At 47.4% G+C, this 71393-nt stretch overlaps 1 protein-coding gene across 4 annotated transcripts; it reads left to right on the top strand.

The window, feature by feature from the left end:
* Positions 1-5045: 5045 nt before the first annotated feature.
* BLK (BLK proto-oncogene, Src family tyrosine kinase) lies at positions 5046-56909 on the top strand. Of its 4 annotated transcripts, none has more exons than XM_005886684.2 (13): positions 5046-5191; positions 38456-38564; positions 40892-40946; positions 42369-42462; positions 43302-43400; positions 44392-44495; positions 48577-48723; positions 49188-49340; positions 50623-50802; positions 51903-51979; positions 54381-54531; positions 55486-55617; positions 56301-56909. In XM_005886684.2, the coding sequence occupies exons 2-13, from the start codon at positions 38457-38459 to the stop codon at positions 56504-56506; spliced, it is 1506 nt and encodes a 501-aa protein (XP_005886746.1). In that variant the 5' UTR covers positions 5046-5191; position 38456; the 3' UTR covers positions 56507-56909. The 4 variants fall into 4 exon arrangements, with proteins under 4 accessions (XP_005886746.1, XP_070232121.1, XP_070232119.1 ...); XM_070376020.1 differs by lacking the exon at positions 5046-5191 and adding an exon at positions 18683-18786; XM_070376018.1 differs by lacking the exon at positions 5046-5191 and adding an exon at positions 33655-33769.
* The last annotated feature ends 14484 nt before the right edge of the window (positions 56910-71393 follow it).

The following is a 71393-nucleotide window of genomic DNA, read 5'->3' on the forward strand; positions in this document are numbered from 1 at the left end:
CTTTTTTATTTTTTAAGTTCACTAATTCTTACTGTTTTCCGGGTAGATAAAAGTGAAGGAATTTGCCTTTATCCAATTTACATGAGGCCATTGGAGAAGGCAAGGGCACCCCACTCCAGTTCTCTTGCCTGGAAAATCCCATGGATGGAGAAGCCTGGTGGGCTGCAGTCCATGGGGTCACTAAGAGTGGACACGACTGAGCGACTTCACTTTCACTTTCACTTTTCACTTTCATGCATTGGAGAAGGAAATGGCAACCCACTCCAGTGTTCTTGCCTGGAGAATGCCAGGGATGGGGGAGCCTGGTGGGTTGCCGTCTCTGGGGTCGCACAGAGTCAGACATGACTGAAGCAACTTAGCATGCTCTCATGGCCTAATCACCTCACAAATGCTCTACTTCATGATTAGGTTGGGCACACTGAGTCCAACATATGAATTTGGGGGCACACAAACATTCAGACCATAGCATTGACCCTTTAAGCTAATATCATTCACTAACACTGAATAATTGTCAATTATTTTTTTTTCTTCAAATAGTTTTTCTGTGTCTTTTCTTCTTTCTTCTATTTTTGGGGTTCCTATTACATTTATATTTGAACATTATACTTCATTTGGCAGTTCTCTAAGTCTCGTTCATTTTTCTTAACTCTTTCTGCTTCTCTCTCTTTTTTTTATTCAATAACTTCTATTGCTCTATCTTCAAATTCACATCTTTTTCCTGTCATCTCAAATCTGCTGTTGAGCCTATCTAGTTAATTTTCAACTTCAATCTTTGTAGTTTTCAACTCCAGAAATTCCACTTGATTCTTGTTTATAATTTCCATTTTTCTGTTGAGAGTCTCTTATTGTTGACATATTCTCCACAGAAATTCCTTTAATTCTTAAACATATATTCTTTTCATTTCTTGAACATAACTAAAAACGCTGTTCTGAAATCTCTGTCTGCTAAATCCAACATTTGGGTCCATGTGGCATCAGAATATTGACTTTTTTCTGGTCACAGTTTCTTGTTTTTTGTGTGTGCCTGGTAATTTCTAGTTGAAAACTGGACATTGCTGTGAATTCTATTTTATTCCTGAATTTTGTTTTATTTTTCTGAAAGTTGTTTCCTGTTTTCTTAACTTTTCTGCACCTGAATTGCAAAGTTGGTCTCCTGCATGGTGTGCAGCCATTGATATCACTGTGCAGGGTTTACTTTTAGTATTTTACTTTGTTTTTCAGTCTGGCTCCCTAAGGGTGTTCCCTGTTTGTGCGCTATTTAGTGGTCAGGTCATTATTTGGATAGAAGTCCTGCTCAGAAACCTTGAACATGTGAGCCTTCTATCTTCTGCTGTCTAAGTTGTGTGTGGTTGAAGGAAGAAATTCAAATCTGCAGAGTGTCCTTCAGTCCCCCTTGATTTTCACTTTTCTCTGGACTCTCTCTGGTCCCCCTGACTTGTGCATATTTTAGGAGTTGGTCAGGGACATGTGGGGAGTTATTATCTCAGCCCTTTTGGAGCTCTCTTACTTCCAGATTTTCCCCATTGCATTTCTGGGTGATCTTTAGGCCACTCTGAACAGAAGTTGTGCTCTCAAGCCCAGTAAAGCTGCAGTTTTTCCACTTTGATCTGAACTGTTCTGTGGCCTTTAACCCATAAATAGCAGATTTTCACCTCCTCACTCCAGATCACATCTGTCACCTTCACCTGGCTGCTGGTTTTCACTAACAGGCCTCAAACAAGTTCATCATTCGCACGAGTAAAACTGGTTCTCGGGACTTCCCTGGTGGTCCGTGGCTAAGATTACACACTCCCAATGCAGGGGGCCTGGCTTCGATCCCTGGTCAGGGAAATAGATCCCACCTGCCACAGCTGAAGATCCTGCATGCCACAGGGAAGCTCACAGATCCCTCGAGCAGCAACTAAGACCTGGCGCAGCCAATAAGTAAAATTATATTTAAAAAATAAGTCGTAGTTAAAAAAAAAAAAAAAAGCTGTGTTTCTCATCAGCCAGGCTGAGGTGTGTGGATGAGACACAGAAAGTCCAAACAAGAAGACCACAGGCTCACAGCCATTCTGATGCAGGAGCAGTTTTCCAAGATTAAACACTTCTCAATCTGTCTGCCTTTGGTCAGGCTCCAGTGCCTTTGAATGGTGAATTTTGACCACTTTATCTGGCTTTATAGTTGTTTTCTTCAGAGGGAATTTGCCCCACTTCTCACACCACCATTCCTAAGTGAATCTTGGACTCGATTATTTTAATGTTTCTTCCCTCCAACTATTCTATTGTCCACAGCTTTTGATTTTTTTTTTCCAGAAATGTTCTGATGTCAGAAGGCTGTTGCAGACACATGGAAGGATAGCTCCATATTTTGCATATGTCACCTCAAATGTGCAAAAATAAATGGGGCAGCCAGTGAGGCTGAACACTGAGCTGACGGGGGAGGGTCAGAGCAGAGTCTCATCTCAGCGCAGCCCTGGGAGCCCTCTCTGAGGTTCTCCAACAAAAGCTTCTGTTAAGGACACCCCTCGCCTCACTTCATATGTCTTGCTGCTTCCCATCTTCTCTCCCAGCTCCTCCCCTCCTCCCCCTGCCTTTCTTATGGATGCTATGACTCTGTCAGGGTGAAAATGGCTGAAAGTAACTTTCACTTCTGCTTAGACAACTGAAACCCAAGAGTAAGGTCATTTCCTCCTTCTTTTCTGGGTGGCTGCTGGAATCCATTTTTGGGTTTTTTCCGATCCCTGTCTGTTGGGGGTGGACAGAAAGGTGAAGCTTTTTTCCCCGAAATCATACAAAAGCCAGCTTCTCTAAACTCCTTTCCCTGCAAACCTCACACATCCCCTCTCACTCTAACCTTGAATAGATAAGTCATTGGAAGAAATGGATTTTCTCTTTAGAAAGATAGACTCCCTATTTCCCACTGTATGTAAAAAAGTATGTAAAAAATTCTTCACAACTCACTTATTTAAGCCCCATGGATTAAAAAAAATTAGACATAATTCAGGTGGTATCACTGGACCCTTGGTAAGTAAAAAGCTCAATGCTGGCTCTGCCTCTGAGAGTTTGCAGGATCCTTAGGCACAAACCGTGTTCAAAGCCGTCTCCTTGGTAATGTCCTTCAGTAGTCCCCGATGGAGTTGTTGTTTCTGCCTCTGTTCTAATACTGTGCCTTGTTGAGGCACCAATGGCTGCACTTACCACACCCAGTCATGGTTGTCTATCTACCAGACCCCTCCCAGACACCTTAGACTGGCTCCCACAGAGGACAGGCATGCTTATTTATATCTGCATCCCCAGCCTCTTGTGTGTTCTTAAAGCAAACAATCAGAAAAGTTTGTTGTGTTAGCTGAATTGAAATAACAGGACTGAATAATCTCTCCTCAATTCAATAACTTTTCTGTATTTAAGATTTTATTTTTTTGACTTCCAAGTTTTATTTATTTTTAATTGGAGGATAATTGCTTTACAGTGTCGTGTTGGTCTCTGCTGTACAACGACGTGAATCAGCCGTAAGTACACATATATATGTCCCCTTCCTCTTGAGCCTCCCTCCCACCGCCTTAATCTCTCTCTCCTCTAGGTTGTCTCAGAGCACCAGGCTGAGCACCTGTGTAGTTACTATATATCAAACCATTAACTTTTAAATCACAAGTTTAAGTAGTTTGGGAGTCTTCAAACTAGAGAGCAAATGCTTAGGTCCAACTCTCAGGTGTCAGGAAGTGACTATAAAAATAACACCTACGATTCACTGAGCACAGCCAATTCTGGGCATGGTTCTGGGCCCTTTGCTGTCAAGGATGGAAGAAGACAAAGCAGTTTTTCTAAAAGATCAGATTTGGCACTTGGATTAGACATATTCACATCAGCTACCAGTTATTTGGAGTTCTCATGTGCTAAATACTGTAATAGAGGCTTTTTATACATTAATCCGTCTTTTCTCACAAAAAAATCTTTTGGGGAAAATAAAATAGATTGTTTCCAAGGAGTCTTAGAACCTAAGATCTCTATGTTGCTGCTACGGTTGCCATGAACATCTGTCAAAAAAATCTTTCCTGCCAGAGACTCACAGCGAATTACTCTCTTAATCCTAAAATCCAAGGGAAGGGACTCCATGAAGAAGCTGAGATTCTGAACTGTAGTCCCAGGGCAGGAGTAGAAGCCAATGTGTCTAAATTCTCTCCTTGCCCCCCGATATTGAGGTTCCCAGACATAAGGGCAGGAGAGGAGACCACCCACTGGCTCCCTTTGGTCCACAGATCAGAAAGTAGGAGGCCAGTGGCTCCCTATGTCCGGCTGAACCAATACGTCTCCAGAGGGCATCTCAGCAAACTTCTTGGTCCCATTGGCCCCTCAGCTGGTGTGGTAAAGGACGGCACCTCGCCACTCTAGATGTTACGGTCCTTCCCCATCAACTCCATCAGTCTCTGTTCCTCTGAGTTTTCACAGAGGAGTGACATAGTACAATTGAAAAGGCTCTGAGATCAGAATCAAGGACTGGCTAGAGTCAAGGGAATTTCCTTACTAGAGACAAGGGGATGAGCCAAATTTTTGCCGTCACTCCATTCTGTCACTTGCGCTCTTCGTATCCCATGAGCTGGGTATCATCAGGACTATTTGGAAGACAAGACAAAACCAGCACGGCTGGGAGATGGCCACCTCGCTCACACAGAGGGCACAAGGCAGCCGAACCCAAGCTCCTTCTTGCCCTGCAGACAACCCTGCAAAGCAGTGTGAAATACCTTGCAGGGTTAACTTGGAGGTTTACTAACTGTACCTACCAGGCTCGCTGCAGGAAAAACACCTCCTTGTTGTTAAACCAAAGCCCCTTGGGAAAACTTTCTGACGGCAGAGGGGCACAGTGACAAACGTGGCCCAGCTCCAGAGAAAGGACCAGCTGCTCGTGGTCCTTGCTCATAGGCTTTTCCTGGGCACAGTGAGCCCACGAAAGCTTTCCAAGGGCCGGTGGGAGGGGCGGGGCTCGGTGGAGGCAGCTGTGACCACAGACGGGGGTGGGGGGATAGCCTGCCACCTCGGCGGGTTCTTGCCATCGCCGGCAGGAAGCCACGAGCTACTGAAGTGACTGAGACGCCTGGGATGGGCTCCTGCTTCAGGATTGTTTCCGAGTCGCTGGTTGAAGCTAGGAGGCCGCTGCCCGATAAGGCGCGGCGATTTGAAGAGCTATGGTGAGCAGCCGCTGAATACTGCCAAGGTAAGACTCATCTTCCGCCTTCCTGACCATCGCATTTCCTCGTACAGCACAGACAGTGCTTAGGGGCCCGTGGAGACCCTGGGAGAGTGGGCAGGAACATTGTTATGGGTGTTACAGGGGAGAGGGAGGACTTTCTTAGGGTCTGAGCCCCAGTTGTGGATAGATTGCCCCGTTGTTTGTTCATTTCTATTTTAGGCGTTTTTTTTTTTTTATCTTATTTTTAATTGGAGGATTATTACTTGGCAATATTGTGATGGTTTCTGCCATACTTCAATATGGAATGGTCACCCAAGAGAGTTTTTTTGATTGATAAAACTTCAGTCCATCCAGGATAGAGTCTGCTGCTCAGCCTTTCAAAGCTGGAAAAGGTGGTGAATGTGCCATGGAAGAGAGACAGAAGGAGGCTGTGGGTGGGGTGAGGGTATGGATGGGCACTCGGGGCTGTGTGCTCCAGGCAAGAGCCTCCCTGTAAAGGAGGGTAAAGATACCATGGTGCCAAGCTGATGCAGGGCAGCAGTGACGTGTGGAGGGTCTGACTCAAGGTCAATGATTGCTTGTTGCTTTCACTTCATTTTGGTCTTCTTTTTACAATCAGGTTTTCCATTTTCCAGACATTTGGAGGTAGGGTGATGGAATAGGCTTGTTGCTGTTTGGTTGCTAAGTCATATCCGACTCTTTGCGACCCCATGGACTGTAGCCCGCCAGGCTCCTCTGTCCATGGGATTCTCCAGGCAAGAACACTGGAGTGGGTTGCCACGCCCTCTTTCAGGGGATCTTCCCAACCCAAGGACTGAACCTGTGTCTCCTGCATTGGCAGGTGGATTCTTTACCACTGAGTCACTAGGGAAGCCCCAGGATAGGTTTAAAGATGGCCTGTTTGGCTAAGAGAGCTCTTTGGCCAACTGTGAAAAGGAAAGAATAGTTGATATCTTGAGAGAATTTAAAAAATACTAGGATTTTGACAACTTTTCCAGTCATTTCCTAACTGGCCAAGGTGTTCACTCACCCTCAATTGCCACATGACCAAGGAACTAAAAAACTGTTATTATGGTGCTTCTGTCATTATAGAGAAGAATTCCACATGATCTATGTCTACACTCTTCCCTCCTGGAAGGGAGTTAGAAACCCCTCCGCTTAAGTGAGGACTGGACTTACTAGAGAGTATGGAGAAGGAAAACCGGTAACCCTGCAGTGGAGAATCCTGGCCCCAAGGTCAAGGTTAACATCTCCAGGGATAAGTCACCTTGTATTCATTGTCTAACTTTGGCTGCAAGGAGAAAAGTACTTCACCTCCAAGCTATTCCTTCCTCAAACCCCTAACCTTAGTCTAGTTATGAGAAAACATCAGACAAACCCAAATTGAAGGGCTACAGACTACTTGACCTTCAAGATTCTCAAGGTCATGACAAACAAGTAAAGAGAGGGAAATTGTCACTTCAGAGGAGAGTAAGGAGCAATGACAGCTAAATCCAGAATTCACATATGGGTTGGTTTGGAGCCTGGAACAACAACAACCTCAAAGTCATTAGTGAAGAATAGGTGAACTCTAAATAAAGTCTGGAGCTTAACAGCTATCACTGATGTGCCTCTCTTGGTTCTGGCAAGTGTACCATAGTTAGGAAAGACACCAACACTCAGGGAAGCTGGGTGCAGGATGCAGGGCAAGTCTCTATCCTATCTTTGTAATTTTTCTGTAAACCTAAAATTATTCCAAAATAAAAAATAAAAATCTATGCTCATCCTGCCTTGGAGCAGAAATAGTCAACATCTGAACATGCTTGGGACAACTGGTGTTCATGGCCTGGGGGGCCTACCCTCTCTTTGAACATTCTGGAACCCAGAAAGCCTCTTGCATTTTCTATCAGCCTCTCTCCCAACTCCCCACCTGCTTCTCAGAAAGAGCCGTATTTCCCTGTCTTCGTGGTCTTCCTCATCATTCATTTATTTTTTCATTCAACACACATTTCTGAGCCTTCACTCTGTGTCAGGGGGATTTAGGCCTAAGGACTGCACTTCTGTCTCCCAGCGGAGCTCACTGTGCTGGTTCAGGCTCCTGGGCCTCCAGCTCATGCCCAGCTACCCACACCTGACCCATCCCCAGTGGGGAAGCAGGAGGCCGAGCGTGGAGGCCAATAAGGGCCCAGACCTGGTATGGAATACCCGGATGGACTCTGCCATCCTGGGCTCACCCTTCCCCGCAGAATCTGTGGCCAGCCAGGCAGCACTGAACTGTGCTGCAAACACTCTTCCACGAGCAGAGCATCTACTGAGGAATACAGAGTCAAACTGGAACTCTAAGAGCCAGCTCCTGCTTGAGTGATGCCTGGGGGGCCTGGTCCCTGCACAGACCCTAGAATCTGCAGCATCCAGATGAGATCACCAGGGGCAGCAGCCTTGCTTTAAGGATCAAGTGTTTAGAGAGGTACCAGGGAGACAGAGAAACCCAACCCACCCCCCTCAACACACATACACGTTCACATACATACACACACATACACGTGCGTGCACTTGTGCTTCACAGGCCCGGCAGAGCAGGTGTGCCCTTGTTCAAAGGCGATGTCTCAACCAGATTAGAGAAAGCTTCGGAAGCAGACATGAAAGAGGAAAGAATTATGAAGCTGTGGGGAGATAGCATTTACATGAAAATCACAACGCTGAGATGAAGATCTGAGCTGAAGAGCGGTGATTACCGCTGGGCCTGCAGTCGCTTTCCTGTCACATCTCCTGCTCCACCACTGCTTCTGGAACACACCAGGCCCCTCCTGCTGGTCGCTCTGTGGTGCACCTCTCTTTCTCATCCAGGCAAGTCCCTCTTGTCTTGGCTCTCAGGATGAGCGCCCATGTCTTCTCTCTTGTCGTGTCAGCCGTGCCATGCCAAGTCGCTTCAGTCGTGTCCAACTCTTTGCAACCCCATGGACTGTAGCCCACCAGGCTCCTCTCTCCATGGGATTCTCCAGGCAAGAATACTGGAGCGGGTTGCCATGCCCTCCTCCAGGGGATCTTCACGACCCAGGGATGGAAACTGTGTCTCTTCTATCTCCGGCATTGGCAGGCGGGCTCTTTACCACCAGCACCACCCAGGAAGCCTGCTGCTGCTGCTAAGTCGCTTCAGTCGTGTCCGACTCTGTGCGACCCCATAGACGGCAGCCCACCAGGCTCCCCTGTCCCTGGGATTCTCCAGGCAAGAACACTGGAGTGGGTTGCCATTTCCTTCTCCAATGCATGAAAGTGAAAAGTGAAAGTGAAGTCGCTCAGTCGTGTCCAACTCCTAGCGACCCCATGGACTGCAGCCCACCAGGCTCCTCCGTCCATGGGATTTTCCAGGCAAGAGTACTGGAGTGGGGTGCCATTAGCCTACCAGTGCCCAGATCCACCCCTGAGTCCCCAAGGCATCTAGCACATGCCTGGGGCACTTTGTTGGCAGGTCTGCTGCCCCTCTGGATCTGGGCTCCCTCCAAACACTATCCAAAACAGGAGAGGGTTTTAGAAAGAGCTTGAAGCATGATGAGGGTGTTAAATAAGAATTGTTAACATAGATCAGTTCTTTATTTTTTCACCAAGAGGGCCAACTTACGGTGAGATATCTGGCTGTGTTTATTATAGTTAGACAAATGACCTATGTTTCAACTGTCCATTTTTACAGTTATTCTACCTTGTATTGCTACAGAAATTCTATAAAATTATTTCACGGTAAGATTCTTTTTAGTCCTACCATTTCTAAAGTAAATGAGACTTTTAAAAAACAAATTCTTTTTATTTTTTAATATTGCACTTGAAGATAGGATCAAAAGTAATAAACCATTTTATGATTTTATTTGGGTGGCTTTATGGGAAAGGCTGAAGTTTCCATTTCCTAATGGGAAGGAGCCATTTCCGTTTTGTGGTGTCTGTCCCTTTGTCTGTCTGGCGGACTCCCTCACACAGTCAGGGCTGTCGGGGACGTGTCAGGTTAAGAAGACTGAGAACAGGGGTGTACTGGCAAATGTTTAACCTCCAGCTTTCCGGGAAACACACACACACATAAGTTAATCATCAATTTTACTGGTATAAATGATAAGTAACACTCATTTACAAATATTAATATATGTAATACCCATTCTTATAAATTCCACATAGCCAACTGATTCTCCACAGAATGATCTTGTGAACTTTTGCCAAACTCTTGGACCCAAAGTCAAGCAATTGATGCACATGAACTTCACTGATATTTTCATTTATTCTAGGAAGTAAGATCAGAGTGAAACCACATGTGTGATCTGCACTTGATAGTCTGTGGGCTGACCCACTTCTTTACTAAATTGAATAACAGTATTTTATTACTTGAAAATTTTCTCCATGTTGAGGGGTGCTATCCACAGCTGCAAATGTTTTAAAGCAAAATCAACACTATTAATGTTTTTCCATCACTGTCTTAAGTCAGGGAAATCAACAAAAATGCATCAACCACACATGTGTTCAGTTCAGTTCAGTCGTTTAGTCATGTCTGACTCTTTGCGACCCCATGGACTGCAGCACGCCAGGCTTCCCTGTCCTTCACCAACTCCAGGAGCTTGCTCAAACTCACATCCATCGAGTCAGTGATGCCATCTAACCATGTTATCCTTTGTCATCCCCTTCTCTTCCCTCCTTCAATCTTTCCCAGCATCAGGGTCTTTTCCAATGAGTTAGTTCTTTGCATCGAGTGGCCAAAGTATTGGAGTTTCAGCTTCAGCATCAGTCCTTTCAATGAATATTCAGGAATGATTTCCTTTAGGATGGACTGGTTGGATCTCCTTGCAGTCCAAGGGACTCTCAAGAGGCTTCTCCAACACCACAGTTCAAAAGCATCAATTCTTTGGCGCTCAACTTTCTTTATAGTCCAACTCTCGCATCCATATATGACTACTGGAAAAACCATAGCTTTGACTAGATGGACCTTTGTTGGCAAAGTAATGTCTCTGTTTTTAAATATGTAGCCCTTGCCTATTCCTGTGGTATAAACACTCCTACCATAGCGATTTCAAGCTGCCAAAACATCTGGACTGAACATGCAGCTAGGAAACCAGAAAGGGGCAGGTAGCACATGGTTATATTGTTTCCACCCAACAGATACAACTGAGATAAACAACTTCAGGGTCAGAGATAGCAGTAAAATATCCAGGAAGTTTCCACATATATGTGTTAACATATGGTTTTTGTTTTTCTCTTTCTGACTTACTTCATTCTGTATGACAGACTCTAGGTTCATCCACATCTCTACAAATGGCCTGATTTTGTTCCTTTTTATGGCTGAGTAATATTCCACTGTGTATTTGTATCATAACTTCTTTATCCTATTGGCAGGGCAGGAAGAGATGCAGATGTAGAGAATGGATGTGTGGACATGGGGTCGTGGTGGTGGTGGGATGAGCTGGGACACTGAGATGTACCTGTACATATCATATACATATACACACCCCTCTCTCTGGGGGTCAGCAGAGCCTCGGTGAAGGAGCTACTGCACGAGTGCAGGCCTGTGTGTGCTGAGCACTTTGGGAAGGAAACGCCAGGTGTGCAGGATGGTGGCTCTTGCTGTTCGTGACACCCCAGCTACAGGGCTGGGGAGATAAAAGGGAGGTGGTTAGGAGCTTGCCCGAGGGACGTGAGCCAAGTCTGAGGTCAGAGCTGTGCTGCCGTGTTGCTCTTACTCAGGAGCCTCCGTGCTCAGGACTGGTGTGCTGGCTGACCGTGACCTCAAGAAGGTCAAGTCCCGACTGATGAAGCTGCTGCCTCCTCACCCCTGGCAGGTTGCCCTGCAAGAAGCTCTTTGGAAATTTTCCCTTGGTGGCTGCTTTGAGAGTAGCTAACCTCCCATGACCCAGGGGAGGGGTCTGTCACCTGAATGGGTCCTTTACTTCTGACTCTGTTTGTGGGTGGTGGGGGAGAATCTAAACACCAGAAGCTCACGTGGATTTAGATATGAAATTCCTCGTGTTCTTTGCGGGAACCAGTGTCCCCCTCAGCCCAGACTCAGATGCCAGGGATCCAATCTGTGCATGGTCTACCAGGAGTGAGGAGGTGCTCTCTCTCTGCTCTTTCAGCCACAAGCATAAGGTTTTGTGCTCAGTGGGGGCCTGTGGGGCTCTGACTGAGTCGTCTGGGGGTCTATCTTCTTCACCGGCTCACTTAGAAAGCCTTCTAAGCAGGGAAACTTAGAAGCAGGAGATCAGCCACAACCCTTTGGGAGAACAGGTTGATTTTGTACAGATATATCATGTATCTCCTTTCTTTCTAACTATAACAATCATAAAATACCAAAAAAAAAAAAAAAACCTTTTGGAAACAGATATGAGCCATCAGTAACTCCACCTCTGATTTCTACCCAAGACTTGCATGCCTTTGTTTGTTGTATGCAGCTTTTTATTACTGGAATCATAAAGGACAGAGACCTTTGGAGTCCATGTTTTTTCCTTGCTTTCTTTTTTTCATCTTAACATAAGCATCTTCCCCATGGCAACATGTCTTCACAATGATCATTTTTTCTATTTTTATTTAAATATTTAAAAAATTATTTTTACAATATTGTGTTGGTTTCTGCCATACAACAATGCAAATCAGCCATAATTCTACATATATTCTCTCCTTCCCTAGCCTCCTTCCCATCCCCTTATCCCATCCTTCCAGGTCATCACAGAGTGCCAGACTGGGCTCCCTGTACTACGCAGCAACTTCCCACCAGCTATCTATCTTACATACATATATACAATGGAGTATTACTCAGCCATAAAAAAGAAGGAATCTGAATCAGTTCTAGTGAGGTAGATGAACCTAGAGCCTGTTGTACAGAGTGAAGTAACTCAGGAAGAGAAAAACATATTTGTATATTATATTGTGTAGTATATTAACACATAGATATGGAATCTAGAAAAATGGTATTGATGGACCTATTTGCAAGGAAGGAATGGCCACAAAGATGTAGAGAATGGGCTTGTGGACACAGTGGGGGATGGAGAGAGTGGGACGAATGGAGAAAGTATTATCACAATGATCATTTTTGAAGCTGCATAATACTTCCTAATCTTAACTATATTTCAAACTGGACATTTAGTTCCCCCCCTTTTTTTTAACATGATAGAGGGTTATGATTGGGAACAAAATAACATGTAAATTGTAAAGTCCTTCTGAACTACATTGTACAGCCAAAGAATATTCTTCCCATTGTCCAAGGAACAACAATTATATAGAGAAACGAAAGACTTATTTGGGGGTGGAGTGGGGTGGTCTTGGATTTGCACTGAAGTCATGGTGATCGTGGCTTGAGTTCTTGTCTTCTCATCTAGCTCCCTCATTTTCAACAGCTATATTCGTTGGCCAGGGTTACTGATGTGGTCTTTGGCAAGAGAACAGACTTTCCTCTCTGTGAGATGAAATGACTCAGAAGGAAAGAAAACCCAAGGATTTGGCCTCATTTGTCCCACAGTCTAAACCAAGATTCCTAATCAGAGGTCCATGAATTGTTGTGCGGGTTTTCGGGGAGAGGAGTCCTGAAACTGAACACAAAATTGGATGTGTCTGCATGTAAGTGTACTTGGGAGTGACGGAAGTGTCTGTAGTTCACCAGGTTCTCAAAGGAGATTGGGGTCCCTGAAAATATTTTTAAAAACAACTGATCTTTCTTTCTCTCTTCTTCCCTCCCATTCCCTTTGGCAAGTTTGGTGTTGAAATGAAAGAATTCTAAAGATCTGTGCCTACATACAGAAGTCCAGATGTGAAATGGGGACCATATTATTCCCATCTGAGGAGCCTTTGGACTAGAACCCAAGTGTATCTCACTGCCTGATCTGTGTGTGCATACCCATTACGTGAGGCTTTCCAGATGGCACCAGTGGTAAAGAATCCGCCTGTCAAAGCAGGAGACATAAGAGACGCAGTTTCGATCCCTGGATCAGGAAGATCCCCTGGAGGAGGGAATGAATGGCTATCCACTCCAGTATTCTTGCCTGGAGAATCCCATGGACCAAGGAACTTGGCAGGCTATGGTCCGTAGGGTTGCAAAGAGTTGGACACAACTGAAGCAACTCAGTACACACACACGCACACACACCCATTATGCTAAAGTGCCCTATGGTTAAGAGAGTTGCTTCTCTTTTTACTTCTTTAACCAAAGCTAAATGCTAATGTGTTCAAGGTTCTGCCATGATTATGGCTATCTCTGGTTCTTCACTAAACTTCACTAAATGTTTTGATTTTTTTTTTTTAAGCCTTGCATTTCTCTCCAAGGAGTCAGACTGACACAGAAATATTTGTGGTGGTTAATTGTTCTTTCCTCCTACAAGCATTAACCATAGGAGATGAGCTGTGTTTATCAAACGGAAATGTTATCACTCAAGGCTTAAAGAGCCAAGGAAACTCTGAAGTCCAAGAGATTGAACCCAACAGTCCAACCCAGTGGGTGGGAGACTTGAGCTCATGATTTACTAAATACAAATGGACCTTTTCTCTTCAGATGTTTTTAGTAACAACAACCTACTTGGCACCTGTTGGTGACTTTGGCTTCCTAAATGTGTTTGATTTCCTTTCTGTCTTAGTAATCCTGTCCTGAATCTCCTTAAACTCAAGTGTTCATGCTGCTGCTGCTGCTGCTAAGTCACTTCAGTCGTGTCTGACTCTGAGCGACCCCATAGATGGCCTCCCACCAGGCTCCCCCATCCCTGGGATTCTCCAGACAAGAACACTGGAGTGGGTTGTCATTTCCTTCTCCAATGCATGAAACTGAAAAGTGAAAGTGAAGCCGCTCAGTCGTGTCTGATTCTTAGTGACCTCATGAACTATAGCCCACCAGGCTCCTCTGTCCATGGGATTTTCCAGGCAAGAGTACTGGACTGGGGTGCCACTGCCTTCTCCACAAGCGTTCATACCTGCAGGCAAAAAGATGGGGCAAAATTTAATCTCAAGTCTCCTTATTTCCTCTGAGAATTTCTGCTAAGTTAACCACTTATTATTATTACTGAAAACTGGCAGCCTTGAAAGAGCAAAGACTTCCTGAAATTTGGGAAATAATCATGCAATAGAAAAGAGTAAATTATAATTTCATCTTGGGCATCTTATATGTAATACAACATTAAACGGTAGATCAGTGTGCCTTATTGGCCTTCTAGTTTTGCCTGTGATCGATAATCAGTACATGCAATAACCCTGGCTTTTGATATAAATGGCATCTTTTTACCATTGCCCTAGAAAATTAGACTGTTTACTGTTTATGACAGGGGAGTATTAGGGAGAAGTGGGTGAGAAGGCATTTTATTATATTTGTGTTTTCTCTTCAATGCAGAAGACCCAGGTTCAGTCCCTGGGTCAGGAAGATCCCCTGGAGAAGGGAATGGCTACCCACTCCAGTATTCTTGCCTGGAGAATCTCGTGGACAGAGGAGCCTGGTGGGCTGCAGGCCAAGCAACTAACACTTTATAATAATATATTATTGTGCCATGGTTTAACAGTAATAACTCACATTTATTGAGTCCTTACTATGTGTTGAGGCACTCTTATAAGTGCGTTATATATTTCATCTTATTTAACACAAAATCATTCAGTAACTTGCTTTCATAAGAGCATTTTTGGCTTTTTTTGCCTTTGCCTCAATTTCTAGATGAGTCTAAATTACTCACTTTCAAGGTTTTCTGGGCAAAAAAGCATGACTGCCTATCCAAAAACAGGAATTAATTATTCAAGAAAGGCTGAAGCAAAGTCCTCACAAAATTTGCTGTACCCTTGATAGAATATTTTCATACTCTATCACAATCTGCTAAAACATTCGTCTCTACTGCCAGCTCTGGACTGAACCCAGGCAGAGAGTGCCTGGGTCCTGAGGCGCGTCCACACGTTGGGCCCCAAGGAGGCTGGTGCTGACACTGGCGTGCTTGGCTCCAGAACTGAGACCCCCAAACCTTAAAGGAAGTGTCAGCAGTTTGGGAGATGGGGATGGCAAAGTCAGAGGAACGAGGCTGAGGGCACAGAGGGGAGGACAGCTGATCTGTGGGCCATGATAAAGGCAGAGAGGGAGTTGAGAGGGGAAGAGAAAGCAGTCTCAAAGAGATATTTGCATACTGTACAAATATCACAGTGGCATTATTCGCAATAGCCTCATGGTTGAGTGGATAAATACATTGTTGCATGTATATGCCATGGAATATTATTCAGCCTTAAAAAAAAAAAAAGGAAATTCAAACACATGGCACGACATGGATGAACCGTGAGGGCATTACGCTAAATGAAATGTCAGTCCCAGAAGGACAAGTACAGTATGGTGTCACTTCTATGAGGTCCCCAGAGTAGTCAATTTTTAGAGACTGAAAGTAGAAAAGTGGTTATCAGGGACTGGCAGAGGGAGAAATGGGGAGTTTTTCTTTAATGGAGATGAAGTTTCAATTTTGCAAGATGAAGAAGTTCTGGAGATTGGGTGCCCAGCAATGTGAATATTTGTTCCATTACCTAACTGTACAGTTAAAAATTAAGATAGTAAATTTTGTGTCATGTGTATTTACCTAATTAAAAAAATCTTTTTTTGAGAAATAGAATAGGATAGAAAATACCCAAACGCATTGCTTGAGTGAGGACAAATAACATTGCATGAGCCTTTGTTTCAAGGCGTGGGGGCTGTGTGTGCACATGTGCACCTTGGCGTGTTCCATCTTGCAGGTGTACACCGTGTTCTTACTGAGGGTCAATCTAACCAAGAAAAAACCTTCTGATAAACACCACAGTGGACGACCTCAGACCACACAGCCCAGTAAGGCTTCTCATAACCTGTGTGGTTGAGCCATCCCTCCCCCGGGGCACAGCAGAAGGGTGGTTTCTGCTCTATGGTTCTCACCTCCCAAGGCATCTTTTCCACTCAGAAAATGCTCGTTAATTGACAAGCAGATCCCCTAGGAGGTCTTGCATTGATACTTCTCCATCTTCTCCCATTTCCCCAAGAACTAAACTCAGAAAACTGCGTGGATGTGGGAGAGAAAGGAAATGACTGTGTGCTCAGTTGCTCGGTCGTGTCCTGCTCTTTGCGACCCCATGGACTGTAGCCTGCCAGGCTCCTCTGTACATGGGATTTCCCAAGCAAGAACACTGCAGTGGGTTGCCATTTCCTTCTCCAGAGGATCTTCTCGATCTAGGGATCAAACCTGTCTCCTGAGACTCCTGCATTGGCAGGCAAATTCTTTGCCACTGAGCCACCTAGGAAGCCCTGAGAAAGGAAATGACAAATACTAAATTTATTCCAAAACTGCCAAGGGAGGGAGGAATGGAAGGGGAGAAGAAAAAAAGGAAGGAAGGTCGATGGCTGTGGTTTTGATTTCTGAGACTTGCAGAGTTTAGATAAACCCTCTGTAACCTCAGGAAGCTCAGAGGCTCACCGGAAGCATTACTAGGGCTTGGACAGGGGTCTGGGAATCAGTCTAATTCCAGGGAAGTGGCAGGAAGAAACATTCCATCCTTCTGGGCCTTCAGGAGAGACATGGGGTCTCTGGGGGGAGAAGGAACAATAAGCTGCCCCACAGGTTCACCCAGAGGGAGACATTCATTCTCTAGGATAGTTTTGGAGGGGAGCCTGTGGAAAGGGGAAGAGTAGAGTGTGTGTTTAATATAGTGGCTGCCATTAGCACCTGGCTTGTAGCATCTATAAAGCGCTGCTCACATGAGCGGCTGTGAGATCCGCACGGCAGCTCCTAGAGGAGGAGAGGGGCATTCAGCTACCAAGAGGCAGAGCCGTGACTGAAATGCGTCCCTCGTGATTTAAAATCCCTCCTCTTCTGCTGCCTCGGGAAAGGTGGTGCTGTAGTCCTGGGCCAGGACGGGAAGCGAACAAGGCGATGGACCAAAAGGAGGAGGAGGTTTGGATCCTGGCATATCATGCAATAACCCTGAAGCCTCGAGGGCTGGGGCAGGGATGGAATTTCACGATGCGATCAACTGCCTCTGTCGATGGTACAATGGATGCCACGTGAGAAGAGGAGCTGTCTGTTCGCTCACTCAGACGTAACTATGAGCTTTTCCTGAGGCACGAGTCACATCAGTGGACAAAACAAAGGCCTCTTCTCGTGCAGGACGACAGACACCAAACAAATTTGGAAATATATGTCATGCCAGGTGGTAATCGGGGGAGAAGTGGCATGCATGGCCTGACCTGCATCTTCCAGCATCAGGCTGGTGGGAGGGCCGGAAGAGAAACAGAAGAACAGCTGGGAGGCCACTGCAAGGTCTTGGCTTTGACTGGAATAGCAACAGTGGCCCAGTTCTGGCTGCATGCTGAGCCCGCAGAATTTGGTGATGGTTTGTGGGAAGTAGGAGAAAGAGCGGGAGAAACTCCAAGATGGAGGCACTGTTTAGTGAGATGGGAAATCTTTGAGGCCTAGGGGGTTTGGGGAAAAAAAACAAGGGGGTCCTTTTGGCCATTTCAAGTCTGAGCTGTTTACTAGAAATCCAAGTGGCAGTATGATTGGTGATATAGTCCACTGCTTCTCTGAGCTCTACCAACCCCTCCTCTGGCTCTGTTCCCCCCTGAGCATCACGGACCTCCTAGCCTCCAAGCACACTGGAACCTTTCAGATGCTGCCAGGCTTCCCAGAGCCTCCTGCTGTTGCAGCATAGGCCTGGCTTCTCTGTGCCCCACCTACTTGCTGAGTCAGATTTGATAGGGAGCTTTTCCTGGGCATGAGCAGCACCTTGTGGGGCAGGAGGCAGCTGCCCAGCTCTTGAAGACTGCGCTCCATTGGTGCTGAGCCCACCGTGGTGAGACCTTGCCTACTGCTGGTGCAGCCCCAGCTCTGTGGTCAGAGTTTTTGGCCCCATTACATGATTGGGTGCTATTTCCCAAGGTCCCACAATTGGATCCTGAGTCCAGGGCCCTCCCCCTCAGCTAAGAGTGACTTCTGGGAAGCCAAAGAGGTACCTTTCTCCTGTAGCAGCTTCTAGAGCAGCCCAGCGCTGAGCCCATGGTTCAGGAGGGTAACCTCCAAGAGGAGGAAGCTGAGCTCCCTTAGATGCTGATGACAGTGATGCATGCTGGCTGCTCAAAACTCACTCAACAGGGAGGAAGCTGAGGTAGGCAGCAGATGGGGGAAGACACAGTGTCCACAGCCAGCTGATGGTTGAATCCCAGTTCCTCCAGTTGCCCAGGAGCTGGCAGCACCGCCCCACCCCACACTGAGCAGCCTTCTGGCTTCACATGGGCACTAGAATCGCTTTATGCTAGACAAGGCACAGACGATCCTTCAGATCCAGGCTCCAGCCAAGGCTGTAGAGAGCAGGTACTCCTGGCAGAACTTGGCTTCAGACATCAAACAGCCACTTTCGTGTGTGTTTACTTAGGACATTCAATTTTTGAAGACTAATCTGTGGAATCCCTGCTGGGAACTGGGTTCCAATTCTGAGGACAGACATCCCCAGGTGGGGGAGGGTGAGAGGTTCTGATCCGTAGGAGGAGCATGGGGCAGCTCTTTCCCCTCCACGCACAGCCCCTCCCACAGCTAAAGCTCATCGTCACCTTGTTTGGCATCTCCCCATCCCCCTTCACATCCCCCTTCTCTGATCTCTCGTCCACCACCTTTCACAGAGGCCCTCTGCAGCTGCCGTGATCTTTCGATCAGGTAAGTGGGTCCACTTGAAGCCATCTAGAGGTTCATGTGGCTTCTTGAAAGGAAGCCCGGCTCCCTCACATGCCCTCCTCTCTGCCCTCACCTACTCCATCCTCCCCACTGACTCTGCTCCAGGCTGAGCCCCTCCAGGGCTCGCAATCCTCAGCCCCGCAACCCAGGATCTTCCATCCTGCCGTCCCCCTGCCCTTTCAACCTCAGGCAGCTGCCTCTGGTCACTCAGACCTGGGAGGGCTTTCCTCCACTGAATAACCTCATGTCTCTTTCAAATCCATCACACGGGCTCTGCTCTCTGCACAAACTCACCTTTCTCAGAAGTGATTAGCCATTTTCTCTGCTTGTATGCTGTCTGGGCTGTCTTTGGCTCACCTCTCTGCCAGCCAGCATGCAAGCTCCGGAGCGCATCCCTGGTCTCTGCTCCCCACAGCATGCCCAGGACCTGTGCTCACGGGCCTCTGTCAGGGAGAACAGGCTCTTCACAGGAAAGGAGGGAGGCAGGAGCACGTCAGGGGGCCACACTGCCCGAGGTGGGCCTGCTCCCACACAGCTGCTGGCAAACCCGGTAGTCACAGGAAAGCAGTTTGACAGTTTGGATCAGGAGTCTTGAAATAGTTCCTTGGTGTTGAAGCAGAGTAATTTTCCTTCTGAAGGCCTGAACAGAAGGAGGAAATCTGAAAAATAGGCAGTCCAAATACTATAGATTATAGTATCACGATGACATTCATTTTTTAACTGGAAGTTTATACCTCTTAGAAATGCATTTTTTTTTTTTTTTTTTTTCTGGTTAGGACATATCTTTCTTTTATTTACACAACACTGAGGGAAAAAAACAACACTGAGAGTTAGACCATGACAAGTTGCTTTCATGATGGTGTTGATCAGTACATTACTCTGTTACCAGAACTTCTCTTGCCTTTTAAATTTCTCTTATCCGGTCTAAGGAATTTGGCAGTTGTCTTCGTGTGCATTGCTTCAAATGTGATAGCAAATCCTTTTACACATATCTTGGTTACAGACCATAGCAAAGTTTCATCGATTTGTAAATAGTTTCCACAGTAGGAAAAAAAAATCAATAATAACCGAAAATAAATGAGTTCTTTTTTTTTTAAATAAAACTGCAATTTTTCTAAATGGTCAAAGGATATGAATGGGCCATCCACAGAGGGGAAAACCCACATAAATCAATAAACATCTTAAAAGTAATCAATAAAAAACAAATAACAAAAAGATTCCATTTATTACCCATTGGATTAGTAAAAAGCAATGTCTCGTGACACCGGTTTTGGCAAGCATGTGGAGAAATGAGAATTCTTGAGTATTGCTGGGAGGAGGACAATTTGGTACCTTGGAGACAGTTTTGGGACTCCACAGCCAAACTGAAGGATCTCACGCTATAGCCCTGTGGGTCCTCACAGTACCCTGGAGTCACGCTGTTCAGAGATAGTCTCACACGTGTGCAGGGGGACATGGGCTCCTCACCATGGAGTTTGTCATCATGAAAAAGAGGAGACAACTCAATTGTTCCTTAGCAAAAAATGATTAAAGGGGCAAATAAGATGTGGTTTATTCACTTAATGGAATACGATTTTTTAAAAATAGAAGAATTAGGGATCTGTATAGCAAAATAAATAAACCTCAAGAATAAGTTTGGGTAAAAAAAAACAAGTTTCAAAAACGTTACTTGCATTATGAGGCCATAAGTCACTTCAGTCGTGTTCGACTCTGTGTGACCCCATAGACGGCAGCCCACCAGGCTCCCCCATCCCTGGGATTCTCCAGGCAAGAACACTGGAGTGGGCTGCCATTTCCTTCTCCAATGCATGAAAGTGAAAAGTGAAAGTGAAGTCGCTCAGTCGTGTCCGACTCTTAGTGACCCCATGGACTGCAGCCTAACAGGCTCCTCCGTCCATGGGATTTTCCAAGCAAGAGTACTGGAGTGGGGTGCCATTGCCTTCTCCGTTGGCAAAGCATACAAAAGTATATATTGCTTGTGGCTGTTTATTTGTATGTCATAAATGTACAAAATCATATGTGGTAATAACACCCAGTTACTTCAATATAATGATGACTTTGGAGACAAAGAAAGGAGAAAATTATGATCAAGCTTTAGTAATATTGGTGACGTAAAAAGAGAGAGAGGAAGAAAAAGAGAACTGAAGTAAATGTGGCAAAATATTAATACGTGTTTGATGTTAGTGCTGTTACATTTGTTTCTGAGTTTTTTATGTATATAAAATATTGTGAAAAAGCTAATAGTGAAAATTAATAAATACATACATAGGTGTATATATCTATAATCTTAGGTTGGGGAAGATATTTCTAAGAGGGAACACCAAAAGCAAAGATTGGTGAGAAAGATTAGTAAACTGACAAGATAAAGATGATAATCTTTTGTGCACAGTAAATACTTTAAACAAAATTTAAAAGAAAATGAGAAAAGTATTTAGAATATATTTGACAAATTAATGTATAAATTAAATGTATCTATGATATAAAGAGTTCCTGTATGTAATTAGGAAAAATGATAAACACCTCAATGTAAAAATAAGCAGAGACTGTGGACAACCAATTCATCACATGAGAAACACAAGTGGTTGATAAATACATGATAAATATTCACAGAAAAGTAAATTAAAGCCATGTTGCTTTTCACTTATTGGATTGGCAAAGGTTTGCAACTTGATAAAAGCTCTTGACAAAGATAAAGGGAAATGAGCTTTCTTCATTGCTGTAAAAATATAAATTAAAACCATCTTTGCAGAAATTAGTATCAGAGTTCAAGATCCTTAAAAATATGCATCTTCTTTGACTTCATAATTCCTCTTATAGAAATATAGCTTTAAAAATATTGGACAAACAACTAAAGATTTATCCTATAAGGATGTTTACTACAGGTTTATTTATAGCAATCAAAGGTTGAAAATAACTTATTTGAGCAATAGTGATTAAATAAATTAATGTTGTCTGTAGATGGCATGCAATTAATAATATTGGTTCCCAAATTACCCTTATGTATATGTAGTTTACACTGTACTGTTTGCTGAAATAACCACGTTATTATACTGCATAAACAGGCTGGTTCCATCTTCTTAAGGGGATATGCAAATATGAAAGCTCTGCAAATTCATCACCAAAGTGTTCATAGTGTTTTTTTCATATGTGGTGAGATTTTGAGTCTTTCTAATTTTTTCCTTTATATAGATCTTAATTTTCTGATTTTCAATATATGTATATTACTTACTTAGTCCAGGGAGTTGCAAAGAGTCAGACACGACTGAGTGACTGAACGACAGCAACGAAACAAAAAAATTAGATTGAAAAGTAAAAGATAACTTTTTAAATAAATTAACTTAGTATAAAAAGAATAATAACGTTTCCTAAAGAAAGTACAGGGAAATCCATATATCCAGCTGTCTGAAAATGCCTAAAGGACAATTTGGCAATTATGTATCAGAAGACTTAAACATATTATGCTGTTGAGGCCAGCAATCCCACTTCTAGGATTTTTAACCTCAACAAAGATTAACGGGGGACTTGAACAAGGGTAGGGTATATGAGCAAAGGACATGTTTGCAGAATTATTTCTGATACTAAAAAAATGGAAGCAGTTTGGGCATGGAAGCAGAAGAATGGGTAAATTAAGTATGGTACCACCTTCCAATAAGAGGCCCCACAGCCCTGCATGTGATGCAACATGCAAAGGGGGTAAATGACAGGAAAAGGTAGCCGTGATACAGTCTTAGAAACAGGTCACAGAACCGGATGTCGATCATGATCCCAGTTCTGCGTTTTTTAAAAAAATGCCCATGGAAAATGGCATACCAGAATGTTAACTAACAGTGAAGTAAAGTAGCTCAGTCGTGTCCGACTCTTTGTGACCCCATGGACTGTAGCCTACCAGGCTCCTCCCTCCATGGGATTCTCCAGGCAAAAATAGTGGAGTGGATTGCCATTTCCTTCTCCAGGGGATCTTCCCGACCCAGGGATCGAACCGGGTCTCCCGTATTGCGGGTAGATGCTTTAACCTCTGAGCCACCAGGGAAGCCCTAACTAACAGTGATTATCTCTAAATAATGGTGCTGTCAGTAAATCTTATCTTCCTCTCTACTTTGTGAATTTCCTATAACTGCAAGCAGATTACGTGCGGAAAGAGGAAAGTATATTAATGTGATTCATCAGAGGAAGCCAGGTCCTCCAAGCATGGCCTGAACCCACAAAGGATAGAATTCCGTCACCGCTTTCATCCTTTAGAATGTTGCTCAGGGGCACGTGTCCCATATATTTTTTTAGGGTAATTGCCAATTCATTTTTTTTTTACTTCACCTTTAAAAAACAATATTTAATGGTATTGGGAGAAGGAAATGGCAACCCACTCCAGTATTCTTGCCTGGAGAATCCCGTGGACAGAGGAGCCTGGCGGGCTACAGTCCATGGGGTCACAAGAGTCGGACTCGACTTAAGGGGCTAAACCACCACCACCACCACCACTATTTAATGGTATTATGTATTTAAGCGTATTGTTCTATGTTTAACACAAACCGCACCGAAGGGTGTGAAGTAAAAATGTAAAGTCTTTTTTGGTCGTTAATTTCACTCTCCAGAAACAGCCCTGTTGGCAGTTTTATTTATACCAAAGGGCTTTCAAACATTTTTTCATTTGCAAATATATTTATATACTCCCCTTTTTTTTTCTTTTCTATGATTATTTATACAAAGTACTCTTCAATAAACTCTTTCACCTAACAATAATGTATTCCAGGCATTTTTGGTCAGTTAGATCTTTTATTCTTTTCCCAATTTATTTGTCTACCCATTCATTTGCCAAGTTAGATTTTATCACTACATAAGTTATCCATAAACATTATTTCTTAAAATGTGGAAAGCTCCAAAGGGTCTAAACTGAAAAATAGAAATTTGTCCCACCTTTCCCTCTCTCACCCCACAAATAAAGGATGCTAGCAGTTTTTGTTTTTAAATCTCCTTTTCATCACCTTTGTAACTTTAAAGAATACCAATACTTTGATTTTAAATATATCTCTGGGGCAATTATATCAATTCCCACTATGAAAGATGCAGAAGCCCTTCCTTACCTGCCTCCCACCTGTACCCTCTCTTCTTTATTGAAATTTTCATTTGTGGTTGGTTCAATCTGTAAATACAATAACTGTGAATATGAAGGGCAGACAAGGAGGTATTTTGGCAAATGTGGAGACTCCTGGAATCAAATCCCCGTGCATATGAGGGGGCTGTGTATGGAATCAGACAGTATACATTCTTTGTGTTTTGTTTCCTTCTCTTAGCATGGTGCTCTGGAAGTTCACCATGTATAGCTGCTGCTGCTGCTAAGTAGCTTCAGTCGTGTCTGACTCTGTGCGACCCCATAGACGGCAGCCCACCAGGCCTCCCCCGTCCCTGGGATTCTCCAGGCAAGAACACTGGGGTGGGTTGCCATTTCCTTCTCCAATGCATGAAAGTGAAAAGTGAAAGTGAAGTCGCTCAGTTGTGTCCGACCCTCAGCGACCCCATGGACTGCAGCCCACCAGGCTCCTCCGTCCATGGGATTCTCCAGGCAAGACTACTGGAGTTAGTATAGCTAGAGTGATCAATTACAACTGCATTTTTGAAATCCATTTATCAGTTAATGGACCTTTGCGTTGTTTCCAGTGGGAGCTAATGAGTAAAGCTGCTAGGAGTGTATGCCCACGAGTCTTTGTGTTAGATGTGTCCACTGCTGTTTGATCAATAACTAGAAATGAAATCTCCGGATCATAGAATAGAAGCTCCCAAACTGGTGTCCCAGGCTTCTGTTCCATTTCGCTTTGCTGTCGGCATTCAATGCTGTGTGAGAGCTGCAGTTTCCCCGGAGCCCGCCCAACATTTGCTTTGGCTGGTCTTTTAGCAGTAGCCATTCTGGCGGGTATGTAGAGGTATCTCTTGGTGATTTTAATCACCATTTTCTCTAACGATTGATAATGTTGATCGCCTTTTCATGTGCTTCTTTGCCAATCATATAATATCTCCTTTGTTCAACTATTTAAGTTAAATTTTTGTCTTCTTTTACTGAGTTGAAAAAGTTATTTATATATTCTCACATCAGATACATGTTTTTCAGATATTTTCCCCAGTCTGTGGTTTACCTCTTCATTTCCTTAATGGTGTCTTTTAAAGTGCAGACATTCTTAATTTTGAAAAACTCTAATATATCAAATTTTCCTTTCATAGTTCATGCTTTTATGGTCTAAAAGATTTTTTGCCTGTCAAAGTCAGAAAGATTTTCTCCTACGATGTTTTGCTAAAAATATAATGTATCCTTTTTAGCAGTTTTTAGGATTTTTTCATTATCGCAAGTTTTCAGCAATTTGATCCTGATGTAACTTGATGTGGTTTTCTTCATCTATGAGGTTGAGTGACTTTCTCAAATCTTTGAGTTTATAGTTTTCATCAAATTTGGAATTTCCATCTTTCATTTCTTCCAATTTTTTTTCTTTTCTATCCCTCTTCTGATAATCCAATGACATGTTTTTTGACCACATAATACTGTCTCACAGGTCACTGTGCTTGTTCTTTTTCCACTTTTATTTCTTTTTTTATTTAAAGTGCTTCACTTTAGTTTCTTTTTCTGTTGCTGTGTCTACAATTTCCAAGGTCCTCATCTTGTTCTAAAATCCTATCATGATCTACTTTTACTTGTTTATCACTTATTACTTAATTTTCTAATCCGTTTCATGCTTTTCACAGATGTCATCTCAGTGTCTTATTTTCATTACTTCACATACTTTGGAACAGAGTAGAATCAGCTAACTTTCAAATCTATAGGACTGATTTTTAAATATCAGTCTGTGACTCACTATATAGTCTTGATCACGTCTTTGGACATCGGTGAGCCTCAGTTTCTTCATCTATAAAAGGGGAAGGAGTGTGTCTGCTGTCAGTACTAGAGGCACTACTTGGAAAGCCCTGGCAGTGTGACGGGCTTTGAGCAGGAAGGAGCACAGGCACTCTGCGTTGGTATTCACTCTCCCGTTTGATGGGCAAATCCTACGACAGAGAGTTTTTATAAGTTAATTTTAGATCTCCGTGCCTGTCAATCCGTGTCTGTCGACTATTACAGATAATTACAATAACTGTAACATTATTACAGTTAACCCCAAAAATGTCAGGGACCTAAGACCTTTTTTTTTTCTTTCTTTTTTGCTGTCTTTACCTTTCCCAAATTCCTGTTTGCAAGCATAAAATAAAGCCAACTTTTTCAGTCCAAATGTCCCCACCACCCCCTGAAACCTGTGGAGGTGCTTCTCTGCGCAAGTCTCCTTTCTGTTTACCAATTCCACTTCTGAGTTGTGCTTAATAAATATCGGAGAGGAGGCTCTCGAGGACCAATGATGGATAATGAGAAAGAAATTCAGGCTGTGAACAGATGTGCATTTGGGAGCACAGCTGTGAGCCTCAGCGTGAGAGAACACGGCTTCACGTCAGAGAGGAGACTCAAATGCCTGTTCAGTTTCTTCTGCTTCTTCCCCTCTGTCTTCAGCCTGCAGAGGATGAAGGTGAGGATTCTGCTCACAGGGTTGTTCTGAGGCTCCTGAGATACACATGTGAAAATGCTTTGCCAATTGGCAAATATTAGAGTCACGCTGGCTGTTCTTGTAGAAAGGGAAGTTATCTCCCCCATGTCCAAAAACTATATAGAAATATATTAATATGGAAGGAATATGTGTATGGAGGACAAAAAATGTTTCCTTTCAAGATAAGAGGATCAGTGGTAGGAAAACTATAAGCATTATTTATGAGAGACTCTTTTTTGATTTTATTTATTTTTTAGAGCTTTTGTGTTGGGGTGTAGTTGATTAACAATGTCATAGTTTCTGGTGAGCAGTGAAGGGACTCAACCATACATATACATGTATCCATTCTCCCTAAACTCCTCTCTCATCCACACTGTCACACAACACTGAGCAGAGCTCCCTGCACTAAACAGTAGGTTCTTGTAGGTTATCCATTTTAAATACAGCAGTGTGTATATGTCCATCCCAAACTCCCTAATTGTCCCTTCCCCCTCATCCTTTCCTCCAGAAAACATGTGTTCATCCTCTAAGTCTGTGAGTCTCTTTCTGTTTTGTATGTCAAGTTATGAGGGACTCAAATGAAGGTCTGCCTGCAATCTGGGAGACCCAGGTTCGATCCCTGGGTCGGGAAGATCCCCTGGAGAAGGAAATGGCAACCCACTCCACTATTCTTGCCTGGAAAATCCCATGGACAGAGGAGCCTGGCAGGCTGCAGTCCATGGGGTCACAAAGAGTTGGACACGACTGAGCGACTTCACTATGAAGGTCTGCAAGACTATCTTTTAATCCCTTTGCAAGTAATACTCTGGAAGTGCAGCCAAATAAAAGAAAGTCTTCGTGAAGTGGGGTAGGTGAACTTGTCTGCATCAGCATGGTCAGGGAGCTAATTAAAAATGCAGACAGTTGGCCCCAGGCTGGACCTCCATGTCAGAACTGCTGGGGCTGGAACTCAGGAATCTGCAAACTCCCAGCTGTGATAATGCAAGTTAAGCAACGACTATGCTAAGAAATCATAGCTGACTCCATTAGGAAGTAGTGAATTCATGATTTAATTTTGTAATAAAAACAATGCAAAAAAAGAAACAAAGTAGATTAAAGTCCACAGTCCCATCAGTACCAAATATACCAGTAGCTGTTTGCATTTCGACATATGGGCAGCATGTTTTACTTACCACTACTGTGGTTTTTTAAATAAACATGTATATGGTGTCTCCAAATAAAAGAATTTTGTTCACAAGCTAGTAATTATCACAAGAATTTAAATACTATCCTGGTGCCATTTTTACACATAATTTGCCTAACAAATTTCAAGCTTCGCTATGTCAGCAGAATCAAATGTAGGTGACACAGTAAGCACGCATCTGTATTTTAACACATTTTCACAGAAATGCTGTCTTCCTTCCTGAAGTTTTGCTCAGCACCCTCAAACGTTTCACCACCTGAAAACAGTTTCCATCAAATTTATCATTGTGGGGAGTGAATTTCCACTGTGGGAACGTTTTCAGTTTGCAAAATCGAAACAGCCACATGTGTGTCTACTCATCTCCAAGCCTAAGTTGGCAGCCACTTTGGCCCAGGGCACACACAAGTCCAAGTTCACTGCCAGCTCGCCCAGCAGCCCCGAGGTACCCAGGCAGGAGTTCCAGCTCTGACAGTGGGTCCTGTGAAAGCACTGGGCAGATATCCCACTAGTATTGAAAATACTGCACAAGGCATTCACTGTGGTTTCCTGACTGATCCCATCACGTGCTCTACAATCTAGCCAATGGAAAAACTCTGTTTTCTGAACAAGGGTTTTGTCTCCATGTCTTTGGGAAGACACTGTTTCTCTATATGCGGATACTACTTAATCCTGGTGGAATTATGCATGGCATTTTTTTTCGGATGTTCTCTCATTCTCATCCTTTACTCTCTCAACTCCCAACTAACAAGTGTGAAAGGAATGCTGGAATTAAAGCATCCGTATTCAGTGACCTCTCATGGAACCATTAGCTGAAAATGTTGATAAGGAGCTTTTCAATGAAAGGATCAGGCTGGCATCACCTGAACCCAGATCTATCTTAGCATCTCTGAGGTGGTGCAGCTGGGTATTTGAGCCTCCTGACAGATGAGCCTCCACGTGACGTGAAGCACATATCACTCCTATTAGGCATCCCTATCAGAAGAAGATGAACCTGGATGTAGTGAATCCTGCAGGGTTAGTTCTATGTATGAGAAACACCAGCAACCTCAGACATGTGGCTGATACCACTCTAATGGCAAAAGACGAAGAGGAATGAAAAAGCCTCTTGATGAGTAAAGGAGGAGAGTGAAAGAGCTGGCTTAAAATTAAATGTTAAAAAAATTAAGATCATGGCATCCAGCCCCATTAACTCATGGCAAATAGAGGGGGAGAAGGTGAAAGTAGTGACCGATTTTCTCTTCGTGGGCTCTAAAATCACTGTGGATGGGGACTGCAGCCATGAAGTCAGAAGACGTTTGTTTCTTGACAGGAAAGGTATGACAAGCCTAGACCGTGTGTTGAAAAGCAGAGACATTACTCTGCCAGCAAAGGTCCATATGGTCAAGGCTATGGTCTTCCCAGGGGTCATGTACAGTAGTGAGAGCTGGACCATAAAGAAGGCGGAGAGCTAAAGAATTGATGCTTTTGAACTGTGGTGCTGGAGGAGACAGGAGAGTCCCTTGGACAGCCGGGAGATTAAACCAGTCAATCTTAAGGGGAGTCAACCCCGCATACTCATTGGAAGGACTGATGCTGAAGCCAAAAGGCCAGTAGTTTGGTCTTCTGATGCGAACAGCTGACTCATTGCTGTGAACGATTGAGGGCTGAAGGAGAAGAGGATGAGATGGCTGGATGGCGTCATCGACAATGGACATGAACTTGGGCGAACTTTGGGAGATGATGAGAGACAGGGAGGCCTGGTGTGCCACAGTCCGTGGGGTCGCAAAGAGTCGGACACGACTGGGTGACTGAACAGCAAGAACAATGAGACACAGGGGAACCCATTATGAGCCATCATGAGGAAGCAAACTCCAGAAAGCGGAACATTCCACAGGGCCACCAATCTGGATCTGACAAATCAACGGCATGAAACAAACCCAAGCAGGGGCTAGGGGGCGAGGGTGGGAGGTCACTCCAGTAAAGGTGGCCCAAGGGACTCAACCATCCCATACAATGTGTGAAGCTTGTCTGAATCCTGAATAGGACAAACCAACATCAGGAAGCCCTTTTTGAGACAACTGGGGGAAACTGATTATGGATTGGATGTTAGATAAAACCACAGAGTTACTGCTCCTTTTGTTATGTGTGATAATGGCATTGTGATTATGTGAGAAAAATGTCTCTATGTTTTAGAGATGCGTACAGAGTATGGAGGTGACACAGCATGTTTCAAGCCATGAGTTTCGTTTCACTTTAAAGTTTAAATCCTTTATAAAATGATTTGTCTTAAAACACTTAAAGTATTTCCATCAAGAAAATAATTTCTAAGCCTTCCCTGGCTGTCCCATGGTTAATGCTCCATGCTTCCAGGGCAAGGGGTGTGGTTGATTCTTGGTTGGGAAAACTAAGATCCCACATGCTGGGCAGTGTGGCCAAAAAAGGAAAAAATAAAATAAGTAATAATAATAGTATCTAAAGATAAGTGGTGAATCTGGGAGATGTGTATAGAGGTGTTCATTATACTTATGCTTTATATTTTGAATTTTTTCGTTCAAAACAGTTTCGATCTAAAAAATTATATCTGAACCATCCTTTAAGGATTACTTAGTGTTTTCTCACAGGTAGAAGTGATTTCTTCTTGCTCAGCTCACAAGACCTCTCTTTTGAACGCCACCTGCCTACCCTGCTTGTTGTGACTTGAGTGTTCGTGTCTTGTCTTACCATCCCTAGAGAACAGACATCTTCCTTGCTTCATCTCTGTGTCTTCGCTGTGCCTGACACAGTATGCAGTTTCTGTGACTGAGTGGACACAAGAATGTAGTTTCTAAGAGCCAGCACTGTTAGAGCACCTGTGACCATCATGACCACAAGTGGAGGGGATGATCACACAAGGCGAACTGCCTTCATTCAGGCTGAGTTATCCTGAACAGGAGACTCGAAAAATGAGTTTTGGTTCAAGTTCTTTGGCCTCTTTTTAGATCAGAGTCATAAGCCCATCATTGTATTCTTCTCATCTAGGAAATGGGCATTGCGCTAGAGGATTCATGGAGGGGGGCAACACTTGGAATGCTTAGACGTTGGCCAATACTCCATAAGGATGCAAGGAACTCACCAATGGGAGGCTGGTATCTCATCATGAGACACCAGCCAGTGCCCAAAATGAGCCCTGGCTCTGCTCATAGGCTCACCTGTTCCACCTTGAATTGGCCCCTCACGTCTGTCAGGTCAAGTCACAGAGTTGAGATTTTGGCCAAGAACACGACAAAATTTCCAGACACCAGACTTAGGAACCAGTCAGAGGTAGGCTGTCCCCGCAGCTCACTAGCTCAACTGGGCTTCAAGTCTCAAGTCCATCTCATCTGTAGAAAGAAGGTGGTGCTGCCCGTTTCACAGTCACTAAAGAAGCTGTGACTGGTAGTTATTTGTATATGTGGAGTAATAGTGAAGTATTTATTAAACACTTACTTTATGGGCCACGCACTGTTCTAAGATGTGCCAGGAGCATGGAATGACTCATCGAATCCTTACAGCAGTGTTAAGCAAATTTCGCAAGGACACAGAGGTTGAACAGAGCAAGACTGGGGTTCAGACCTCTGCAACCTTGTCTTTGGTGCTCTGTGGTCTGTCTCAAACACGACAGTGTTCGTGGGGTGTCTGGCTCAGTATCTGGCACAGGAAGGCCACTTAACACATGAGAGTACCTGGTATTTAAAAAAATCTTTTTGCTACAAGGCATGCGGGATCTTAGTTCCCCAGCTAGGGATCGAACCCAGGCCCCCTGCACTGGAAGCAGAGTCTTACCCACTGGGCTGCCAGGGAAGTCCCGGCACCTGCGCTTTAAAAGAGTAAACCAGAGCCAAACGTTGTACTTTGTGTACCTCAATTTTTCAAAATTAAAAAAGTAAACCAGCGTCAAACTGATTTTTCTGTCTGCCACCATGTGCATTCCAGGGTTGACTTCGTATAATAGAAGATTTTTTCCCTCTACATCCACTTCCTGCCTCTCAGATAGGCTGCTTCTGGAGCAGCCAGTGCAGGTGGAGGGACTCTGAGCCATCAGCACTTCTGGGGCCACCTGCCATTCACATTGGCCTCTCCGGGCCCTCAACCCGAGGGGAAAGGTCAGGGACTTCAGGGGGTCCCAGGCCAGCTCGGAGCACCGTGAGGCTCTCCTCTGTCACCCAGCTCATCCTCCAGTTACGATTTATTTAGTACTCTGTCTGCTCTGGTTCTTTCATCTGGTTTGGTCTGGGTAACAACCGTATGACTTATGTACAGGCCCTTTGACCTTTATAGAACCTAGGGAGCTGCACCCTGTGTCCACATTACAAACGTCTTCCACACACTAACTTGGACTTGAGCACGTCAGCTGATGAATGAACCGCCACCTGTGTGTCAACAGTTCCGTCTCGTCCGGATTAGCACTTTCATCTGAGTAATAGTGTTTGCACAACTGTTTCCATGTTTTGGTGCCTTTTCCCCTAATTTTACACAAATGGACAAATAGTCATTGGAATTACACGTGTGACTGTGGGTAAGTGCATAATTAAAAGACATCTGTGAAAGGCTAAAAATAGACCAAGTTTTTCCAAATAGGCAAGACATAATTGACAGGTTATCAGTATTCATTTAAAAACATGCTAAAAAAAAATGGTGTTCCATAATGCCAGGACCAGGATGAAGGAAGCCCACAGACAGGGTAATGCAAGCAGAAAAGTGCATGGAAACCTGGTTTAATTCTGCAGAAACGAACTGCCTCCTCAGCCCCAAACAGGAAAGTCTATTGTTTGGCTTTTTTGGCATTCACCTTTGAGTATGTTTTTTCCAAAAGTCTTTATATATGAAAAGGAGGAATAGTTTCATACTTCCCCATTTTATCGGTGATAAGACTGACTCTAGAAGATGAGATGATTTGCCCAAGTTCACCCAGCCTATTGGTTGCTTGCTTGGACCACCCACTTCCCCTGGACCAGGGAGGAGGGAGACTGCTGTGCCAGGCTCTCCCTGGAATTCCACACCTCCCCTCTCCATCAGCTCTCGGAGGGCTTTTCCTTCAGAGGCAAGTGCAGTCCCCACAGAGATGAAGATAAGGTGTCAGAACTCGAACAGTGAGCCCTGGTGATAGAGCCCCAGGCAAGGCACCCATGCACCCTCTTTGGGCAGGGAGGTCGGGGGCAGGATAGGCTGAGAACTCCTTCCAGCCCCTGACTCCGTTACCTTCAGTGTGATCTTAGCAAGTCACCTGGCCACTCCATCCTCAGCAGTGAAATGAGAATAATTGTAGCCACCCTATGGATGCTATGTGCTATGCTAAGTCACTCCAGTCGTGTCCAGCTCTATGCCACCCTATGGATGCTATGTGCTATGCTAAGTCACTCCAGTCGTGTCCAGCTCTATGCCACCCTAGGGACTGTAGTCTGCCAGGTTCCTCTGTCCACGGGATTCTCCAGGCAAGAATATTGGAGTGGGTTGCCATGCCCTTCTCTAGGGGATCTTCCCAACCCAGGGATGGAACCGGCGTCGCTTATGTCTCCTGCATTGGCAGGCAGGTTCTTTACCACTAGCGGCACCTGGAAAACCCTATGGATGCTACATGAATATCCAGTAAATCATATCTATCAAGTCCTTTCAACCTGTGAAATGCAACTGTAAATAAAAGGTTCTAAGGTTGAGGCTGTGTTTCAGGCTACAGGCATCTTCCCTGGGGCCCGCATTGATCTCCCTGCTCCGGTAAAGGTCTGCACGGGGATCTGACCTAGTCCCAATAAACAAGCATGAGCCCCTCCCCAGCCTTCCCCTTCTCTTGCTACTCCCCCACCCTCTCTGCACTACACACACACACAGCATACACACGGTTGCTCTGCCATGCGCACACACACAGGTGCACGGGTGTGCGCTCTCACACTTACACATATATCCTTCTCCCATCAGTCCTTCACTGCTGGAAGGAGCCCAGTATCCCCTGAGTGCAGCAAAGCCCCTGAAGCTCCTGGGACCTGCACATGTTGCCTAGGGCTTCTGCACGGACCCTGAGTTTCCTGGCTCCACCCAGCCTGACACTGCTAAAATTTCACAGCAGGGTGACAGCCCAAGCACGGGGCAGGACGCTGCTCGTCACATGCCCTCCTGATTAACTCGGGCTCCAGTCAGAGCCCCAGGGGTGGAGGGACCCTGGAGAACCTATGTGTTTAGAAAACCCATGGAAAACCATCTGCATACACACTGCTAAGGAACTGAAGGACAAGGAAGTGTAAGTAGTGGTGATTTAATCTGAGGAATTGTATTGATACTTCTCGTCAAGTTATGTGGATGTCCAGTTCTGTTGTTTAAGTGGAGAGAAAGGTTTGCACAGAAAGTTTAAAACTGGTGGCAATAGGGTTGACCAGACAGGGTTGGTCATTTGCACAGGTGCAGAACCAGATGTCCATGTAGGGAAAATTCTAGAAGCTGCTGCCCGCCGACCCTTCGTTGAGCCAGGAGGAAAAGCCTGAGACCCAGGGAGTCGTTCCCCAGTGCTGGGGCTGACCCTGGGGCAGGTCTTACACCCTCTCTGGTGCTGAGCAAGTCATTCACTTCTTTTTTCATTTTTCTGCTTGTACCAATAAGATGTGCTTGCTGTTAAAGAATTCAAGGAACATATAAAATCATAAGAAAGCAAAAGTCACATGAGGTCCTATTATTTGAGATAAACAATATTAACATTTTAGGAAATATCTTTTTGGAGCCCTACTTTGCATCAACACTCCTACACACACCCACACACACATTTTTTTAAATTTGCTTTTTCCTTCTGTTGGAGGTTGGGGGTGGGGGTGTTCTACCTCCTTTTCTGTCTCTACCTCCCCCGCCAATAACCTAAGTAAACATCTTGCTGTTTATCCTCCCAAACCTAACCCTAAGCCTATACAGGGGTTTCTCGTCTCATTCTTTTGTTTTTCCGAATGTGGGTAAACCTCACCTGCTTCGTTGCATCCTGCCCTTCTCACCTAACAATATGTTGTAGAAATTCTCTTAGCCTCGCTGGTAAAGATCTAGCACTTTTTAAAAATAGATGTATCATATTTTAGAGAGTTTTAAAGTCCAGCTTTATGGTTGGTGAGCAGTTACAAAGTTTTTTATGTTCTGGTTTTTGATGCTTTATTGCTGCAATAAAGCATGTATATCTTATACATTCTTATATAATGATGTCTTATTACACGGTGAGATTCTTGGAAGAGAGATTGTAAATCGAAAGGTATGTATATTTTTTCATTTTAATAGAACTTTAAAGATTGCTTTCTAAAAGTTTGGTAATATTTAATCTTTTATTTGTTCAATAAATGTTTATGAAGCACTTATTCCATGCCAGGCACTGTTTTGGTAATTTAGATTTAACAATGTTTAATACAAAAGTTCCAGTCTTCATAAAGCTTTCAACCTAGAAATGGAGTGAGAGAGAACAGATGAAATAACAATAATAAATACTTTTGTACCAGAAGTGTAAGAAACACAATTTTCCCTCTATCATCAACAATTGGTATTACCATTCCTTGTATTTATTTCCCAATCTTATTGATGTAATATAGTGTTTCCTTGATACTCTGATTTGCGTTTTCCAATTGGGAAGTAATTTTAGCATTTTCACATGCCTATTTAGTGATTCACATTTGTGTTGGATGGATTGCCTATTTATATTTTTACTGATTTTTCTATTGAGTAGATTATATGCTAATCCCATACTTCTTGTCAATTTTCATGAGCTCTGTGTATGTTATAAATAGACATTTGTCTGCCATACAGTTTGCAAATCTTTTCCCCAATCTATTGCTCATCTACTGATTTGATGCTTAGTACCTTTAGCATTTGTGAATTTGCCTTTTTGTTATGAATATGTCTTTATATTCTCTCGTAGTTTCCAGCTAGTCTATCTTGGTTCATTGTTATCTCCAGCTCTGAATCATATGTTGTTGTTCAGTCACTAAGTCGCATCTATTTCTTTTGCAACCTCATGGACTGTAGCCTTCCAGGTTCTTCTGTCCATTGGAATTCCCAGGCAAGAATACTGGACTGGGTTGCCATTTCCTTCTTCAGGGGATCTTCCTGATCCAGGGATCAAACCTGCATCTCCTGTGGCTCCTGCATTGGCAGGTGGATTCTTTACCACTGAGCCACCAGGGAAGCCTGGGTCATACATATTAGACTCCTAATTTTTCTTCCAAATTTTTAATTTAAAAAAATTTTTAATATTTTTTTCAGTATACCCGGAACTTATTTTTAATGTGGTGTGAGATTGGGGTGCAGTTGCACTTTCTTCTAAGTAGATAGATATCTTCTCAATACCTTTTATTAAAATAAACCCTCAGCTCTGCACTGAATTAAAATGCCACATTTCCATATGTACTGGACTCTGTTTGCATGCTTATTGTTATGTTTCACTGGTGAGACATCTGTTCTTATACCACTTACATGCTATTTTGATTATACTCTCCTTTTTCATAATTTTAAAGCTGGTATAAAACTTTATTTGGTCTTAGAAACTTTCAGATAATTTTATCCAATTAAAAAATCATACTTATTATTGAAAGTACTTTTAATGTCTGTTGGGAACAAGAAATAAGCCATAATCAAGAAAGAGAAGAAATGAAAATAATTACAAAACAGTATGATGTAAACCTTCATTGCAATGAATTTGAAAAGTAAAGGAAATCAAAGACCTCTTATAAATCATATAAATTATCAAAATGGTGTAAGAAGGAGGAAAAATAGCAAGAGACAAATTCCTGTAGAAGAAATTGGAAATTTATTTAAAGATCTATTATTTAAAATCCCAGGAACAGAGGACTTACCAGCTGAGTTCCATTTAGCCTTTAAAGAACAGATAGCCCCAATGTTATTAAATTACTCAAGATTATAGGAAAAAAGATGAGCGCCCTGGTATGTTAGGAAGCCAGCATCATCTTAATTCCTCATAGACTAATCACACTTGGGAATATAGATTTTCATTCAAAATAAAATATTAACAAATAGGATCTAACCATGAATCAAAAAGACTAATGTACTGTAACCTAATAGCTTTTACTCCAGAATGCAAGGATATTTCAATAGAAAAAAATTTATCAAGATAATTCATTACATCAACAAATTAAAGAAGAGAAATTACTGTGTTAATAGATGTTAAATAGGCACCTGGTAAAATTCAGCAGCCCTTCCAAGTACAAACCTACTATCCCTTATCCAAGATATGGGTCCCTAAAGATCTCTGAAAACTGAAACGGTGACCTGTCACTTTGGCGCTATATTTCATTTGATGTTAAAGGTGATCTAAACCAACAAAAGAGACTACTTAAATACAAGTAAATACAAAAAAGGGGTTTTGCTGGTGGCTCAGCGGTATATAACCCGCCTGTAATGCAGAAGACCCAGGTTCAATCCCTGGGTCGGGAAGATCCCCTGAAAGAGGGCATGGCAACCCACTCCAGTATTCCTGCCTGGAGAATCCTATGGACAGAGGAGCCTGGCTACAGTCCATAGCATCACAGAGAGTCAGACATGACTGAAGCAACTGAGCACGCACACCACAAATACAAGGAAAAAAGTGTTATTCTTTAACAACATGAATTATCAGAACTGTTTTCATTATTAGTAACTAAAACTAATTAGTAATTAGTTTACATTGTTATTACTACTAATAATTAGTAATTATTATAGTACTAATAAAATTAGTACTATATTACTCACATAGTTTACAATGTTCTGTATGAGAAATATACTAAAAAACAATACTTGTGGGTTATTTGTTACTATGGTTCTGTATCCATTATTCACAATTATTATAGTCTTTTCTGATTTCAAGATGATTTTGAAGAGAAATAATACGAGGCGTGTGCTTTTTAACTCTGAAAGAAATGCTTTACGGTGTTACTTTGAGTCTAAGAGGCTGCTGCTCAGAGGGCTAGCATTTATGTATCACTAAGAGAGAGGGGGAGATGCTGCTAATTACCCATGAATCATCATTAACTATAAGGCGCTGAGATGCGGGAAAGGGGTGCACGATGTATATATCCTATGGCAGTCAGGAACCCCGTCATCCACACACCCTCCAGACAACAGCCCTTTCCTCCGTAAGCACCTGCCTGGTGGGGGCGGGCCAGCGTGAGCTGGAGCGTGGTGGTCTAGGGTCAGCCCAAGCTCCAAAACTGGCTCTGTGTGTCTGACCAGGAACCAGCTATTTACCAGCTCAGACCTCCCACTTGCACTCATTTTGGAGATCTGAAGGATGATATGAGATAGGTACAGTTCTTGGCAAGAGTAAGCTCTCCCCGAACAGCTGCCCCTGGAGTGAGGGTGCTGATGACATGGTGGGGATGCTGGGGCCTTCCCCACATCTGTCACTGAAGTCTCTTTATTCAATAAAAATCTCAATCATATTCCATTCGCCTCTAGAGAACTTTCCCAGGTATTACTGAGAAGTTGACCTTGGGTGCCTGTGCTCTCACTGTGCTGTGAATTACAGCATCTCATCTGAAAACCTGAGCTGGAAAGAACCTCAGAATGTTCTCATGGTCCACGAGAGGGGATGTGATCTTCCCAAGTTAAGACTGAAACCCAGACCACCAGATGCGTTGGTCACCTCTTTCTAGATAGCGAGGCTCCTGTCCCCAGGGCCTGGGATCCACCCCAGCAGGTTTCGGGCACTTTCCTCAGACCAGACCATCTCTGAGTCCTAAACCCAGGCGTCTCTCCTCTCTGGGCCACCTCTTCTGGCTCTTGGAAAAAGATGCAGACAAGCTTAGCCCGCCCAAACCCCTTCTGAACTCATGTTCTGACTTTGACATTCACACTCCCCACTACTGCCTCTCTACCTTTGTAATCGGCCACCGGAAGGGGTTTGGGGGTTCTCTTGTGCACAGAGGTTCTGAAAACTAACATCGCTGATCTGCTGCGTGCTCTCTGACAGGATGGGAGTGGTGAGCAGCAAAAGGCAGGTCAAGGAGAAGGGTAGGAGTGGATGGAGCCCTGTGAAGACCAGCACTCAGAGCAAAGAGCCCCCACCACTGCCATCCCTGGTGAGTGACCTGGGTGCCCAGTTGGAGAGGGTGGGCGACGGGAGCACAGAGCCTACCTGTGCGGCTCCAGGGCTGTTACCTGTCTCCAGCCAGGGCCAGCACCATCTCTAGATAATTCAGGGCTCCAACAAACAGGCCCCCTCCCACGGCCACCCTGGCTCAAGTCGTGGTGGTGGTATAGTATAAAATTAAGCAGCCAGGTTGTTGAGTCAAAATTTATTAGCTGTGTGCTTCGAAGGAGGTTACTTACCTCCCCTATGCCTCAGTGTCTGCATCTGTAAAATGGGTCCAGTTAGAATGCCTTTCTGATGGGGCTGTGACCATATGCAGTGTATATACAGGTATAGAAGGCACACTGCCTTTAGCACAGGACCAAGCCTGGTAGGCCTACCTGTTAATTCTTAGCCAGTTTTCAATGGGCAAGGGCAGCCTGAAGAGAAAAGGAAATAAAGAAATGTCAACTTGAAAAAAGGAAATTGGGGGAGTCTGGAGCATTTAACAACATCTGCTGCCCCATCCCTGCCCAGAAGCTCCTGGAGATCATTGTCCCCTCTGGTCTGCTCTCAAAGCACCATTTGATGGTACCATCCCCAAAGATGCACTTTTAGACGACTATTCATGTCTCCTCCTGCCTGGCCACCTACCCCTTTTCATTTGGGGCAGCTGGGAGTCATGCCTGGATCCCCCACTCCAGATCTCTCTGCCCCCATCAGCATATCCATCTGGCCATTGCTTTATTCTGACAGTGACCTGAGGTGGTTGGGGGAGAGGGGATTGTGAATCCCATTTTCTAGAGAAATCTTCTCCATCTATGTCCCAATTTAGTGCAGGGCTTGGCAAATAACGAAATGTTTGTTGAATGAACAATTGATTCACTGGGCAAACTCTGACTTAAATTGAGTTTGTTACTTGCTAATAAGTATTAGAGTTTGGAATGCTTTTAACTTTTTTTAAAAAGTCACATAATATATATTAATTATGGAAAAAAATTATAAATACTCATTTGTCCCACTGCCCAATGATACCAGGATTTTTCACTTCAGAGCTCCTGCCTCCAGACCCCTTTCCTGTATGTTACTTATGTGTTTATATTTTCAACGGAACCATGCGATACATGCCGTTTTGCAAAATGCTACTTCAAAATTGTGTTCAATAAATATAGAATACAAAAGGAATATTTGTAACACATACATCAAGTTGAAACTAAGAACAAAATGAACACCCAGCACAGCACCCCCTCATCCTCAGAAGCAGAAAGTGACCAGTTGAGACCGTCTGCTGCCCCCAGTCCATCATCGTCACCTCGGGGCTCACTGACCTGAGTGTTTATCATTTCTCAGCTTCACTTTTTCGGTGTGATCACATATGTATGCATTTCTGTATACTATTCAGTTTGATTTTGCCCTTTGAATCAGATGGCACATATTCGTCGAGACGTGGGATCTTTTTTTTTTTTAATGTTTATTTATTGGTTTATTTTTGGCTGTGCTGGGTCTTTGCTGCTGCTCAGGCTCTTCCCTAGTTGTCGTGCACGAGCTTCTCACGGTGGTGACCTCTCTTTTCTCAGAGCACGGGTCCTAGGGCACGCGGGCTCCGTAGTTGTGGCATTCAGGCTTAACTGCTCCTCGGCATGTGGGCTCTTCCCAGATCAGGAATCGAACCCGCGCCTCCTGCACTGGCAGATGAATTCTTTACCACTGAGCCACTAGGGAGGCCTGGAGACCTGAGTTTCTGATCTCTGTTACATATGTGGGTTTTATCCACGTGAATGTGCAGGACTGTAGCCGCAAACTCCTAGAGCTGTCCAGAATTTCATTGCATGACTTCCCAGCCAGTTTGTCTATTTGTCTGTCTTTGGTCAAAGAGTGATTTCCACACTTCAACAATTTTTATTTAATTTTTTGGGGGGCTAGGAGCATTTCTGTATAACACTTTCTGGGAATACATTCATTGAATTTTAGCGAAATATGCTTTTTAAATAATTTCCCTCGAGAACAAATACTCTTTTGCAACTTCATCTTTTAAAGCAGAGCCAGGCTTATACCCTGGCTGGTGATCCAGTTCCCCACCCCCAATTCCACAGCTGCTTCTTACGAAGTTGGGGCATCCCCATGTACTCCTCCTCCAACCCTGTGTGTGGTCTGGCAGACGGTGGGGGTGGGTAGTGGGGATTGGTGCTGGCACCTGGAGAGTTTCAGCAGCTCATATAGAATTTAACTGTGCAGCTCGGGCTCCCCCAGACCCTCCAGCTGGCAGCCTCGCCCCACAGGGCCCCACCCAGACCTCAGGGTGTGAACTAATATAGAGCGCCTGCATTTCCGCTCTAGGTTGTGTTTAACCACCTGACTCCCCCACCTCCTGACACCACGCACCCAGATCAAGGTAAGAAGGGGCTGCAGCTGAGCGCCCCCTGGCCACGTCCTCTGGGCCCCGGCTTCGTGAGGCTGGACCAGGGGCTAAGGCGGGAGCCGCTGCCTGGAGAAGACAAGCCCTCGAGGGAGAAGTCTGGAGGGAGGCTGAGTGAGGTGCCCCAGGTTTCACCTGTCAAAGGGGATCTCTCCAGGAGTCTAAGCACCAGCTCCTTCAGTATCTGAGCCTCAGTCTTTGCAAAAGACTTTACAAACTATAAATGAACAGCAAAAGAGTTACCGCAAATACAGACAGCATCATCAAACCCAGGCTTTCAGAGATTCCAGCACCCAGCTTCCAAGGGTGAAAGCCGATGTTCTGCCTCCCAGCCCCTGCTCTGTCCCACACATGGAAGCACCATCTTGTTTCCCAACCCACTTTTAAAGGCCCCCCACCAACCTTCTAACCACCCCCAGCCTCCACTTCACTCTGATGGGAGGGACTGCGGAGATGACATAATGAATGACCTTGGCCGTCCTGCGTCAGAAGCTCAGACTCGGGCAGGGGGCTCATGGGGTGGGGCTTCCAGGAGTGCTTCACCGCAGCATCCTCATCACCCACCTGCACCCAGCACCTGGGGTCCTCAGGCTTCAGGCAGTCACACCACTGCACCAAGCAATCAACCCAGAGCCCAGCTCTGCCCCAGGACTGCGGAGGATGCCAAACTAATTATGACATGGCCCTTCCCCTGAAGTTGCTCAGAGTCTGTCTACTCAGAAGAGCTGGAGCCCAGTTAGGGGCCTCGCCTGGTGCCTGGAGTTTCTTATCCTGCTGAGGACACGATGAATCACCATTGTGGGGTGGGGGGTGTGGGTCCTTCACTTCCTGCTGGGGATTTCGAACCTCCAGGAAGAAAGCTCAGGGGAAGGAAATAAACCAACAGCCTTCAGCACATGTATTCCAGCCCCTCCTTCCCGGCAGAGGGGGTGAATAGCCAGGCTTTGGTGACAAAGCTGAATCATCTACTCCCAGGGAAGATAAGTGGTCTCCAGATGACCTTTTCCTGGAGGGGTCTTGGCTCCCCAGAGCTGTGCAGAGAAGTAGTGGTCCCTGGAAAAACGCTAAGCCAAGCTCCGGAGCCCCCTCCCCACCTCTGTTGTGGGACCACCAGCTTGTCTGGGTACTGTCAGGCTGAGCACTGTGACCAAGCCCTGGGCACAGTCACAGGTCAAAGTTACAGCTGTCGTGTTCTGAGACCACTACTCCCCTTGGAGCAGAGGCGGGGAGGGCAGGAGGGGAGGCTCACGGCCCACAAGGTGCTGAGAGATCTGCCCACGCTGGTCCCAGACTTAGGTCTGCAGCTCTCAGGTCCACAGAGCTCATCTCCCTAGACCCCTGGGACTCTCCCAGCCCCTACCACGGCTCTCGCGGCCATGTCTAACCTGTTCCCTTTAGAGAATCACTTCGTGGTGGCCCTGTATGACTATAAGGCCATGAACGACCGGGACCTGCAGATGCTGAAGGGGGAGAAGCTGCAGATCCTGAAGGAGTAAGTGTCCAGGACACCATCCCCATCCCTGCAGGACCCCCTCCCCTCTCCCCACCCTGACACCCCACAGCTGCCTCCTGAATATCTTCTCCAGCCCAGTCACCCAGCACTTTCTTAAACTTGACCCAATCACCTTTCCTCCACGTACTTTTAAAACGTCTTTCTGGTGAGATGGCTCCTATTCACTACCTCCTGCTCTGCTGTCAAAATCCTGTCCTTCCTTCAAAACCCACCTCTAATGTCACCTCCTCCATGCAGCCCTCCTGACACCCACAGTGCTTGCCTGACTGCTCCATCACAGCTCTGGGTTAGAGTCAGTTGTGTCCAGAATTAACCAGGGTTTCTTCTCAGAAACTCCTCCAAAGTCTATACTCTGCTTCAAACATCGTGCTTGTCCTGTGGAACCTGGATGCTGCTTTTGTTCTCGAAGTTCTATGAGGGCCTCCAGCCAAGAGCAGAATGGCTCTTGGTTCGTCCTTTCTTAGCAGCCCTTCTTGTTTCTGTCTTTCCCATCCAGTACAAACTTACTCCCTAAACTCTAAAAGTGTCCCATTTATCGAGAGGAGGCTGCTCACTAGAAGACTGGGCCCCTCTTGGGTGAATCAGGCTGTGTAGATGAACCTCCCCTGGAGGCCGTATTATCCCCTTCTTCCCTGGAAGGAAGCTTGCAAGTTGGAAATGACCCAGACACCTCAGGGACTGAGCCACTGGCCCCGTCCCTTCTCCCTACCCGACTCTGCCTCTCGAATTTTCTGCCTGAGATGCTGCTGTGGGCTGTGAGCTACCCAGGGAGAGGCCCTTGAGAGTCACTACCCATTCTGTTTTTCCTTTCTTCCTAGAACTGGAGACTGGTGGTTGGCCAAGTCTCTCATCACAGGAAGAGAAGGCTACGTGCCCAGCAACTTTGTGGCCCGGGTAGAGACCCTGGAAGTGGAAAAGTAGGTGGACAGACAGCCCCACAGGTGTGCTGGCTGCTTCTGTTCCAGGCAGGACGGAGCCAGAAAGCAGCTAAAAAGCAGAGCAGGGTGTGAACCCGGCAGAGAGGGCACAGGACTAGGGTGGGGACTCGGAGTTGCTGGGAAAGGCTTGTCTAAAATCCCAGACAATGTTTAAACGTCTGTGTGACACCAAGGACACCAGGGAGCCTACACAGTCCTCCCATCTGTAAAATAAGAGCTGCCCATTTCCTGGCTAACCTGATAGGGACGCCCTTAACCAGCCAGCCTCCTCCCCTGCCTCCAGGGGGCAGCACTCAGGGCTCACACCTGGGGGAACTCAGAGGATGGGGGCCTTACAGGAGAGCCTGTACAGAATCCTCATCACTCACAGCACACGGCACCAGCCACAGCCTCAGGCATTACAGCCCTGAACAACCAGAGCCAGAGCCCGGCTCTGCCCAGGACTGGGGAGGACGCCAAACCAACAGTGACACGGCCCCTCCCCTGAAGGAGCTCAGAGTCTGTCAAATTCAGAGCTGGAACAGGTTAGCAGCCTCGCCTGGTGTGCCTGTCCAGTGATGCTCACCCTCGGGAGGGCTTCTTGCCCAGCACGCCCAGTCCTGGGCCTTTCCTTGGACCAGAGGGAGGCTAGGGCAGGTCCACCTCAACCAGCCACGCTCAAGGAGCACTGGAGACCAACCCCAAGGAGGGTGGGCTGTAGGCGAAGGTATCGGGTGCATTTACCCAGAGCGAAATTAACAAAGGGCACCAAACACCATTCTCATTTCTTGTCAAGGAAACACCATGTCCATTGCTGACAGGAGGAAAAGGGACTGAGGGAATTTCATGTATCAAGACACGGGGGTTCAGCTCAGGGTCAAGTTGGCAACAGGAACACATTGTATCTCAAGGGGGAAGGGACTTGGGTGACAAGATCCCCAGGACCATGGCCACTCTCAGCTCTGCCTGCCTTTGTGCTTTTCCTTTCCAGGTGGTTCTTTAGATCAATTTGCCGGAGAGATGCCGAGAGGCAGCTTCTGGCTCCAGTCAATAAGGCTGGCGCCTTTCTTATTAGAGAGAGTGAAACCAGCAAAGGTAAGCCTGGGGCCTGCTGCCCTCACCATGCAGCCGGGGACCCCCACCTATGGCCTTCCTTCTGGGAGTTGGGTGGGGGTCAGGGGAGGTGCCAGCCAGGAGGATCTGATAGCTTCCACCTGGGTGTCCCCGCCACATCAGGCCAGCCAGGACAGCCCATGAGTATCCAGTATTTGAGGCTGTGCACACAGACAGCTCTCCCAAGACCTGGCTAGAAATGCACCCAACACGGGTGGGGGATTGGAGAGGGAGTTAGACAGCTGCTCCAGCCACTGCGGGCCGGTCTCACACTGCCTGGGCCAGCGGGAGCGCTGAGGCTGGTGGGGGGCAGAAAGGGGGGTGACCCATCTGGAATCAAAGGATTTGAAAGAATCTTTAGAGATCATCTCAGTCAGAGGCTGTGGCTCAGACACTTGCAAGAGCCTGGGAGGCATCGGAAGTTTGGGGCACAGCCTGTGATACAAAAGAAGGGGGTAGTGATCATGAGAACTGCGGGGACTCCTAGATTTAAACCCACTGACCGAGTGGAATGTGTCTGCCGCCACTCTGAGGTCACTGGGTTTTCTCTGTTAGTTTTCTGTCTTTCCTTCTTAAAGTGCTTTTGGCTATCAAGTATAAAACACATCTAAAAAATTGCATAAATTATGAACAAGAGCAGAATTATAACCATAGAGTCATAATAAGTAAACATCTGTGTAACTACAAGAGCAAGAATATTCCAGATGCCCAGAGCCCCTCTCACTGCCCCACCGGTACCCCTTCCTGATTCACCTTTCACCCCCAGAGGAGCCACCGCTATCCTGACTTTGATGGAAGCCCTTCCTTGCCTTTCTTTATAGTTTTACCACGCATGTTTTGCCTGTTTTTCACCTTTATTATACAAATGGGATCAAGCCATTTTAGTCTTTGTGTCTTATTCCTTTCACTCAACATTGTAAAATTCTGTATTTGTTTGCTAGGCCTTCTGTAGTAAAGTACGAGAAACTGAGAGGCTTAAACAGCAGACCCGTGCTTTCCCACAGTTCCAGAGGCCAGGAATCTAAGGTCAAGCTGTCCACAGGGTTGGTTTCCCTTGAGGCCTCTCTCCCTGGCTTGTAGGTGGCCGACTTCTCCCTGTATCCTTATGTGGTCATCCCTCTGCATATGTCTGCGTCCTCATCCCCTCTTATAAAGTCACCAGTTGCGTGGATCAGGACCCACCTCAATAATGTAACCGCCCCTTTAAAGACCCTATTTCCAAAGATAGTCACATCACTGGGGTATAGGACACAAGCACAGGAATTAGCAGGGATGGGGGGACACAGTTCCATCCATCACAGATGCATTTGCATGGCCGAGGCAACAGCAATAATCTGTTGACTTTGACAGCTAAACAGAATCCAGGATATGAATATTCCATAAGCTCTTTCTCCATACTGGTAGCATTGGGCTTGTTTCCAGTTTGGGGCTGTTATGAAGGTACTGCTGTGAACCTTGAGGCATATGCTTCCTAGTGGGTTTGCCTCTAGCCTTCCATCTTTGAGATACTGGGCCGGTATCCCCATTTGAAAGATGGGGAAACTGAGGGAAGAAGTGACTCGCTCTAGACCAACAGTGAAGACGCATCAGGGCCCAATCATCTGAGAGGCTCTGAAAGTTTTCACAAGCTCTAAAATGTGTCAAACAGACCTAACACTGGGCAGATGGAGGAGAACTTCCCAAACAGAGTGAAGATGACTAGATGTTTTGTTTGCTGTAGAATATCTCAAACACATACACAAGTAAAGCAAATAGTAAACGGAACCCCTGTACTCAACACCCAGCTTCAACAATAATCAACCCAGATAATCTGATTTCATGTACATCCCCAGCCCTATTACTGTGAAGCAAATGCCAGACATTACGTCATTTCACCAGGAAATGATGTTTTAATGGCTGCCTGTTGCTAAGGGGCCCTCTGGAGGGAAAGCCACCCCAGCCTCAGTGTGAAGGAGGAAAGGATCTCTAAAGGTGAGGTGTCTCTTCCTGTCCTTGCCCCCCACCCCACAGCTAGTCCAGGCTGGGATTGGCCAGTTGGAGCAGGGGCTAGAAGACCCCTCGCCAAGTATACAGCACCTCTATACACATGCGCACACGCTCCGCAGAAATCCAAAGCCTCTTCAGGTGGGAAGGAACACTGCTCTCAGAAGGCGGGCAGCGAGTTCTAACCTAAGAGGTCTCCAGAACATCCCTTAGCCTCTCGAGACTAATTTTATTGATATGCTTGTTAGAACTGACCAGTTTCCCAGTTCAAGGACAGGTGGCCTTTACGAAAATCTCAGTCTCTGGGAGCCCAGCCCCGCACCCCAGAGCATTCCAGCCACAGGGTGGAGGCAGGGCAGGGGATCCAGATATTGTGAACAGGAAGGATTGAGACCCGTCTTAAGAAGAAGGAATGCCAAATTGTAAAAAGATGTTAGGGACAGGCCCTGAGAGGAGCCCACACAGCAGAGAGGCCCTAAATAAGAGCTCCCGTGGCACTGGAGGAAGAGACTCGGGCCTCCTTGGCTGATCTGGAGGCATCACAAGCAGGGAACAGCAGAGGGAATGGAGAAGATAGCTCTTTTCCTCACTACGGTGGTGCGTGGATGAATGTGCTCACTAGCGCCACTCTCTGGTTCCTGTGATACCCGAGCTTGCTGCACTCGCCAGCGGCGAAGTTGGGAAGACACTTTGCAGCGTGCAGGTTGGGCTGAGGTAGGATACGAGGGGCGGGCTGTGTCAGCGGCAGGGCACGCCACAGGACGCGCGGCCTCTCCACATCCTTTTGCAGGTGGGCGATGAGAGAGGCGCAATGGCCAAGGTAGGGGAGAAGGGATGTGAGATGGGGTGATAGTCTGAAAAGGGAGGAAAGACGCCTGAAGACAAACAGCGCAGGGCAAAAATCAAGCGCCCACGCCCAGGACAAGAGGTGTTCGAGCCTGACACCTGGTGGCGGAGGGTGGTACTGCCTGAGGTAGGCGCGCCTTTAGTACGGTCACGGGAGCCCCCAAGCCAACCACTTATCAGCCAAGGGCCCTGGGGCAAGCGACATCCCCCTTCTGGGCCTCAGGTTTCTCATTTAGCAAATAAAAGTGGAAGTATGTGGCACCCAGAGAGCTGAACAGAGGCGCCTTATAAAAATATCAAGTTCATGGAAAATTTCCCAGCTGGAAACTCTTGCCTCCTAAATTGCTCTTAACCCTTGGCATCTGCAACCTCCGACCGCAGGAAACATTAACCTAGAAAACAGAATACGTAGATGTGTGTATGGATTTGAACAGAAGCCCTGGGTTGTGTCTTATTATGCTCTTCCCCAGGGACAGGAGTGCTTCCGGTTGTAATTTGCTATTGCATGCATTGGAGAAGGAAATGGCAACCCACTCCAGTGTTCTTGCCTTGAGAATCCCGGGAAGGGAGAGCCTGGTGGGCTGCCGTCTATGGGGTCGCACAGAGTCGTACACGACTGAAGTGACTTGGCAGCATTGCATGTGGGGCAGAGTCAATCTTTAAACGGAATGAAGGAATGAATGTGTGAGTCAATCTCCTAGTTCCTCCAAAAAACTCTGTATTTCTCAATATTCCAGGGCAAAGGGTCCTCAAGTCACAGGTGCCCAAGTAGGGGAACAGCCTGATGGCTAAGAGAGCATTCTGCATGCTCCAGAGTTCTGGAGCAGTATTAGGAGGCTTGAGGAGGAATGCCAAGGACAGAGTTAGAATGAGCTGAGAGGAAAGGCTTCCAGGAGGGTGGAGGGTGAGACAAAGAAAAAGGTAACTGATGATGGTCAAAATGGAAAGCAGAATTGGGGGAACTTACCTGCAATGCAGGAGACCTGGGTTTGATCTCTGGGTCAGGAAGATCCCCTGGAGAAGGGAACGGCTACCTACTCCAGTATTCTTGCCTGAAGAATTTCATGGACAGAGCAGCCTGGAGGGCTACAATCCATGGGGTCTCAAAAGAGCTGGACACGACTGAGCAACTAACAGCACTTTTCCAAGGCCTTGAAATGAAGCCCCAAATCCAAATCCTGATTTTCCCTCGTTGTGTCTTACTTCTCATGGTGTGTCTTTGTTAACTCTCTAGGTGCCTTTTCTCTGTCTGTGAAGGATGTGACCACGCAGGGGGAGGTGATCAAACACTATAAGATCCGCTCCCTGGACGAAGGCGGCTATTACATCTCCCCCCGGAGCACCTTCCCCACTCTGCAGGCTCTGGTGCAGCACTATACTAGTAAGAGGGGGGCATCTGATAGAGGGCTGGGCTGCGCCAGAGGAGCCCTCGTGTCCCTCCGTCACTGAGTTCTCAAGATCGCATGAACCAGTGGTGCTGTTTTGGTGGAGGGGTGGAGGATTATCCCAAGGCTGGACCTGAGGTGTTAACTGTCAACATAATGATTCCCTGTCTGTCTCCCTGATCCTCTATGTTGGCTGTGACCACATGGAGAATAGCAAGTATTTTCACTCTTAGAGACAGCAGGACAATGATATCATGCTTATTTTATGTAAAACAAATGCAGAGAGCTGAGTGTGTGTGTGTGTGTGTGCACTTGTGCACATTGAACTTGGGGTGGATGTGGGGCTGTCAAGAAGGAGCAGGGACATAGCTGGGAATGATACAGCTCTCATGATCTGTATGGTCTCCACAGATCTGTCTATGCTTGTGACCTCCAGCTCATCTCTTCTTTCCTAATGCAGAGAAAGGGGACGGGTTGTGCCAAAGGCTGACCCACCCCTGTGTGAGCCTGGCTCCCCAGAACCCCTGGGGCCAGGATGAATGGGAAATCCCCCGGCAGTCTCTCAAGCTGGTCAGGAAGCTTGGATCCGGGCAGTTTGGTGAAGTCTGGATGGGTGAGTATGTGGTACTCCAGGAGTTGCTCACCCACTGCCCTGCATCCTAGAGCGCAGAAGACTCAGGATCTGCACTGGGCCTCGTCCTTCCCATAGAGGCTTGTGAAGGGGAAGGGACTGGGACCATATACCCATTTTACAGACAAGGTAATGGAAGTACAGAACACTGAAGTCACCTGCCCTCAGCTGTTCTGATATGGTGATGAAGCAGGAGTAGAATCCAGCTCTCCCCCTGCCTCCACCCCAGCCCGTTCCCGCCTTCCTTCTTCACTGCCCAGAGCTGCCTTTGCCATTGACACCTGTGTGACCTGGAAGAGGAGCCTGGCTAGCTCCTCTTAGCTTTGTCTCACTGGGTGGAAACACTATGTTAACCAGGGTGAGAGGTGAACCAGGTGCTCCAGGACCCTGATAACAAAGTCACCACATGCAGCTGTGAGACTGGCCCATCCCTTAACTTCCCGGCCCCTGTGGCCTCGCCTTCAATTACAGTGAATGGCTGCTCCTCTGCTTACCAATGTGCGATCAGAATATAAAGGATGCTTTATTTTATCCCTGGAAAGGTCCGTGTCTCTGGGGCATGGTTTCAAGGTGGGACCCTGCTGCCTCCCTGATTCCTCTGGCATCCAAGACTGATGCCTGGGGCACCCCTGGCAGGCGCTCCCCCTGGCTCCTTGCAAGTCTGAGTCCTGACTTATCTTTTCACTTCAGTGCAGACAGGGACCTAATGGACTGGGCGGTGTGGTGGCGGGGCGGGGGCGGGGGCGGGGGGCGGTGGTGGTGCAGGAGCTATAAGGATCTAGAGATGAACATCACAGGGCACAGAGAGGGGCACGGAGGCCCCGGCCACCTCTGCCTCCTCTATGATTCTGCCACGGGCTGTGATGCTTACTGCCATACTGACGTTATCAAGTGGTTGAAGAGATTCATTAGGTAGGGATAGGAGGACAAAAGGGATGCACCCCGGACCTGGCTGTAGGGACCAGGAGGTGAAACGGCCCCCCTCCCAGGCTGGGTAATTTCCTTAACTGCCCAGGGTTCCTGTCTAGCAGAGGAGGCCGGGACAGGCTTGAATCCTTCTAGGTAAGCGGGCGCATCCATCACCATCAGGAGCTGTAATTCCAGCCTAGGATCACTTCCGGGGGTGGGGTTCTGGCCTCAGTGCCCCATCTATATAGAACAGGGATGGCTCCTGGAAGCTTACGTAGATTTTGGATAAGGGATCACCTCCCCCCACCTCCAAGTCTTCTGAACATCCTCTTCTTCTTCTGTCCCCCGGGCTCAGGTTATTATAAAAACAACATCAAGGTGGCCATCAAGACCTTGAAGGAGGGAACCATGTCTCCGGAGGCCTTCCTGGGTGAGGCCAACCTGATGAAAACTCTCCAGCATGAGAGGCTGGTCCGTCTCTACGCTGTGGTCACCAAGGAGCCCATCTACATCGTGACCGAATATATGGCCAGAGGTGGGGACCTGCCCAGGGCTGTGTCCCTCACACAGAGGCAGGAGGGCTTGAGGGTGAGAGTCCAGGCTTGGGGGCTCCGAGAAGGATAAGGCTGATCTGCTGGCCGGGGGACCTCTTCAGGGGACTACTGAGGCATGAGCTGGATCCATCAGCCAATATCCTGCAGATCTAGTGTTCCACATGCATGGGTGGGGGCAGAGTGAAGGATGATGAGAACAAGACAGCTAAGTTGTCCTTATAGAGGAGTTTCCATAGCTCAGGAGACCCTGAACCAGCATCTTTGCAGGGAGCCTCCTGTGCTTGGCACCCCCTGGGGCGGACAGAGGGCAGCAAAGTCTAAACAATAGTAGGCTGGGCATCCAGAGACAGTTCTAGTCCAGGAGACCTTGTACAACCCTATGAACATTTTCAACACGGATGATGAGAGGTTGGGTGAGATGGCCACTGAGGTCTAGAGTATGGCCATTCTCTGCTGGGGCCTGGGGAATCCTTCTTACCCCTCCTATGATCCTGACCACACCCCGACTCCTGTCAGATCCTAAAATGCTGTGTTGATGCTGTCTGTTCCTTAAAGGGTGTCATGAAGGGGTCCTACACTGAGCTGGAGGCATGTGGCTCCCTGGCTCACCTCTTAGCCACCCCTCAGGTGAGCAGTCCCCTGCTCTTAGGTACCAAAGAGGAGCAGCATCTGTCCCCTGTACCAGCTCCAGGAGATGAGTCTCCGTAATTCTGGTGATTTCTTGCATCCTCGGAGGCAGAATGTCTGCCAACAAAGGGTGAAGTGGACGGAAGATGCTTTGTAATGTCATGCAGGGAATGAGCAGTTTCTGACCCGGTTCCTTGACTGTGTGACCTTGAACCGGACCGAGACATCACGTCCTCCGAGCAGCTGGCAGCAGATCAGCGCCTCTTGGGAGCTGTGAGGGCTGAGATGGGAGTTTCTGTAGAGCAGAGGCACCTGCAGCTGTGGGGGCACAAGAGACCCGAAAGAGTGCCACCCACTTCCTGCCCAGGTGGGCAGCAGCCCACACCCCGAGAGGCCGGCCCGGCCAGGGTCGGGTCACCCTGCAGAAGTTCAGCTGCGACTTCTCTTTCCTCAGGCTGCCTGCTGGATTTCCTGAAGACGGATGAAGGTAGCCGATTGTCCCTCTCAAGGCTGATTGACATGTCGGCCCAGGTTTGTGAGCACCAAGTGCAGTGATCCAGGCCCCTGGGCCCTGTCCTCTGCCCTTGTGGCTCAGCGAGATCAACTCTTTGGAGGCTGTGTCCATTAGATTTAGGCTGGGCTGTGAGAGACAGAAAGCCTAAGTCATCATAGCTTCAATGTGTAAGCACCAGAGGTGGGCAGTCTGGGGCGGGCAGTGAAGCTTCCCCTCAGAGTCACAGGGACCCAGGTTTCTTCCACCCACTGGGTCTTAATAGATCATCTTTCCACCCAGGGAAACTGCTCATGCTTTAGCACCTTGTCCTCCTCAGCCAGGAGGAAGAAGTGGGATAGAGGGGGCAAACCGCACCCGCTCCCTTTAGAGCCAAGTGCTGGAAGTCACTCACTACACTTGCTCTCCCAGCCCCCTGGCCACCTGTCACCTGCCCGCACCTAGCTGCAAGGGAGCTTGGGAAATGTAGTCTTTCTCCTAGGCAGCCATGAAGGTTCTATTGGTGAGGACCAGAGGAAGAAAGGATGGTGTGGGGAACCCAGAAAGTCCCCACGAATTCCACGTCATATGGTAGGTCAGCACTTTGTGGTGACCTCCTCCATCCTCAGATGGTGCCAATCAATGCCTTCTGTAGACTCGGACATCATGAGGTGAGGAGCAAAATGAAGAGGAAGGAAACGTTCCTCCCGGGGGACTTTAGCTGAGGATTCTAACTGGCAGCAAAGCACATCTGGTGGCCCTGCGTGTGTGTCTGTTGAAACTGGAACTCTCAGAAGAAGAGCTCCGGTCTGTGGTCAGCTCGTGAGACGCAGAAACACACACACACATCCTGTTGGAGGGAGGCACCCTCCCCGATCCCACACTACCCCCACCCCCCTCCAAGTCGTTATCTGCTATAAGTATCAGGGCAGGAACTGAGGTCACCGTGCCTTTTTTCCACCCCCTTTTTTCCACTGAGGTGCACACAGGCTGGGTTGAACAGGATGGTGAGGTGGTCTCGGAAAACTAAGCCTGGTAACTGGTTTCAAACCACAGCTCAGTGATAAGCCTGCCCACTCCCTTTTTTCCCTTTCTTTTCCTTTTCTCACTCGTTGTCAATGATCTCTGTCAATCCTTCAGGAAATCTTGGGTCCCCTAGAGGCAAAGGATGTGAAAAGTCACCTGAGTTTATAAGTTCAGTTCAGTTCAGTCGCTCAGTTGTGTCCGACTCTTTCTGACCCCATGGACTGTAGCACGCCAGGCTTCCCTGTCCATCACCAACTCACAGAGTTTACTCAAACTCATGTCCATCAAGTTGATGACGCCATCCAGCCATCTCATCCTCTGTCATCCTCTTCTCCTGCCTTCAATCTTTCCCAGCATCAGGGTCTTTCCCAATGAGTTAGTTCTTGGCATCAGGTGGGCAAAGTATTGGAGTTTCAGCATCAGTCCTTCCAATGACTATTTAGGACATCAGTCCTACCCTAAATAGTCATTGGAAGTTCCTTTAGGATGGACTGGTTGGATATCCTTGCACTCTAAGGGACTCTCAACAGTCTTCTCCAACACCCAGTTCAAAAGCATCCATTCTTCGGTGCTCAGCTTTCTTTATAGTCCAGCTCTCACATCCATACATGACTACTGGAAAAACCATTGCTTTGACTAGATGGACCTTTGTTGGCAAAGTAATGTCTCTGCTTTTTAATATGCTGTCTAGGTTGGTCATAACTTTTCTTCCATGGAGCAAGCATCTTTTAATTTCATGGCTGCGGTCACCATCTGTAGTGATTTTGGAGCTCAAAAAAATAAAGTCTGTCACTGTTTCCACTGTTTCCCCATCTATTTGCCATGAAGTGATGGGACCAGATGCCATGATCTTAGTTTTCTGAATGTTGAGCTTTAAACCAACTTTTTTACTCTCCTCTTTCACTTTCATCAAGAGGATCTTTAGTTCTTTGTTTTCTGTCATAAGGGTGGTGTCATCTGCGTGTCTGAGGTTATTGATATTTCTCCCGGCAATCTTGATTCCAACTTGTGCTTCATCCAGCCCAGCATTTCTCATGATGTACTCTGCAAATAAATAGGTTTATAAGTAGATGTGGCCAAGAATCTGAAGGTTAGGAAAGCAGAAAATCAGAACCTTCCAGGTGAACAGCTTCTAAAACACATTCTGATCACGCTAACGCCTTGCTCTGTGTACAAACATACACACACGCATGCACACTCTGCCTTCTGGGTGCTCCTTATCTTGCTCTACAGCATGAAGTGCAAAGCTCCCCTCCAACCGCAGCCTGTGTGCCCCACTTTGCAGCCACATGGCAGCTCCCCCCGTCCTGTCATATCTTGGAACCTTCACCCCGCCTGGCTCTGATGCAGAGGGTGGCCTAAAGTCCTTTCTCTCCCTGAGGGGTCTGGCCTTCACTGTGGGGCCCCCTCCCACAGATTGCAGAAGGAATGGCGTACATCGAGCAGATGAATTCAATCCACCGGGACCTGAGAGCGGCCAACATCCTGGTGTCTGAGGCCTTGTGCTGCAAAATTGGTGACTTTGGCTTGGCCCGGATCATCGACAATGAATACACCGCCCAGGAGGGTGAGCAGCACCCCAACTCCCCAGTCCCCCTTGGACTTCTTGTCGTGCAAGTCTGACCTTACTCCCAACTAGTTCAGCATTTCCCCGACGTGCTCTGCAGACCACAGTTGCCTCAGGAGGAATGACTATGTGAGAGTGGGGTTAGAGATACCACCCATTCTGTGAGTCCTCTTGGAGATTCCCAGCCCATAGCAGCATAATAGAGGCAGTGAGAAGGCAGCAGCTAAGTAACAGGGCACATATGTTTCCCGTTGTGTCTCCCAAAGTCACTGGAACCCCAGAAACTTTTTCCACGTAGGTTCTGTGAACCTCTCATAGAACCAAGGGTTCACAGAGCAGACTTTAGAAAACACTGCCCTAAATGCCTGCCTGCTCAGTCACTTCAGTCATGTCCAACTCTTTTCGACCCTATGGACTGTAGCCCACCAGGCTCCTCTGTCCATGGGATTTCCCAGGCAAGAATACTGGAGTGGGTAGCTATTCCCTTCTCCAAGGGATCTTCCTGACACAGGGATTGAATCCAGGTCTCCTGCATTGGAGGCAGATTCTTTACTGTCTGAGCCATCAGGAGAGCCCAGCTAAGGCAAGGACAAGTTAAATGACTTGCCCCAGTCATGGGTTCCTGTTAGTAAACAAGGCTAATGGGAGGTGGAAACGACCTCTTCAGTGCCAGGTGGAAACACATGCTGGTCGCCCAGTGAAGCCAGTTTAGGCAAAGACACAAAGCGGGAGACAGGGGTGGTATTTGTCCTTTGGTGCTGTGGACCCCCAGGGTCTTCACACTCCTGGTCATGCGTCCTATGGGTCTGAATGACTCCCTGGGCGCATTTCTGTCTGATACAGTGACCCAGGCATCACCAGGCAGGGCAGGGGCTGGGGGAGAAAGAGCAAGGAGTTGGGGGTGTGGAGGAAGTCAGTCATGGCCTCATGAAGCTGCTCATGGCTTTCTTATAGGGGCCAAGTTCCCCATTAAGTGGACCGCCCCAGAGGCCATCCATTTTGGGGTGTTCACCATCAAAGCGGACGTGTGGTCATTTGGAATCCTCCTGATGGAAATTGTCACTTATGGGCGTGTGCCCTACCCAGGTAGGCAGCTGTGTCCTGCAGCGACCCTCCAGGCTCAGGGCCATCCTGAGACGGCTGTGATGGCAGATGTCCCATCCTCAGGGCCTGGGGCTGCCCACCTGCATGTCAGAATGGAGCCCCATGGTTGAAACTGAAACCCAGGTGTGCCACTCTGGGGGTGGGGCGGGGCTTCCCTTCCTCCCCTCAGCATTGCTCTTGGAAACAGGACTGTGTCCCCTGCATCCAGCAGAGGTCAGTGAGTCCACAAACCTGGAATTCAGTTAAGGTGGGGATCTGAATTCAAATCTCTTCCAGTTAGTTTGCCCTCAGTTGAGTGGCCAAATGGTCCCTCCCTTGGCCTTACATCGTGGGTACAGCCCCCAAACCTCCATCCTGAGAATCAACCCCCAGGCCGATCTGAAGGGCTTGGGCCCTTAGCAGCCTATGGGAGGGGCTGGGGCCTGTTCACCAAGCACCTGCTTGGTGAGTGATGCTCACCTGTGTGCCTGACAGTCCCAGGTAAGCAGGTAGCACCCCATGCAGGAGGAACTGCCCCGCACTGAGATCATCTACACTGTTCTCAAAGCAATAAAAAATAAATGGAGGGATGTGTAAAGGTGGCACCAACCGGGCTGAGGGCAGAGACGGCGGTGGATGCCTCGCGGGCCCCCGCCGGTCCTCAGCCACGTCCCTTCCACCTCCAGGGATGAGCAACCCCGAGGTCATCCGCAACCTGGAGCGCGGCTACCGCATGCCCCGCCCAGACTCGTGCCCGCCTGAGCTGTACAACGGCGTCATCGCCGAGTGCTGGCGCAGCCGGCCGGAGGAGCGGCCCACCTTCGAGTTCCTGCAGTCGGTGCTCGAGGACTTCCACACGGCCACCGAGGGCCAGTACGAGCTGCAGCCCTAGGCCCGCGTGCAAAACTGTCTGGCCTCAGCCCCAGATGCACCGAAAGGCGGGGAGATGTCCGCACGCCCATTTCTCAGATGAGGAAACTAGAGGCAGCTGGGTCACGGCCTGGACTTTGGAGCAGGATCCAATCGCAGCGCCACACCTCTCCGGCTGTGCGCCCCTAGGCGACTTAGCCTCTTAGCGCCTCTTCACACTGGCAGAAAGGGGATGAACCACAATAGAACCTACCTCGCATGTTCCTCACGAGGATGACCCGGTGACGAGGATCACACACTCCTCGGTGTCCGTCATCACGTCACAGAAGGCTCCCTGTGCTGGCACCAGAAACGAGGAGTCGGCCACCGGCGACCTGAGTCCAGCGACTCTCACCTGACCCAGACTGCGCTCAGCACTTTGGGACTTTTCGGAAATAAAGTCGCGAGACCTGACGTTTCCCTTGTCGTTCTTGGCGACAAGCCTGGACGTCGCATACCTGCCATTCGTGGTTGTATGAGTGGTGCCTCTAGGGGCTCGCAGATGGCACTGGGTTTCAAGAGGAAATCGAGGACCCCAGCCCCAAGACAAGGGCGCCATCACTGCCTTTTAGGGCAGCTAGAATAGGGCCAGCAGGTGGCGCTCTCACCTCAGACATCCTCAGCCTCCAGGTCTGAGTTGGGTGATGGGGAGAAAGGGGGTTTGCTCAGCAGTGGCGCATGCAAGGGAGGCGAGCAAGCCCCGGGCTCTGGGTCCCTGGACCGGGAGCATAAACAGGTGACTTGGGGATGGTAACACGAAGGAACGTTCCAGGCTCCGTGCTGTTCATTGAAGCTCCCCATTTGTCATGTTTCTGTTTTGTTTATGCTAAATTTTACTTCTTTGAGCTGTTAGGGTTACAGAAAAATGAATGAAAAGTATAGAGAATCCCTATTTAACCCCTCATCCCGCCCCACCCCCAACTTTCCCTACTGTTAACATCTTGCAATCGTATCAGTGATGAGCCAACACATTATTATTAACTGAAATCCATAGTATACCTGTGTGGCTTCTCAGGTGGCGCAGTGGTAAAGAACCCATCTGCCAATGCAGGAGATGTAAGAGACATGAGTTTGATCCCTGGGTTGGGAAGATGCCCTGGAGGAGGGCATGGCAACCCACTCCAGTATTCTTGGACAGCGGAGCCTGGTGGCCTACAGCCCATGAGGTCTCAAAGAGTCGGACACATCTGAAGCAACTCAGCATACAGTTTACCTCAGGATGCACTCTTTGCCTTGTGTTCTGTGGGTATGGACCTATGTATACTCCCATGCCATCGTTCCAGGGTTACAGAATAGCTTCACTGTCATTCCCTGGGCTCCACCTGTTCTTCCCTCCCACCCTCCCCCAAACCTCTGGCCAACAACTTGCCGTGTTTCGACTCCTCTGATCCTGTGACAGTCTGAACTGAACAGAGCTTCATGATCAGTCCATATTTATTGGGTATAAAGAGAGAGGTCTCCAGTGTTCTTGCCTGGAGAATCCCAGGGATGGGGGAGCCTGGTGTGCTGCCGTCTATGGGGTCACACAGAGTCGGACATGACTGAAGTGACTTAGTGGCAGCAGCAGCAGATCCTATGATCCTTGTTTTAGAGATGAGGAAACCTGGGGCACAGAGAGGGTAAGTAATCAACCCAAGGCCACACAGCTAGTAAACAGCGGAGTAAGGACTCACCACTCTTAACCATTCTTCCAGGAAGATTCTGTCCAGATGTCTCAGACCATGCCCCCTCGAAGCCTTGGGCCTCCATGCTGGGCTCTCAGGAGAAGGAGGCTCACAGTAGGCTGAGCGGCTGGGAGAAAGCCCACCCACCTCAAGCACAGCAGCCCCTCTTGCCTCTGGCTCACAAGCTCAGAGGCCTCACAAGGGTTATTTGAACAGAGTGTGACTTTTAAATTGTTTTGAAAATCAATCATTTAGCCCAACCCTCACTCCATTCTCAGCCTCTCACGAGTGGACACTGAGGCCTAGATAAGGACTCAGAGTCACACCAGGTCCACAGACCAGGGCCGGGGCCCGGTCTTGCCTCTGCCCACCCCAGCTCACCCGCTTTCCTGGAGGGCAGACTTTAGTTTATTGCAGGCTTTTGTTTTGTTTTGTTTTTGAAAACAGACATCTTTGTATTTGTGTGTGTATGGTTGCTCAGTCGTATCGGACTTTTTGCAACCCCATGGCCTGTAGCCCACCAGGTTCTTCTGTCCATGGGATTTTCCAGATAAGAATACTGAAGTGTGTTGCTCTTTTCTCCTCCAGGGGATATTCTCAACCCAGGGATCAAACCCGTGTCTCCTGAGGCGTCTGCATTGGCAGATGTGTTCTTTACCACTGAGCCACCTGGGAAGCCCTTCTTGTATTTGAGAATTCTCCAAATCAGATTAATTAGCTCCCTGGAAAAACCTCATTTCTTAACCATGGCAAAAGAGCTATTCACTTGATGGAACAGAGTCCAGAGCCTTTAAAACATTACTCACAGGACCTCCCTGGTGGTCCAGTGGTTAAGACTCCATGCTTCCACTGCAGGGGGCAAGGGTTCAATCCCTGGTCCAGGAACTAAAATCCCACATGCCCTGGGGCACAGCCAAAAGAACAGTAAGCCGATATTTTTTTAAAAGTTACTAATGAGAATGGGGCCCCCAGGACAGAGCACTTGACAGTTTACAAAGGGGTCCCCGGCTCTACGCGGCCTCTCAGATGTCGGCCACCTGAGTGGCCACCGGGTTCCTCCTAGTCCTGAACGAGGGGAGGCGGCAAGGCTGACGGTGCCACTCACCATCACATCACTGCAGGGGAGGGGCCGGAGCGCTGACCCTGGCTTCACACCCAGCACTTGAGGGATCCAGCAGATAGCACTGAGGTGAAAAGCGAGGACTGGGGTGGACCCAACTCGTGCAGGGCAGGCTAAGTGGCCGTGTGGGGCTATCCTCTTAATAAGGATAAGCAAACTGCTCCGAGAGGATGACAGGAAGGTTTTGTGAGCGCCTGGTGGAAAAGCAAGGAGGAGAAATATCTGGTGCTGGTGGGACCGCGGGCTGGATGGAGTCTCATCCTTGAGACAGTAACTGTGGTCCCTGGAGAGGTGAGGTGGCCAGAGTCTTTGCCCATGAGATGGGGATTCTGTTGATAACTCACGGGGTGACGACTCCACCTGACAGCAGCCAAGAACATAAAAATAGCCATCAGGGAGTGTCCAGAAGATACTGGGGAAAATTAAAATTTCTGGGCAGAATGGTGGGTGTGTGGAAAGATCTGGCTGGCACCTGCAGGGACTTTTTGACCTTTCAGTTCCTCCTTGGCCATGAAGGGCTCCAGTGATGAGGAAGACAAGAATCTGTTCCCAAAGGGCTCTTAAATACACCTCACTCGTGGGAGCGTGTGTCTCACATCCATTGCTGTGATCACAGCGAGGATGCTGGAGCAGGCTGCACACCTTTGTTACCTGCCCGGTGCCACGCTCCTACTTCTGTTTGTGCCACATGACACATGCCACATGAAACCTCAGAACCCATTCTGTTACTAGGCCCCTTTGTAGATGAGAAAACCTCGTCTGTGAGAGGTAAGGTCACCTGCTGAGCTCGGGCATCGGGGACGCAAGCCCAGGTGAGCCTCAGTGCAGAGCCCATTCCAGTGGGGAGTTCCTGGGAGAACGAGGAGGTTAGACTTTGCTGGAGGTGGAGCTGGCGCTGCCCCAGACCCATCCATAGGCTGGGCCCAGACCCCTGTGGCCTTGTTCCCGGGCCACTTGTCCATTGTGCTGTGGAAGGACAGGCTTCAGAGGAACCAGGAAGTGTTCACTCCACCTCTTGGATCTGCCTCTTACTGGCTGCCAAACCCCTGGCCAGTTACTTAGCCTCTCTTGGCCTCAGTTGCACTGTCTTTAAAATGGACACAAACATACTATCTCACAGGGAAGCCAAGGGTAAGCTGAGATACTGTGCATGAAGCTTCGGGTATGGGTTGTACATGCGGTAGGAGGTCAGCACACAATCGCTCCCCCGCCTGCCGGGGGCGCAGTACAGACAGCATCTCCCTGGGGTCACGTGGGGGTCAGTGTGGGAGCCCAGCCTGCTCACCCCCAGCCCCTCCGCCTCTGTTTCAAATCAGTTTGGCCCCTGGGCCACCAGGTTCCCGTGGGTAGCAGAGGCTGACAGGGCTGATGGGAGCCAGTCCCAAGGGGTCTAAAGGCAGATTACTGAGGACTGATGAGGTGAAGGGGACAACTGCCCATAAGCTGACAGCATCGCTGTGAGGAAGGAGGGCAGGAGGGCAGGGGGTCCCTAATCTTGGCCTGATGTCTCCTGGAAGGAGGAGGGTCCCCTCTGGGGGTGCCTCTGCTGGAGCATTTCCTTCTAGGCCAAGGTCATTCTGCAGGCTCTTGGTTAAAATTAACCTCTTGCTCATTGCTCTGGACCGAATGGCCTTTTCCATGAGCCACCAGCACTTGGCCTTTCATGGATGAGCTGGGCTGTGTGCCCTCTGCTCCCCAGAGAGAAGTGGAATCTGTGGCCTCTGTTCTGGAAACTGGACAAGAGGGGTGGGGCATGTGCATATGATGTTATACACATGCACACACGGGCTGGCTTGCACGCATGGGTAACTAACCAGACCAGGGCACCTGGTGTGTGCTAAGCTGCTTCATTAGTGTCCAACTCTGTGCGACCCTATGGACCATAGCCCACCAGGCTGCTCTGTCCATGGGATTCTCCAGGCCAGAATACTGGAGTGGGTTGTCATGCCCTCCTCCAGGGAATCTTCCTGACCCAGGGACTGAACCTGTGTCTCTTAAGCCTCCTACGTTGGCAGCAGGTTCTTTATCACTAGTGCCACTTGGGAAGCAGGGCACCTGGGGAAGAGACAAGTTAGACTTGTACAAGCTTCTTGCCATTGGCCTTATTTCTTGGTTGTGTTATTTCTTTCTTCCTCATTTTTAGCCCCTAGATTTGAACAGTTGACCTACTGCACCCCGTGCACCACACATGAGATTAAGAAAAATACGCAGTGCCTCTTGAATCCCAGATGACCCAGAGACTCATTGAGTGTGAGCAAATGATAAAGCAAAATGCAGAAAGCTTTGGCCAGACAGTCCCTTCTGTTGAGCTGGGCTGTGTCTTTTTCCCACTGTGTCCACAGCCCTTGGCACAAAGCTGGAAGCATAGAATGTCCTCTGTGAATATTTGTCAAATACATGAGTGAATGAAAACAAGTTGCTATTTTGCTCTTTGCCCACATCCCAGAGATAGTAACATGTTAAAGTCAAAATGATGCACCCAACTGGGGCTCAGGCAAGGATGGTTTGAGCCACATCAGAAAGGGGCTGAGGCTGGGAAGAAAAGAGCCAGTTGTTGTGGCTCTGGAGGCTGGAGTCCTGCTCAGCCAGGAGGCCTTTGCAAGTCAGCTGACACCTTGAGCCTGAGTCCTCTCTCATCAGCTGCACCCACTAACTGGGTCCATGCCTGGAGCAGATGAGATAGTCAATACCTCTCCTGTCCCTCACAGAAAGCCTGGTACATGGCAGGCATTCAACAGAAGAGTAACTGTTAATGCTAGTACCAGATATCTACCAAAGAAAGGTGGGCTAAACTTTCAGAAGCAAAGGATGAGGTGGGTTGCTGCTAATCCTGCAAAGGGGACTTCCCTAGCAGCACAGTGGATAAGCATCTGCCTGCCAATGCAGGGAACGGGGGTTTGACCCCTGGTCTGGGAAGATTCAATATGCTGAGGAGCACCTAAGCCATATGCCACAATCACTGAGCCCTCAACAAGAGTAGCCCCACTCACCACAACTAGAAAAAGCCCATGCGAAGTAATGAAGACCCAGTGCAGCAAAAATAAATAATTATTTTAAAATCCTGCAAAGGAAAGCCTCAGGAGGGACATGAATGAGTTAAGAGTGTCAGACAAGGGGGAATTTTTGCAGTAGCTGTATAACAAAAGAAAGAAAACTTGAGTCCTTCCTATTTTTAGGGCTTCCCTGGTGGCTTGGATGGTAAAGAATCTGCCTTCAGTGCAGGAGGCCTGGGTTCGATCCCTGGGTTGGGAAGATCCCCTGGAGAAGGAAATGGCTAGTCACTCCAATATTCTTGCCTAAAAAAATTCCATGGACGGAGGAGCCTGGTGGGCTACAGTCCACAGGGTCGTAAAGAGTTGGATACGACTGAGTGACTAACACTTTCCTGTTTCTAAACAACCAAAAGACTAGTGGACAAATAGTGGACATGAGTACTGGACAGAAAGTGAGTGAAGTTGCTCAGTCGTGTCCGACTCTTTGTGACCCCATGGACCAGGGGCCACCAGGCTCCTCCATCCATGGAATTTTCTAGGCAAGAGTACTGGAGTGGGTTGCCATTTTCTTCTCCAGGGGATCTTCCCAACACAGGGATCGAACCCAGGTCTCCGGCATTGCAGGCAGATGCTTTACTGTCTCAGCCACCAAGGAAGCTAATAACATAGGCAAGGTTGCCTGATCACAGCAATAAGTGGAAAAGTGAAAATTAAATAGGTAATCAATATTTTTGCCATCAGAATGGCAAAAATGACAATATTGCTCATTTCTGGTGATGATGTAGGAAACTAGTTACCTTCATCTAGTGTTGACAAGAGTGTTATTTGATTAAAAATGTTCTGGGGAGCATTTTTGGCAGCACCATGCAAAATCTGGGATGCTTGTACTCAGTGGTGAAGTAATTGCACTTCTAGAAAATGATGATACACTAAGACACACCCTCCTTCTCAAAGATATGTGAAAGTTACCACGCATGGCCACATTCTGTCATTGCAACAGCAAACATCGAAAACAACTTGAGGGATTTCCCTAGTTGTCCAGTGGTTAGGACTCCGAGCTTCCAATGCAGGGGAGGCAGATTCAATCCCTGGTTAGGGAACTAAGATCCCACAGGCCTCAGGACAGTTAGCCAGCAGGCCACAATTAGAGAAACCCACATGCTGCAACTGAGACTCACGGCAACCAAATAAATACTTTAAAAGTTAAAAAAAAAAAAAAGAAAGCAATTTGAAGGTACAGCAAAGAGGAAGATATAATTAAGGAACATGTATTTTGTGGACTAGAATTCTGTCATTAAAATGAATGGGGCACTTCCTTATGATGTGAAAACATGCCCAAGACATGTCAAGGGTTCAGGACCTGGAAGGTGCAGAAAAACACGTATGGCATGAATTCATACACAGTTTTGGTATTTATCACACCCACTCTTACATGTATGTAAATGTGCAGTAAAGGGACCAGAAAGAGCCCAGCCTGACCTGGGCTGGCGGTGGGGACTCAGGGGACAAAGGCAGATAAGGGAGGGGCTCACAGTTGACTCGTCCTTGGCTGGAATCTTTTAGAATGAGAATGCAGTAATGCACTTGAAGGAAAAAAGCCAGGCAACGTCAGTGATGGATTGCACGATGCAATTGTGCCTGGTGGCAGAGAAGGGATGACGTGACCCCGGGGTTGGGTCCCGCCCTGGGGCTCCAATCAGCCTCCTGATGCGGGGCCTCATTTGCTGCCCCGCATTTCAGCCCATTTCCTCTCCAGATAGCGCCCCACCAGGTTATCAGCGGCTGCCTCTTGGGGAGGCCAGCCCTGCACCACACCTTTAATGTGCCGTCAGCAGGCTTATCGTCCCTGTAGGGAGGGAGGCCAGCGGGAGGTCCAGGGACCAGACGCGGCTGGTGGATCGTGACCAAGCCCCTCCCCGGCAAAGGCCGGCATCCTAATGGGCTGGGGGTTGGGAGCCGAACTTCCCACCACCAGCGTCTCCTCCCTCCACGGCCCGGACATCCCCATGACAGTCTTCAAGCCTCAGGAGCCCTCTCTCTCTCTCTTTTTTTTTTTTTGATGTGGACCATTCCTTTCTAAATCTTTATTGAATTTGTTACAATATTGTTTCTGTTTTATGTTTTGGTTCTTTGGTCTCAAGGCACGTGGGATCTTAGCTCCCCTACCAGGGATCGAACCGCACCCCCTGCACTGGAAGGCGAAGTCTTAACCACTGGACCGCCAGGGACGTCCTCATCTCTTTCTGCTGCTGCTGCTGCTGCTGCTAAGTCGCTTCAGTCGTGTCCGACTCTGTGCGACCCCCTAGACGGCAGCCCACCAGGCTCCCCCGTCCCTGGGATTCTCCAGGCAAGAACACTGGAGTGGGTTGCCATTTCCTTCTCCAATGCATGAAAGTGAAAAGCGAAAGTGAAGTCGCTCAGTCGTGTCTGACTCTTAGCGACTCCATGAACTGCAGCCCACCAGTGGTAACAATAATGTCACCAGAATGGATTGCACGCCCTCCATGGGCCTGCTGCTGTGCTGGGTGGTGGGTCTGCTTTTTTGCTTCTTAATCTTTCTACCCAACAGGGAGGAAGCTCTAGAGATATTAAGTGACCAAGGTCTCCAACAAATACAAGGCAGAACCAGGATCTGAATGCAGGCCACTGAATGCACATCCGCCGGGAAAGCAGGGAGTCCCAGTGGATCTCATCACCTCCAGCCCTGGTCTCTCCCAGGGGCCTGGAACCCTAGCAGTGGCTCCCCTTAGTTTTGTCAGTGGGAGAGGGACCCTCTCCATTGGGGGTGACTCATGTGAATGCCATTACCCTTGAGCCCCACTAATTGAGAACTGTGTCTCCTGGCTTTTTGAGGGACTGGGTGAGGTGGAAGGTGCACTTCATGGGATCAGATCCCTGCCTGGCAGGCCTCTCTGAACCGAAGACTCCAGGCAAAACAGCACCCAGGTGGACTGCGAGAAGAGACGGAGCAGACGGGGGAGGTGGATGCAGAGAGCCTGATGGGGACACACGTGGCAGCTGCCGACGGCTGGAGGCACCTGCAGAGCGTTTTCCACAGTGGAGTTGGGGTGGGGGTGGTCGGTGGCCGAGTGGGGCTTCATTTCTGTGGGGACTCTTTCTGAGCTGAACACCAATCTTGCTGACTCAGATTGACCCTACACACACAGCATGAGCACTGACTGAGTGCCTGGAGCTAGGTGCTCGGCACGCATCGTTCCAATGGTGAAAACACCGTAAGAAGACTCAGGTGAGGAAACCAAGGCCCAGGGGAGTGGGTGGCTTGCTCAGATTTACATGGTTTAGACTTCCAGCCCAGTCCCCTTCCACTTCTCCTCAGCTGGTGACGTTTGCAGGATGGCAGACCCAGCTGCTTGCAACACAACTGGCTCTGGATAAACTGTGCCAAAAACAGGCAGCCGGATGAGAAAGGACTTGAGCATGAAAGATATCAGAATTCCAATCTGGGTTTTCCCAGCAAATTTTCTTGAGTCAGTGTGATCTTCTCGATATTAGGCTGGACCATATGAAACTGCCATTTTTGTTGGTCAAAATAATTGAATATTAACAATTTTGTGTGGTTTATCCTAAGAGTATTTAAGGAAAAAAAAATTCTGGAGACAGGGGGCTGGAGGAAATGACCCTTGTCTGGCTCAGGAGTCTATGATTTGTCCCTTGAGTTTAACTGCAAGTATGATTAGCCTTCCTGGGACAATGGCTGTGACCCAATATTCCCTACACTCATGAGAGGTGACAAACACATGGTCTTGGACAAGTCCCTTCCCCCTGTGGCTGGTGAGTCCTAATGCTGATGTGCTGTGGGTTGATGTCCTTGTTCCCTGGGAGTGGGGTTGGGGTGGGACTGGTGGTGGGCAATCTACCCACTGACACAGAAACCCTCAACCGTCTCTTCCACCTTCTCTCTGAGTTCCTGAAGCCCCACAAGGATTCCTGCGCCCAGGCTCATGTAAAGGCTTGGTGGGAATTCCAGTGGGCTTCAATCTAGGACTCTGGAGTGAGGCGGGGCTCTGGAGCTGACTCACCTGGATTAACATCCCGGTGGGGTCACTTCCCAGGTGGGGAGTGCCCCAGGTATGGCATTTACCCCTCTCTCTGCTCCATACCTGGGTTGCCCCAGCCACAGAATCTGGACAATGCCCGTGCCTGCCTCCAGGGCTGGGGGAGGGCGAGGGCGGTGGTGTCTGTAACATGCCTGGGAGACGCTAGCAGTACTGGCATTATTGTCCTTGCAGGCAGCGGGCATTCGTTACACACCCCGTGAGGAGCCAGAACTGGTCCAGAGGCCTGTGGCAGCCTCCCTTAGCTTTCCTCTTCACTCCACCCCCGCCCTTGTCCTGGCTGCATCGTTGGTGGTCCTGGGCCCACCGCAGCACTGAATCCCTGCGATAACTCTGGGGTCACAGGGGTCAGCCTGCGGCCAGCAGCTGCTCAGGCCTCCGGATCTCTCCACGCTCCCTGCTGATTGGGGGCTGAACTGGAGGCTCAAGAATCTCTGAGAAGTTGGTGTAAACACTGAGATGGACACGACAGCATCCATTGCAAATCTGGATGAGCTGGGAAGCGTCCTTCTCTCTGCTGGGGGAGCCACAGGCCTGGGGGACTGGAATCCTTCCACAGGCCTGGAAGGCAGCATCTGAGCCTGGGAGGACCTGACCTAGGGACCCAGTGCTGCGGGTACCGTGTGCAGATGGTAGCGTAAGGGGTAAGCCACCTCTGAGGCCCCCTTTCCTGAAACACTGCCGCTCTGGCTCACTTACTCCTGATAATCCCCATATACGTCTTTGCAATCATGGGACACTGTGAACTTCAGTCTCTCCCACAAATGGAGGATAATGCCTCCTCTTGCTTGGCCTGGAATGTTTGTGAACCCTGGACTGTACAGTGCCCAGCGCAGGGCCTAGACACAGAAAAGCACTCAAGACCAGTTAGCACCTTCCCACTTTGAGTTCTCCCCTCTCCAAAAGCCCTTTCCTAAGATGCTAAGATCCCTGGGAGAGAGGCAGGCTGGTCTATGACATCTATCAGTGAAGGAAAATGAAGAATTACAGAACTCTGAAGCCAGAAGGCCTCTGCCAGTCTGGGCAAGCCCAGTCACAGTTCCCTCAAAAAGGCTGCAGGACTCGTGGTCAGCAGGGTCAGTCAGGCCCTCCATTCACCAAGTCTGTGTGCTTGGAGCAGGCTCTCAACCTCCTGAACCTCAGCATCCAGGTCTTAACGTGCAGGTAATAAGGACATCCGCTCCACTGACCCCACATTCATAAGGTAAGATACAAGGGACTCCCCTGGCAGTCTAGGGGTTAAGATGTTGCCTTCCAAAGCAGGGAGTGCAGCTTCAAGCCCTGATCAGATAGCTAAGATCCCACATGCCTCAGGGCCAAAAAACCAAAACATAAAACTGAAACAATGTAACAAGTTCAATAAAGACATTTAAAAAGATCTTTTTAAAAAATGTCATTAAAAAAAAAAAAAAACAAGTGAGGTACAAGAAAATTTCTCACTAATTATTTGCACTGCTTTCAGAAGCTCAAGTAGCTAAGTGTTTCCCCAAGTTAGCTGGGGACCAAACTCACCTAGCCTGACCCCCATGCCTCCTCCCTTCTCTGGTCTAGCAAGGCAGCCAGTCCGGGGTCTAGACCTAGCAACCCAGGGCTGAAGCCAGGCTCCAGCACTGCAAGTCCTAATTCAATACTAGGAGCTGTTGTGTAGGAACTGCTCGCTGTGGGCCACACCCTCCACTTTCATCCCCAGAGAACAGAGGCCCAGAGCAGACAGGCCCCAACTTACCTTTTCAGTCTTCCCATGGGCAGCACGTGCCACGCACGATGCAAGCTCAAGGGATACACAGAGTCAGTCACCGCCCCTGCCTATGAGGGGAATATGACTAAATTATAATCAAAACCTCAAAGTAGTGAGGACCATTGTCTGTTAAGTGTCTCCTATGTCCAAGTACTTACTACACCTTTGGAATTTGATTCTATTCCTTAAGTCTATCCTTATGAAGTGGGTCCTATTCTTGTGCCCATTTTATGGATGAGAAAACTGAGGACAAATCCCCAGCTGAGACTGGATCACAACTTGGGTCCCTCTGACACCAAAATTCTTGCTCTTGTTCTTACCATTCTTCCTAAATATCCTCCCCATTAGTCTTGTGGATTAAATCCCTACTCCAAGCATACCTGCCAACCTCTTGTAGCTCTAAACACTGGAGCTGGTCCATTTTGTCCCTGTGAAACACTGCCTTGTCTCCTACATGTGAGCCTCTCACCGCCAATGCTGAACAGTTCTCCAGGGCAGGGCTGACTCGACTTCCCTCTGAACAGTCCTGCCAGCTTCTGACTCAGGTGTCAGCCAGGCCCCAGGTGACCCCGATCTGAGTCACAATGGTGACACAGAAGGTCAACTTGCAGCCCTCTGGTGAGCGTCCTTCCCTTGAGGGCTGTACCTCTTCCATTTCTGGCCTCTCCCTCCAATTCCCACTCGAAATCCATGACACCAAGTGGGGAATCCATGTCTACAGCATTGCCCTGCCCTAACCAGTTAGCATTCCCATAATTAATCAGTTGATTGATTAATTAATACATAAAAGAGAGGGAGAAGAAGAGGAAGATTCTGACCCATTAGGCCTGAGGGAGCCCATCCTGACTGGTAGAAATTGCCAGGAGGTGTCTGGAACATCTGCAAACCACAAGAGAGAGTGTAAGCTCCCCGAGAGCAGCCAGCGTGTTTCCTGCCGCGTCCCTGGCCTAGAACAGGGCTTGGCATACAGTTAATGCTCAGCGTCTTAAATAATAGTAGTTCTTCCTGTTTGCTCTGGTCCCTCTGGCTCCTCCTCCCTCCCCATCACCCCACCTGGCTTCCCAGTGTCCCTCACACAACCTCATTCTCCCCACCGCCCCCACCTCTAATCTCCCCTGTACCAGACTCAGGGTCCCGGCCCCATTGCCCCAGCCTCCACCTGCCTGAGAGGGCTGGAGAGTCAGGAAGTAATTGCCTAGTAAGTGATCAATACATTGGCATCTTCGGATACTTAAAACTTTGATTTTTTAAAAAGTTTTTGTTTTATACTGGAGTATAGCCTATTAACAATGTTGTGACAGTTTCAGGTGGACAGCAAAGAGACTCAGCCACACATATACATGTATCCATTCTCTCTCAAGCTCCGCTCCCATCCAGGCTGTCACAGAACACTGAGCAGAGTTCCCTGTACGGTAGGTCCTTGCTGGTGATCCATTTAAAATACAGCAGTGCGTACATGTCAATCTCAAACTCCCTAACTATCCCTCCTCCCCCCTCCCCACCCAATCCTTCCCCACTAACAACCATATATTCATTTTCTAATCTGAAAACATTTTGATCACTTTAATTTTGATCTCCTCTCTTGATCAGGACTGTTTATAAGCATCTGTTTAAAGACCTACATTTACTTTTCATCTTTTTCTCCACACATGCCTTAAAGTAAGCCCCAAACTACTTCAGATCAGCTTCCTCCAGCAGATTCTCCCCTTTACCCTGTAAAATTAGGCTCCCCTTCCTTCTCTCTAGATTTGCCCGTGGGCCTCCATAGTTTATGCTTCCAAACTGCAATTTCTCTGCATATTCTCAAATCAACTCACTTTCATTGTGTGTGTGTGTGTGTGTGTGTGTGTGTGTGTTTTAAGTAAGTTGCAAATAAGGTGGCAAGACATATCAGGAGGGGAAAACAAAGGGACTGGAAAATTTCCAGCTAAAAATCAGGACTAAATTTCCAGTACCTGCCTTAGGCAGGCTAGAGGGTGGATGGGGACTGCAGGGTGTAAGAATTCTGGAGCCAGTGAGACCACCACATTTCTTTTTTTTTTTTTTTCTTTTTTAACTTTACAGTATTGTATTGGTTTTGCCATATATCAAAATGAATCCACCACAGGTATACAGGTATTCCCCATCCTGAACCCTCCTCCCTCTTCCCTCCCCATACCATCTCTCTGGGTCATCCCAGTGCAACAGCCCCAAGCATCCAGTATCGTGCATCGAACCTGGACTGGCGACTCATTTCATATATGATATTATACATATTTCAATGCCATTCTCCCAAATCATCTCACCCTCTCCCTCTCCCACAGAGTCCAAAAGACTGTTCTATACATCAGTGTCTCTTTTGCTGTCTTGTATACAGGGTTATTGTTACCATCTTTCTAAATTCCATATATATGCATTAGTATACTGTATTGGTGTTTTTCTTTCTGGCTTACTTCACTCTGTATAATAGGCTCCAGTTTCATCCACCTCATTAGAACTGATTCAAATGTATTCTTTTTAATGGCTGAGTAATACTCCATTGTGTATATGTACCACAGCTTTCTTATCCATTCATCTGCTGATAGACATCTAGGTTGCTTCCATGTCCTGGCTATTATAAACAGTGCTGCGATGAACATTGGGGTACACGTGTCTCTTTCCCTTCTGGTTTCCTCAGTGTGTATGCCCAGCAGTGGGATTGCTGGATCATAAGGCAGTTCTATTTCCAGTTTTTTAAGGAATCTCCACACTGTTCTCCATAGTGGCTGTACTGGTTTGCATTCCCACCAACAGTGTAAGAGGGTTCCCTTTTCTCCACACCCTCTCCAGCATTTATTGCTTGTAGACTTTTGGATCGCAGCCATTCTGACTGGCATGAAATGGTACCTCATAGTGGTTTTGATTTGCATTTCTCTGATAATGAGTGATGTTGAGCGTCTTTTCATGTGTTTGTTAGCCATCTGTATGTCTTCTTTGGAGAAATGTCTAGTTCTTTGGCCCATTTTTTGATTGGGTCGTTTATTTTTCTGGAATTGAGGTGTAGGAGTTGCTTGTATATTTTTGAGATTAGTTGTTTGTCAGTTGCTTCATTTGCTATTATTTTCTCCCATTCTGAAGGCTGTCTTTTCACCTTGCTTATAATTTCCTTTGTTATGCAGAAGCTTTTAAGTTTAATTAGGTCCCATTTGTTTATTTTTGCTTTTATTTCCAATATTCTGGGAGGTGGGTCATAGAGGATCCTGCTGTGATTTTACCTATGTTCTCCTTTAGGAGTTTTATAGTTTTTGGTCTTACATTTAG

This window comes from Bos mutus, chromosome 8, assembly GCF_027580195.1.
Source record: "Bos mutus isolate GX-2022 chromosome 8, NWIPB_WYAK_1.1, whole genome shotgun sequence".
NCBI lineage: Eukaryota > Metazoa > Chordata > Mammalia > Artiodactyla > Bovidae > Bos > Bos mutus.

What these genes read in the sequence shown, in the direction of transcription:
- BLK (XM_070376018.1), top strand. Translation starts at nt 33,702, where the DNA reads ATGTGTTTAGAAAACCCATGGAAAACCATCTGCATACACACTGCTAAG. An exon ending in GAACTGAAGGACAAGGAAGT is followed by an intron (nt 33,770 to 38,455) that starts GTAAGTAGTGGT and finishes GCTCTCTGACAG; the next exon opens with GATGGGAGTGGTGAGCAGCA. An exon ending in TGATTGACATGTCGGCCCAG is followed by an intron (nt 51,980 to 54,380) that starts GTTTGTGAGCAC and finishes CCCCTCCCACAG; the next exon opens with ATTGCAGAAGGAATGGCGTA.